Below are 72089 nucleotides of genomic sequence, written 5' to 3'. Positions count from 1 at the left end.
TATACTACAGCCTACAGTACTTGCCTCTGAAACCGATGATGATTTGCTCAAAGCTGCTTCACAGCTACAGGAATGCTACCCAGAGGACATGTCACCAGCTTTCCCAGAACAGCTTCTGAGCTTCTGTTCAACATTTCAGGAAGAGATTCGGAGATGCTCCACTGTAAGGCTCAGTTCAGACCTGAGCGTTCTGAAAGGAGCGCTCTGTATGCGCGATTGTACGGGCGTTTACAATCGCGCATACAGAGACAAGCGTACACACAGTGTCGCGCGTTCCCGAAAGTCTATGTACGGGAACGCGCGACAAGCGCCCAAAAAAACGCTCCTGTACTTGCTTGAGCGTCGGGCGTTTTACAGCGCGATCGTACGCGCTGTAAAACGCCCAGGTGAGAACCATTCCCATAGGGAAGCATTGGTTTCTCCTTGTTGAGCGTTTTACAGCGCGTAGGAACGCGCTGTAAAACGCTCAGGTCTGAACTGAGCCTAAAGGACTTTTCTCACCTTCTATTAATTTAAAACTGTGCCTTGTCAGCCAATCTACAAGATGTGTGCATAGCATTGCTACTGTTCCTCACCATTCCAGTTACAGTTGCAAGTGCTGAAAGGTCCTTTTCAAAATTAAAATTAATAAAAAAATTACTTGAGAAGCACCATGTCACGACAGAGACTTTCTGGCCTAGCTCTGTTAAGTATTGAAAATGAGAGAGCGAGAAAACGTAACATTGAAGCCATTGTGGAAAACTTAGCTAAAATGAAAGCACTGATTTGTAAGTTATTAGTTCGGCCCTCTGTTCAGCCCTCTGTTCGGCCCTCTGTTCAGCCCTTTGTTCAGCCCTCTGTTCAGCCCTCTGTTCAGCCCTCTGTTCAGCCCTTTGTTCGGCCCTCTGTTCGGCCCTCTGTTCGGCCCTCTGTTCGGCCCTCTGTTCGGCCCTCTGTTCAGCCCTTTGTTCGGCCCTCTGTTCGGCCCTCTGTTCGGCCCTCTGTTCGGCCCTCTGTTCGGCCCTCTGTTCAGCCCTTTGTTCGGCCCTCTGTTCGGCCCTCTGTTCGGCCCTCTGTTCGGCCCTCTGTTCGGCCCTCTGTTCGGCCCTCTGTTCGGCCCTTTGTTCGGCCCTCTGTTCGGCCCTCTGTTCGACCCTCTGTTCGGCCCTCTGTTCGGCCCTCTGTTCGGCCCTCTGTTCGGCCCTCTGTTCGGCCCTCTGTTCGGCCCTTTGTTCAGCCCTCTGTTCGGCCCTCTGTTCGGCCCTCTGTTCGGCCCTCTGTTCGGCCCTCTGTTCGGCCCTTTGTTCCGCCCTCTGTTCGGCCCTCTGTTCGGCCCTCTGTTCGGCCCTTTGTTCCGCCCTCTGTTCGGCCCTCTGTTCGGGCCTTTGTTCGGCCCTTTGTTCGGCCCTCTGTTCGGCCCTCTGTTCGGCCCTCTGTTCGGCCCTCTGTTCGGCCCTCTGTTCAGCCCTTTGTTCAGCCCTCTGTTCGGCCCTCTGTTCGGCCCTCTGTTCGGCCCTCTGTTCGGCCCTCTGTTCGGCCCTCTGTTCGGCCCTTTGTTCGGCCCTCTGTTCGGCCCTCTGTTCGACCCTCTGTTCGGCCCTCTGTTCGGCCCTCTGTTCGGCCCTCTGTTCGGCCCTCTGTTCGGCCCTCTGTTCGGCCCTTTGTTCAGCCCTCTGTTCGGCCCTCTGTTCGGCCCTCTGTTCGGCCCTCTGTTCGGCCCTCTGTTCGGCCCTTTGTTCCGCCCTCTGTTCGGCCCTCTGTTCGGCCCTCTGTTCGGCCCTTTGTTCCGCCCTCTGTTCGGCCCTCTGTTCGGGCCTTTGTTCGGCCCTTTGTTCGGCCCTCTGTTCAGCCCTCTGTTCGGCCCTCAGTTTTGCTTGCAGTTTTGAGTTTTTACTAACCTTTGTTGCATGGTTTTAAAGTTTTGTACTAACCAAGTTATTTAACAGTTTATTCTTTTATCTTGCTTTATAGTTATTAAAAAGTGCTAATGCATGGTTGTTCTTTAGTTACTTTCTGCAGGTCGGTCTTCTCGTTGTGTCGTGACTGTTTATTGAAAAGTTTAATTAAAGAAGAATTTAACGTTACGGAGCTAGAAGGCGTCACGTTTGAATTTACCAAGTTGGAAGTTACTATTGTTTGTCTTGCAATCCTGTTTCATGAATAAGATTCCTCGTTATGGACTATTTGAGTAAGTTTATTCTGTTACGCGGCTGAACTACATAGTAATTGTTTAATATATACGCTGGCTGATGCAATATTTAGAATAAAGTGGTAAGTTATTGCTGTTTCTTTTTTCTGCAGGTTAAAAATTCATCCATCTTGCAGTAGCAAATACAATGTTGTTTTGAACCAGTGGAGAATTTCAATAAGTTGAAAGTTTTTTTTTTTTCTTGGTCCAATTGTACAATAATTGTCACGGTAGAGTCAAAGGAAAAAGGATGGTAAATAAATATCTCTTTTAAATTGATCATTGAATGAAAATAAGCTTCATAGACTAGTTTATCACACCAAAATGTAACTTCCTGCATTAATGTGTCTGCCTTTTCTTATTTTGCAGGTCTGTCTCCAGTTCAAGAAGGATGAGGAAAGTTTTTGGAAGATATACTTTTCTTTCTTTATTATTTATTTGGACTATTGTTGATCTACACCAAACTGTTAATGTCCCTAATAAAGTTGTTTTTAGTGGAAAATGTATCATTTTTTTCATTCTGCGTGCTTCTAATGACATATAATATACAGGGTGGGCCATTTATATGGATACACCTTAATAAAATGGGAATGGTTGGTGATATTAACTTCCTGTTTGTGGCACATTAGTATATGTGAGGGGGGAAACTTTTCAAGATGGGTGGTGACCATGGCGGCCATTTTGATGTCGGCCATTTTGAATCCAACTTTTGTTTTTTCAATAGGATGAGGGTCATGTGACACATCAAACTTATTGGGAATTTCACAAGAAAAACCATGTGGTGGTGCACCATCACATTATGGGTGTCAGGTCCGAGCATTCCTAGATGAACAGTTTCCTGGAAAGTGGATTGGTCATCATGGGCCAGTTAAATGGCCCCCAAGGTCTCCCGATCTGACCCCCTTAGACTTTTATCTTTGGGGTCATCTGAAGGCAATTGTCTATGCTGTGAAGATACGAGATGATCAGCACCTGAAACTACGGATACTGGAAGCCTGTGCTAGCATTTCTCCTGCGGTGTTGCTATCAGTGTGTGAAGAGTGGGAGAAGAGGGTTGCATTGACAATCCAACACAATGGGCAGCACATTGAACACATTTTATAAGTGGTCAAAAACTTGTGAATAACTCATGAAAGAATAAAGTTACGTTAAAACCAAGCACACCATTCTTTTTCTTGTGAAATTCCCAATAGGTTTGATGTGTCACATGACCCTCTTCTTATTGAAAAAAGAAAAGTTGGATTCAAAATGGCCGACTTCAAAATGGCCGCCATGGTCACCACCCATCTTGAAAAGTTTCCCCCCTCACATATACTAATGTGCCACAAACAGGAAGTTAATATCACCAACCATTCCCATTTTATTAAGGTGTATCCATATAAATGGCCCACCCTGTACATACCTCCCAAATCTTGCCCTTGGCGAATCGCGCAGAGGTAGAGCTTGGCAGGACAGCAGGATTGCCATCCAAAATTGGCCTGTCCCGCACAAAGTGGTACTGTTGGGAGGCATGTTGGGTGAATAGTAGGCGGTTTGGGGGTGGAGGGAGGTTGGGGGGGAGCGATGACGGGTAGGGGGCCCCATGGATCAGTTTTGCACCGGGGCCCCATGGATTGTGTGTACGCCACTGCTTTGTATATTGAGGCTTGTTTTTAGTTTCATAAATCCTTACAGCTACCTAGCGCGGACTAGTAAGTCAATGTATAGATATAGAGCAAGTCTAGTGGAGGTAGCAGCACCATTAGCTTATGGGCTCCATAGCACCAGTGAACGGCAGAAGCCTAAAAGCACCTGGACACAGCCGGACGACTAGGCACAAAGTTGTCTATTGCCACATGCCTCTATGGACATTGTGGATCAGAGGATTTGAAAGCATCCTGTACAAATAATGGAGCAGAGGTTTTTGCCTGCCATTAGGGAGACCGCCATGGGGATTGCTGATTAAGAAGTTATTATATCCAGTACCTGAGTGCTAGAGTGTGGACCTAGTGTAGACAGATATAAGAAAGAGCCTTTCCTGCCTACTGAAGGACAATCTTAAGAAACCCATTGTCAAGCCTGTTACTCGGATTACAGCTGAGATATTATTAGGATCATCATCTTTACCATATAAATGAACTGTACTGATGACTCTGAGGCAAGTGATTAAGTAAAGTTCTGTTGTCTTCAACCATTGACTCCTCATCCTTTCTACCACCTTCCTTTGCACCTCACGGTGCTGACGTCACGAACACCAGGGACCCTGCCTCCATGGCATCTAAAAACCCATTCCACCAAGGGCACCTCAACTGCCATCTGGCGGCAATCCCTGGACAACAGAGTGTTCCCCGAAGGAACTGGTACGGTCCTTCCCTTCACTGCACGCCGGCCCAGGGAGCTCTGCTAACCGTGAGAAAAACTACTACTACCCCAGTCGGCCCACAGTATCTCACGTGTTGGCCCTGCGGCCCGGTTGCTGCATGTATACTACTGCCTTAATCCCTTGTTACTGTAAGTAGAGGTGGGGTTGGCAGGTCCTAAAGCTGTTGAGGAGAGGCTATTCGATAAATTGGAAGAGCTCAGAACGCCTCTTGGTCCGTCAGTCAATGAGTGTATGGGACAGAGTCCTACTGAACCACGGTGTACCTTCTGGTAGTGGATCAACAGTGAGGGTGATCCAAGGTTGGGGCTGGGCCTGCTGAGAGGAGCAGTGATCCTGAGATCTGATAGGGTGGTTTCGGACCTATGCCTACACTGTGGACCTGCTCTGGACCTCTGTCACTGATTGGACCTTATTGAAGGGTTGCTGTCTCCCAGAGTAGATACTGCCCTGGATGTAGCACATGGTTCTGAACCACTTCCTGCCTAGAGATTGTAAAATGGGTAGATCCGAGCCAGATAGACTGGATTTAATTGGTGATCGGGCCATAACCAACCACTGTGAGTATACTGCGGTGGCCCTGCTAATGTGTGCACAGTTGCACTGTGGCCTGGGTCAAGAGACTGAAAAGACTGTCCTTTTGCTTGGCGCAACCACCTGTGAGGTATAGAGACTGTCCTGTAACTGTAAGCAACCTCCTGTGGAGTTTCTTTAGAAACCTAAATCACTGCGCCATCATCCATTGGGGTACCTTGTAATGACACCTATAAGTTTCTGACCCCAGTGCTAACATCTTGGTGCCAGAAACCACAGGACACATTCAGAAGTCTTGTGCAGTACATGCCTGCAGAAGATAAATTGTACCATGTCCCTTCCAGTTGGACAATATGGTTAAGAACAGTTCCCAGGAGGAGAAGACATAGATCTCCTGTTTACAGTTGGGTGGTGGCAGGCTGGGACCATAGGCAGCCACGTCGTAGAAGATATCTACCTTCCCTGGGTCAGTAATCAGACAGATGTCATAAACTTTCCCCATTGTCAAAATAAACAATGTTACAAATCACAGGAACACTTGGACATAGGAGTGACACCAGATCACCAGGGATATGATTTATTAACCCTCTGAACACCAGGAGGTTTAGCTGTAAACAGGGCCGCACAGGGCGACATAGCAACAGGGGCGCCGGGCGGCCGACGACAGCCCGCCGCAACCTAACTAAGTCTACTTACTATTTTGTTGCGGTCGGTGGGCGGCCGCCGGCCGACTAACAGCGCTGAAAGCGCACAGACTATTGGAAAGAGTGAGGAGGGGGCAGGGCCGGCGGCCGCTCTGAGCTCCGCTCTGCGGCCTGGCCTGCCTGTCTCTTTAAGAGAGCAGACCAGTGGCTGCTGGAGCGTGACGCAGCTGCCGCACAGGCACGTCTTCGCTTTTGACGTTGCCACTGAGCTCCGGCCCCAGGGCCCCAGAGAGAGGAAGGACCGAGCCCGAGCGCCAGCCAGCAGCCACAGCAGACTCAGTCTCTGCCAGGGAAGGCCCACGACTGAGCCAAGTTCCAACAGATGTTACAGGTATTTGGTACAAAGATAACAACTGGATGGATCCCATCTGCCACTGGCCCATGCTGGAGGGGAGAAATGTGCCAGGGGGGGGGGGCTCATAGAGGACAGGGGGACAGTGTGCTTTCCTGCTACTACAATAACCCCCCCCCCCCTCCTGGGATTTTGGGGGCCATTAAGGGTTGGACTTTAACTCCTTGCTGCTAATGTTGAGTGTGCACATAGCCACCAATCATATTCCCCTCCCCCCCAGCACATCAGTTACCTTTAGGAGGGGGGGGGGGATATGATTGGTGGCTATGTGCACACTCTGCATCATCCAACCCCTAATGCCCCCCAAAATGCCCGGTGGGGGGGTTGTATGACAGGCAGGAGGGACGATGTGTATGCGGGCCCTTGCCCTGCACTCGCTCAGCTGTGCTCGCATACATATTATGCCCTGTGTCCGCTGTCCTGTGCCCACTCTGCTAAAGCCTGGCATAGCCCAGCTATGCTCTGCTTTACCAAAACAGACAGGCAGGAGCCGTGTGGTGATCATATTTATTGTATGTATGTGTGTTCGTCCCTGTGTGTGACTGTCCGTCCCCGTGTGTGTGTGACTGTCCGTCCCTGTGTGTGTGTCCGTTCCTGTGTGTGTGTGACTGTCCGTTCCTGTGTGTGTGTGTGTGTGTGTGTGACTGTCCGTCCCTGTGTGTGACTGTCCGTCCCTGTGTGTGTGTGTGTGACTGTCCGTTCCTGTGTGTGTGTGTGTGTGTGACTGTCCGTCCCTGTGTGTGACTGTCCGTCCCTGTGTGTGACTGTCCGTCCCTGTGTGTGTGTGTGTGTGTGTGTGTGTGTGTGACTGTCCGTCCCTGTGTGTGTGTGTGTGACTGTCCGTCCCTGTGTGTGTCACCATCACCATGCCCACAGTGTTCCTATGTCTTGACGCAGCTGCATCAGGACGTTCTGTGCGGGGCAAGAAGAAGAAGAAGGAAGAGGAGGCAGTGCGGCCAGCATGGAGTCCGTGGGAGAGGCACAGGGAGGCACACTAAGGACGAAGGTAACACTTCCACATGATCTACACTAGTGTTATCTGTGGTCTTACATAGGACTGCAGGTAACACTACCACATTATTCAGCACTAGTGTTATCTGTGGATTTACATAGGACTGCAGGTAACACTACCACATTATTCAGAACTAGTGTTATCTGTGGATTTACATAGGACTGCAGGTAACACTACCACATTATTCAGCACTAGTGTTATCTGTGGATTTACATAGGACTGCAGGTAACACTAACACATTATCAGCACTAGTGTTATCTGTGGATTTACATAGGACTGCAGGTAACACTAACACATTATCAGCACTAGTGTTATCTGTTACAAATATTTTTTCCCTCTTTGTGTATGTTTATGTTACCAGGGGTAAGAAGCGGGGGGGGGGGGCACAAGGTTAGCTCGCACAGGGCGCCTGAACACCTAAGGCCGGCCCTGGCTGTAAAGTGTTATAACCCACTAGATCACCAGGGACATGATTTATTAACCCTATGAGCACCAGTCGCAAAAGGAATTCCAACCCCTTGGTCCCCAGGGATATGATTTATTAACTCTCTGAACACCAGGGATTTTAACTGTAGGGTATTATAACCCACTAAATAACCAAGGATATTGCCCTCCATTCACACGTCCGCGATTTCGTTCCGCATTTTGCGGAACGGAATTGCGGACCTATTTATTCTTATGGGGCAGCGCAATGTGCTGCCTGGACACGGAATTGCGGATCCGCACTTCTGAGTCCGCACTTCCGTTCCGCAAAAAAATAGAACATGTCCTATTCTTGTCCGCAATTGCGGACAAGAACAGGCATATTCTATTAGTGCCGGCGATGTGCGGTCCGCAAAATTCGGAACGCACATTGCCGCTGTCCGTGTTTTGCGTCTCCGTGGATCCACAAATCACGTTGCGGACGTGTGAATGGAGCCTTAACCCTCTAAACATCAGGGGTTTCATATTACTGAACACAATCAGGGATATCATTTTTATTGATCCACTAAGGCCACCAGGATTAGAATTGTTAAGCCACTGACCAGCAGGTTTTGTGTCCACAACTATTTGGGCAGAGTATAGCAGTGTCAAGGGCGTAATAGACCAACAAGAATCACATTTGCCCTAGGACCTAAACACCAAGGTGGTTGTCTCCTTTTTCATACAGTAATCTGCACATTTTCTGTTCTCATCCAGGAAGATAAAAGCCTGCTCTCTAGTGCCATCCAATAGGTGGGTTAGGAAGCCGTTGGGCTACTGACCACTGTGGGATGGGACTTCTACACATCCGAGGGTGGATGAGATAAAGCTGTAAATTTCAGGGACTTGACTGGACACCACACCATGGATTTGGGTATTAATCCATCAGCCTCCAGAACTGAGACACCAGATCACTAATTGGGGAATAGTGATGAGCGGCAGGGGCAATATTGAAATTCGCGATATTTCGTGAATATTTTGTAGAATATTCATCATATGTTTGAGAATTCGAGATTATTTTCTTGATTTCGAAAAATCGGCAATGTAATATTGGCGTAATACGCGCTAAATACAGCCGTGGGTCGCTATAGCTACATTTTTTAAGATGCTAGAAGTTTCCTGAGACTGGAGGAAATGGTCGGCACAGCAGAACATTACAATAGCTTTATTTACAGATAGAGTGCTCCAATATATTTGCGATTGCGAAATCGGCCTTAATGATGCGAATATTTTGGCGCAATACGTGCAACTTCACATTTAACAGGTCTGACTACATATTAGTGACTGGTGCACTAAGTTTTGTTGGGAACTTGTGACATCACAGCACTATGTCTGTATGTACAGTATGTATGGACAGCTCCACTATATCACTATCTAACCTACACTGACTATCTCCCACTAACTATCTGTATGATATATATGGTATAAACTAACTAACTATCTAATGCAGTGATGCCCAACCTACGGTCTGCGGGCCAAATCCGGCCCGCGAAGCTGTGTCATGCGGCCCGTGAGACACCCTGGAAAAAGTCTAAGGCGTACCAATATGTCTTAGACTTTTCCTCTGCATTCATCAGCGCAGTGAGCTAGTGTTCCCTTTAAGCCTTGGCAGCTGCTGAGCGGGGTCGGCTCAGAGCTGGGCACAGCGCCATCAAAGGTAGGCGATAGGAAAACCTAAGATAATTGTCACATTAAAGAGCATACAGTGTAACCCATGCACCATCCCGTACAATACAGTATAACCCTACAACATGCCGTATAATATACATTATAATCCCTCCACCATACAGTAAAATATACAGTATAATTCCTGCACCATGCCATACAGTATACATTATAATCCATACACCATACAGTAAAATATACAGTATAATTCCTGCACCATGCCATACAGTATACATTATAATCCATACACCATACAGTAAAATATACAGTATAATTCCTGTACCATGCCGTACAATATACATTATAATCCATACACCATGCCGTACAATATACAACATAACCCCACAGTGTAGGTGTTATACTGTATATTGAACGGCATGGTACAGGGATTATAATGTATATTGTACGGCATGGTACAGGGATTATAATGTATACTGTACAGCTAATGTATGGAGGTTACACCATGCCGGACAATATAACCCCTATGGGATAGATAGATAGATAGATAGATAGATAGATACAAGATAGATATACCTATATGCAGCCTATACCTATACACAGTCTATACCTATATACGGTCTATACCTATGTACAGTCTACACTGTGTAGACTGTACATAGGTGTAGCCTGTATATAGGTATAGAATGTATATAGGTATAGAATGTATATAGGTATAGAATGTATATAGGTGTAGACTTTATATAAGTGTAGACTGTATATAGATATAGGCTGTATATAGGTCTAGACTGTATATAGGTATAGGCTGTATATAGGTATAGACTGTATATAGGTGTACACTGTATATAGGTATAGGCTGTATATTGTTGTAGGTTGTATATAGGTATAGACTGTATATAGGTATAGGCTGTACATAGGTGTAGACTGTATATAGGTATAGGCTGTATATAGGTATAGACTGTACATAGGTGTACAGTCGTGGCCAAATGTTTTGAGAATTACATAAATATTGGAAATTGGAAAAGTTGCTGCTTAAGTTTTTATAATAGCAATTTGCATATACTCCAGAATGTTATGAAGAAGGATCAGACGAATTGCATAGTCCTTCTTTGCCATGAAAATTAACTTGATCCCAAAAAAACCTTTCCACTGCATTTCATTGCTGTCATTAAAGGACCTGCTGAGATCATTTCAGTAATCGTCTTGTTAACTCAGGTGAGAATGTTAACGAGCACAAGGCTGGAGATCATTATGTCAGGCTGATTGGGTTAAAATGGCAGACTTGACATGTTAAAAGGAGGGTGATGCTTGAAATCATTGCTCTTACATTGTTAACCATGTGACCTGCAAAGAAACGCGTGCAGCCATCATTGCGTTGCATAAAAATGGCTTCACAGGCAAGGATATTGTGGCTACTAAGATTGCACCTCAATCAACAATTTATAGGATCATCAAGAACTTCAAGGAAAGAGGTTCAATTCTTGTTAAGAAGGCTTCAGGGCGTCCAAGAAAGTCCAGCAAGCGCCAGGATCGTCTCCTAAAGAGGATTCAGCTGCGGGATCGGAGTGCCACCAGTGCAGAGCTTGCTCAGGAATGGCAGCAGGTAGGTGTGAGCGCATCTGCACGCACAGTGAGGCGAAGACTTTTGGAAGATGGCCTGGTGTCAAGAAGGGCAGCAAAGAAGCCACTTCTCTCCAAAAAAAATATCAGGGACAGATTGATCTTCTGCAGAAAGTATGGTGAATGGACTGCTGAGGACTGGGGCAAAGTCATATTCTCCGATGAAGCCTCTTTCTGATTGTTTGGGGCATCTGGAAAAAGGCTTGTCCGGAAAAGAAAAGGTGAGCGCTACCATCAGTCCTGTTTCATGCCAACAGTAAAGCATCCTGAGATCATTCATGTTTGGGGTTGCTTCTCAACCAAGGGAAGGGGCTCACTCACAATTTTGCCCAAAAACACAGCCCCACTAGTGACCCCGTGTCATGCCCAGCTCTGACGATGTGTGGAGGTCGGCCAGGATAGCAGCACGAGTTGTGTAGTGTTTGTTTTGGAACTGTGCTGGATCCGCCTCTCATCAGGTGCACTGGGTGGGGTCATTAGTTTAAATAGCACACCATCCCAGTGCTCTGAGCGGATTATAGGAATCACTGTGGTCTTGGAAGCTAGAAAGGAAGGTTGTCTGTTCCAGCTCAGAAAGATAAGTGTGGTTTTAGTTTGGTTGTTTTGTGTCATCTCTCCCATCCAGGTTCTGTGCGAGCAGGCTGCTCCTATTTCCTCTCTTCACCATCTCAGGGAATTTAGGGAGTTTCAGCCCAGGCACGGGGACACATCATACCTGCCATCAAGGTCTGCATGTGGGCTGAGCAGTGCAGGGAAAGAGGTCAGGGATTAGCTAGGAGGTGACCCTTCCCCTGTCTCTCGCCCAGAGCCTGGTTGGTGGTTTATTTGTGATTCTGAGTGCACGTCCGCCGTGACATTATAATCCGCCCTACTGTGACTGCCATTACTCAGCGTTTTTTTGATGGCGTCAATTGAAGCACTGGTTGACCGCTTGCAGGGGCTATCCCTAGAGGTTGTGGAGCTACGTGGTTCGGTCACACGGTGTCAGAATGCTCTGGCAGCTGGTGCAGGTCAAATTTGTGTGGAGCCTAAAGTGGCTCTTCCTGATCGATTTTCAGGAGGTACGGATGGCTTTATCTGTAACTGATCCCCTTCCGTTAATGGACGCTTCCTAGCTTGCGCCGAGGACCACAAGCACCGCACTGGACACCACAAGCACCGCTGACTCCACAACCGCCGTAGCTTAACTGAAGCCGCGCCGTCTTCCTTCCACCCTGAATGAACCTCCAGCATTCAGGACCATGTGGGAAAGATCTCTCCTCCAGGGAATATGCAGAGCATAGCAATCCCCAGCGTGATACAGCAATTCCCTCCAATAACGAGACAAGGCTGCGTTTTGAAGGGTTAGAAAAACAGGAACTGAACTGAACTGAACTCTTTATTGAGGGCTACCCGCCCGTATTTATGCAGGTCCCCACAATGCATCATGGTTGCCTCCTCTCTGCCCTGGAGACACCCGAAGGCAATTCAATTATCTCCCAGGACAAAGGGAAATCGCCAATACACATGTGAGAACAACAGGAGAGGAGTCACCACCCAAATACACAAAATCCTCCCTTCTGTCTGGGATATAATTATGGATTAACATAACTATCACAGACAGTAAAAATACAGTTTTTAAACATACACTGTAACTTTAAAACCATACATTCCATCTCCATAAAAATTACATATTTAAACTCAGCATACATCAAACATAAACACTTCCAAAAATCACACAAATCCCTCCAGCGGATCAAAAGTTTAGTGGAAGTCCTTTATGACCGACCGCAAGCACAATTTCCTGCCCAAAACAGTTCCATAGATTTGGGCTGTGCGGTCGGTCAATTTCATGCAGAAAAACGACTAAGTCCCATCTTCGAACGGGACTTAGTCTCTGGAGCTGAAAGTTCAGTATGGAAGAAGGTAAGGGTCAGCGGCGTTCGTGTATCTGCGCATCCGATTCCAGCTCCACAGAATCCCCAGCATACACCGCTGACCACGTTCGGTCTCACCAACAGTCCAGACATGCGGCACAGTTCTGTCACACTGTTCCTGAAGGGCAACATGTCCCGGGGCCATAGTCGTAGGGCAGGAGGCTAGCCATAAGTCCTCTACAATGCCCAGTGGCAAATGGCAGTTTGTCACATTATCCGTTTTAGAGAATCCTGCAAATTGTACTTTCGGCTGTGTCCATCGTCGTCAGGTGATGAGAGTCAGAGGATAGGTACAGTTATTTCTCTGCTTAAAGGGGAAGCGCAATCCTGGGCCTTTTCTCTGCCACCTGGTTCTCGGGCCCTCCGGTCGGTGGAGGAATTTTTTAAGGCTCTGCGATTAATCTACGATGACCCAGATCGGGTCTCGATGGCAGAGTCGAGATTACGTAACTTGTTTCAGGGGGAACATACTGCAGAGGCTTACTGTGTTGAGTTTAGGAGGTGGGCTACTGAATCAGAGTGGAATGATCCCAGTTTTGTCAGGGGTTATCTGAAAGATTGAAGGATGCCCTTGCTTTTCATGAATACCCAGACTCTTTGGAGAACGCCATGTTTTTAGCAGTACGGCTAGATAGACGTATCAGAGAGAGGTATAGGGCTCCCTCCGCGCAAGGGATCCCTTCTGTGAGTGGTTTCGTCTCTACTGCCTCTCCGGGTGATGTTACAGGTAACTCAGGGGTAGCGGAGGAACCCATGCAGTTGGGTCAGGTTTCTTGCCATTCTGATAGTAGAGACTTTAGGAAAGTGCACAAAATATGTTACTATTGTGGAAAGAGGGGTCATTTTATTTTTGCTTGTCCTTATGTTAAACCACAGGTGGAAAAGAAAAAGAAAAAAAAAACTTCCCTGACACTTGGTAGTATGAATGGTGTGGTGGAGCAGGCAGGTATGCAAGCTCCCTGCAGTTCCCGTTTCCATCTTCCAGCTATGGTGGCGCTAGAGTCAAATAATGTTTTTTGTTGAAGTATTCCTTGATTGTGGTGCTGGGGTAAACCTAATTGACTTTCTTTTCCTTCAAAACCTAGGACTAAGTACTTGCACTTTAGAGAACAAGATTCGTGTTTTTGCAATTGATTCTTCCCCTTTCTCAAAGGAGCCTTACTCACATTGTTCATGGTATTCACTTAAGGGTGGGTGATTCACATGTTGAAATTATTTCTTGTTTTGTCATGAAGGATTTGCTAGCTCCTATAGTTTTGGGGTTGCCATGGTTGACTAGACATAACCCAATTATAGACTGGCAAGCGAGACAAATCATTGGTTGGAGTGAGTTTTGTTCGGATAATTGTCTTGGCACATATATCTCTGGTCTGTCCATTACGGCTTTACCTCAGTATCTCTCGGATTTTGCGGATGTCTTTTCAGAGGGTGGGGCTCAGGAATTGCCCCCTCATCGAGACTATAATTGTCCAGTTAATCTCATTCCGGGGGCTAAGTTGCCAAAGTCTCAGCTTTACAACCTCTCTCAACCCGAAAGAGAGGTCATGCGAAAGTATGTCGCCGAGAGTTTGGCAAAGGCTCATATTAGACCATCTGAGTCTCCAGTGGCAGTAGGTTTGTTATTTGTGAAGAAAAAGGATGGATCACTGAGACCGTGTTTGGATTTTCGGGAATTGAACCGTATTACAGTCCGGGATCCATATTCCCTGCCTTTTGATCTCTGATCTTTTTGATCAGATTGTTGGAGCCAAGGTGTTCTCCAAGTTGGATTTGAGAGGGGTCTACAATCTGATCAGAATCAAGGAGGGGGATGAGTGGAAAACGGCCTTCAATACGCACGAGGGTCATTTTGAGAACCTGGTTATGCCTTTTGGGTTGACGAACGCGCCAGCAGTATTTCAGCGATTCATCAATGACATTTTTCATCATTTGGTGGGGAGGTTCTTAGTAGTTTACCTGGATGACATTTTAATTTATTCTCCTGATCTGAAGACCCATCAGGATCATGTGAGACAGGTTTTGACGATCCTTCGGGAGAATAAATTATATGCCAAATTGGAGAAATGTTTGTTTGCTGTGCAAGAACTTCCGTTCTTGGGATACCTGCTTTCTGATTCTGGTTTTCGTATGGACCCCGAAAAGGTCCGGGCGGTTCTGGAGTGGGAACGACCAGAGAATCAGAAAGCTTTGATGCGGTTCTTGGGATTTACGAATTATTATAGAAAATGTATTTTGAATTATTCTACCATAGTAAAACCTCTCACTGATATGACCAAGAAGGGCGCCGACGTCTGTCTGGTCGGATGAGGCATTGCAGGCCTTTTCGGCTATTAAGGAGCGTTTTGCGTCTGCTCCTATTCTGGTGCAGCCGGATGTGTCTCAGCCATTCGTAGTGGAGGTCGATGCATCAGAGGTGGGGGTTGGAGCGGTGCTGTCACAGGGTTCATCTCCTGGCAAGTGGGTCCCGTGTGCCTTTTTCTCCAAGAAGCTCTCGGTCGCCGAGAGGAATTATGATGTTGGAGATAAAGAGTTGTTGGCTATCAAGTTGGCCTTTGAGGAATGGCGTCACTGGTTGGAGGGGGCGTCTAACCCCGTTACGGTATATACAGACCATAAGAATTTGGCTTACCTGCAATCTGCCAAGCGTCTGAACCCTAGGCAGGCCAGATGGTCACTGTTTTTTACCAGGTTCAATTTTGCGGTTACCTTTCGGCCAGGGGTCAAGAACGTCAAGGCAGATGCCTTGTCTCGCAGCTTTCCTGGGGGAGGTGATTCAGAGGATCCTGCGCCGATTTTAGCGGATGGGGTGGTGGTCTCCGCTCTGTACCCTGAATTGGAGATGGAGGTGTTGGGAGCCCAGGAGGGAGCTCCTGGTTCTTGTCCCCCAGGGAGGTTGTTTGTTCCTGAGGGCCTGCGATACAAGGTGTTCAAGGAACATCACAATACTGTACTCGCTGGACATCCTGGTGGTAAGTCCACCTGTGATCTAGTATCCCGGAGGTTCTGGTGGCCAGGGTTACATAAGAGCATTGAGAATTACGTGACAGCTTGTGAAACCTGCGCTCGGTCAAAGGTTGCTCATACTCAACCGGCTGGTTCACTTCTGGGTCCAAGATTTATTTATAAAATTTATAAAATATTTATAAAATTTCTGCGGTGATCAATCCTGTAGCGTTTCGGCTGGATCTTCCGCAGACTTGGAGGATCCATGATGTGTTCCATAGGTCTTTACTAAAAAAATACCGGTGGAACCATCGCCTTTGCCTCCTCCTCCTGTTCTAGTTTGAGATCTCCAGGATTCTCGACTCTAGAGTTCTTCGGGGTTCCCTTCAGTACCTGGTGCACTGGAGGGGATACGGCCCTGGATGTCAACGCCAGCCGACTGGTGAGGGCTTTTCATAGGTCCCATCTGGATAAGGTTGGTCCGGGGTGTCCGGAGGTCACCCGTAGAAGGGGGGGTGCCACCAGTGCAGTGCGACCAGTGCAGAGCTTGCTCAGGAATGGCAGCAGGCAGGTGTGAGCGCATCTGCACTCACAGTGAGGCGAAGACTTTTGGAAGATGGCCTGGTGTCAAGAAGGGCAGCAAAGAAGCCACTTCTCTCAAAAAAAAACCATCAGGGACAGATTGATCTTCTGCAGAAAGTATGGTGAATGGACTGCTGAGGACTGGGGCAAAGTCATATTCTCCGATGAAGCCTCTTTCCGATAGTTTGGGGCATCTGGAAAAAGGCTTGTCCGGAGAAGAAAAGGTGAGCACTACCATCAGTCCTGTGTCATGCCAACAGTAAAGTATCCTGAGACCATTCATGTGTGGGGTTGCTTCTCATCCAAGGGAGGGGCTCACTCACAATTTTGCCCAAAAAAACAGCCTCACTAGTGACCCTGTGTCATGCCCCGCTCTGACGATGTGCGGAGGTCGGCCAGATTAGCAGCACGAGTTTAGTGTTTGTTTTGGAACCGTGCTGGATCCGCCTCTCATCAGGTGCACTGGGTGGGGTCATTAGTTTAAATAGCACACCATCCCAGTGCTCTGAGCAGATTATAGGAATCACTGTGGTCTTGGAAGCTAGGAAGGAAGGTTGTCTGTTCCAGCTCAGAAAGATAAGTGTGGTTTTAGTTTGGTTGTTTTGTGTCATCTCTCCCATCCAGGTTCTGTGCGAGCAGGCTGCTCCTATTTCCCCTCTTCACCATCTCAGGGAATTTAGGAAATTTCAGCCCAGGCACGGGGACACATCATACCTGCCATCAAGGTCTGCATGTGGGCTGAGCAGTGCAGGGAAAGAGGTCAGGGATTAGCTAGGAGGTGACCCTTCCCCTGTCTCTCGCCCAGAGCCTGGTTGGTGGTTTATTTGTGAGTCTGAGTGCACGTCCGCCGTGACACCCTGCTCCCCCCTTTTCCTGTCACCCCACTAGTGACCCTGCTTCGCCCCTCCTCCTGTCACCCCACTAGTGACCCTGCTTCCCCTCCTCCTGTCACCTCACTAGTGACCCTGCTTCCCCTCCTCCTGTCACCTCACTAGTGGCCCTACTCCCCCCTCCTCATGTCACCTCACTAGTGACCCTGCTTCCCCCTCCTCCTGTCACCCCACTAGTGACCCTGCTTCCCCCTCCTCCTGTCATCCCACTAGTGACCCTGCTCCCCCCTCCTCCTGTCACCCCACTAGTGACCCTGCTTCCCCCTCCTCCTGTCACCTCACTAGTGACCCTGCTTCCCCCTCCTCCTGTCACCTCACTAGTGACCCTGCTCCCCCTCCTCCTGTCACCTCACTAGTGGCCCTGCTTCCCCCTCCTCCTGTCACCTCACTAGTGGCCCTGCTCCCCCCTCCTCCTGTCACCCCACTAGTGGCACTGCTCCCCCCTCCTCCTGTCACCTCACTAGTGACCCTGCTCCCCCTTCCTCCTGTCACCTCACTAGTGGCCATGCTTCCCCCTCCTCCTGTCACCTCACTAGTGACCCTGCTCTCCCCTCCTCATGTCACCCCACTAGTGACCCTGCTCCCCCTTCCTCATGTCACCTCACTAGTGGCCCTGCTCCCACCTCCTCATGTCACCTCACTAGTGGCCCTGCTCCCCCCTCCTCATGTCACCCCACTAGTGACCCTGCTCCCACCTCCTCATGTCACCTCACTAGTGGCCCTGCTCCCCCCTCCTCATGTCACCTCACTAGTGGCCCTGCTCCCACCTCCTCATGTCACCTCACTAGTGGCCCTGCTCCCACCTCCTCATGTCACCTCACTAGTGACCCTGCTCCCCCCTCCTCATGTCACCCCACTAGTGACCCTGCTCCCCCCTCCTCCTGTCACCTCACTAGTGACCCTGCTCCCCCCTCCTCCTGTAACCCCACAGGGAAGAAGCTGAACAGTCTCCACCAACTATGATGGGATCTGTTCAGTTTCCGTTCGGGATCCTGTCTTTTTGCCGGCACAAAAGTGCTGCATACAAGGCTTTTTTGTCTGGTCTTTCGACAGAATCTGCAACAGAGGCTCCAAGCGCAGCCTCCAATGCAGATTTGAAAGCCTGCATATTATGTACACTGCGTGCAGAATTATTAGGCAAATGAGTATTTTGACCACATCATCCTCTTTATGCATGTTGTCTTACTCCAAGCTGTATAGGCTCGAAAGCCTACTACCAATTAAGCATATTAGGTGATGTGCATCTCTGTAATGAGAAGGGGTGTGGTCTAATGACATCAACACCCTATATTAGGTGTGCATAATTATTAGGCAACTTCCTTTCCTTTGGCAAAATGGGTCAAAAGAAGGACTTGACAGGCTCAGAAAAGTCAAAAATAGTGAGATATCTTGCAGAGGGATGCAGCACTCTTAAAATTGCAAAGCTTCTGAAGCGTGATTATCGAACAATCAAGCGTTTCATTCAAAATAGTCAACAGGGTCGCAAGAAGCGTGTGGAAAAACCAAGGCGCAAAATAACTGCCCATGAACTGAGAAAAGTCAAGCGTGCAGCTGCCAAGATGCCACTTGCCACCAGTTTGGCCATATTTCAGAGCTGCAACATCACTGGAGTGCCCAAAAGCACAAGGTGTGCAATACTCAGAGACATGGCCAAGGTAAGAAAGGCTGAAAGACGACCACCACTGAACAAGACACACAAGCTGAAACGTCAAGACTGGGCCAAGAAATATCTCAAGACTGATTTTTCTAAGGTTTTATGGACTGATGAAATGAGAGTGAGTCTTGATGGGCCAGATGGATGGGCCCGTGGCTGGATTGGTAAAGGGCAGAGAGCTCCAGTCCAACTCAGACGCCAGCAAGGTGGAGGTGGAGTACTGGTTTGGGCTGGTATCATCAAAGATGAGCTTGTGGGGCCTTTTCGGGTTGAGGATGGAGTCAAGCTCAACTCCCAGTCCTACTGAAAGTTTCTGGAAGATACCTTCTTCAAGCAGTGGTACAGGAAGAAGTCTGCATCCTTCAAGAAAAACATGATTTTCATGCAGGACAATGCTCCTTCACACGCGTCCAAGTACTCCACAGCGTGGCTGGCAAGAAAGGGTATAAAAGAAAGAAAATCTAATGACATGGCCTCCTTGTTCACCTGATCTGAACCCCATTGAGAACCTGTGGTCCATCATCAAATGTGAGATTTACAAGGAGGGAAAACAGTACACCTCTCTGAACAGTGTCTGTGAGGCTGTGGTTGCTGCTGCATGCAATGTTGATGGTGAACAGATCAAAACACTGACAGAATCCATGGATGGCAGGCTTTTGAGTGTCCTTGCAAAGAAAGGTGGCTATATTGGTCACTGATTTGTTTTTGTTTTGTTTTTGAATGTCAGAAATGTATATTTGTGAATGTTGAGATGTTATATTGGTTTCACTGGTAAAAATAAATAATTGAAATGGGTATATATTTGTTTTTTGTTAAGTTGCCTAATAATTATGCACAGTAATAGTCACCTGCACACACAGATATCCCCCTAAAATAGCTAAAACTAAAAACTACTTCCAAAAATATTCAGCTTTGATATTAATGAGTTTTTTGGGTTCATTGAGAACATGGTTGTTGTTCAATAATAAAATTAATCCTCAAAAATACAACTTGCCTAATAATTCTGCACTCCCTGTATTTTAGTAATGCTCACACATGCCCCGTCACAGTGTTTGCATTTCTTTCTGGCAAAGCTACTCGGTTCTGGCCCGCAAAATTCATACCATGTCTAGTGCGGCCCTCAGACGAAAAATGGTTGGGCACCACTGGTCTAATGTAATGACCCAGGAAAGCACAGAGCACAGCAATGTCACTGCTCTCTCTCTCTCAGATCTGCAAAATACTGCATACAAGGGCTGCTGGGGAGGTTCTTATATAGTAAGGGGGAGGCAACTTTCCTATTGGTTGCTAGGGATGTTGCTAAGCTCAGACAAAGACATTGCAGCCTTCTCATTGGCCCACAAGCAAGAAGAAAGGTTACTGATGAAAAAAAATCTAGAATATTAAAAATTATGAATATATATCACTATATTCTAAATATTAGCGAATTCTCGAAGAGCCGATATTCGCGATTAATATTCGCTATTCAAATATTCGCACCCAACACTATTGGGTAACTGGACCTTTGGGTCACTGGAATGCCGGCCAGGACACTAAAGATCATCTCCTTGGTGTCTGTAAAGTAAGGGAGACAAGTTTTACCCATTTGGGGTCAATCAAATAATTGTGAGGGCATTTTCAGAAGGTTTTCAATAAATGAAACAAATATTAACAAGGACTCAGTTTTCTATTACAATTTATTAATGAGTAAGGCTCATAATATATGACAATGAGTAAACAGTGACGAGTAAGAACCCCTGATGTCCCAGTGGGCGATAAGGGTCTTTGAAATGGTCTATAGAGATGGAGAGTCATAGCTAGGCTTCACCTGGGGCTAGGAAAAAGGCTTGGCATCCCTCCCAAGATCACCTGCCCCGCTAAGCCCCCCTAGCTACACTGCGGCAGATTTCTTCTTCATCACATCTTCTGCCCAGGTTGATGGCTAAACGAAGAGTCCAAGGCTGAGTAAGGCCAGGCCTGGGATGAAGCCTCCATAAGGGCCACCTTTCATGATACTAGGAGAACCATTCGGGGGATGGCCGGTATAATTCACGTAGAGCTCATACAGCTGGTTACACAGATCCCCTTTGCAGCAGTAAACCTGACTTTCTTCCCCTAGGGAGTTGGGATCGCTCTGGAAGCAGTTTGTCGCACAGTCTCTGGTCACTAGCTGATTTCCGGACACAAAGGGATATCCTGGAAAGAAAAATATAAGAAGTTATTACAAGGTGTTGTACTCTTGGCACCGCCCAATGGCCAGAGACATAGGAAGAACAGACCACCAACAGATCCATTGTACAATATACGGTACATAAGCTCCAAAGCGCCCTCTAGTGGTGACTCCAAGCAGCCACAATTTGATCCCATGTTAATATTATTAACCCCTTCACGCCTTAGCTAGTTCTGGCTGTTATGCCGTGGGGATTTTTTTATTTTTTTTCCCCATGCTCTCTTTATGTCACGGCCTTTGGTTTCGCGCTGTGACACTGTTGCCACACTTGCGGTTGCCCGCGTCAATGTGTTGCTGTGAGAGCATGCGGTGGCAGTGTCTTGGCCTTCTGGGTGATTGCCATGACATGGTTGCCACGCATGCTGTTGCCGGTGGTAACATGTGGTTTAGAATGCTTGTGTGTGCACTTCCACTTTAAGTTGTAACTTTCCCTTGTCTGGTGTCGGAAGGGTTAACTCCCTTCCTAGTGTTTTATGAATACTGGGTTTATGTGTGTGTGGGTGTGGCTGCTTGGGCTATTTAGTCTCTGCTGGATGCTTGAAGCCCAGTGTTCCTCCAGCCTTGGTGTATGCTGGTGGTTCTCTGTTCCATCTGTCCAGTGAGGGCCACCCTTGTGGTCATCAATGTTATCACGGTGTCTCCTTCCCTTCCTGTCCCTTTGTGTATGGAGTGGGTTTTGATCAGGGTGTTGGTATGTCTATTTTTGGTGTTACATGTCTGGTAGTGTTTGGTGTCCAGCATGTTGTTTAGACATTCCCCTGTTTCACATTTATTGCAGCTATGAGTGTCCTGGGTCCCTGTGTGGTTCGTGGTGTGTGCTATGTCCTTTGATGTTGGTGTGGACACTAGCACTTGTGCACAGGTTCCAGTCAGTGTGTCTGGTTTCACTTACCTGCCATCTCCATATGCTGTATGTGTTCCCCTCTGCTTACAGCCTGGCCTTAGTTAGAAACTCCTGTTCCTCCGTGTTGAGGATGAACAGGTAGTCTCTCCCCTGCTCCTATGTGAGGGATTTCCAGGACAACTCAGGATATTAGGTATCCCGTGTATGAGCCGTCCCACCATCGGGGTCCGCTCATACGGTGAGGAGTCAGGGAGAGGATTAGGGATGCGGTAGGAGGTGACCTGCTCCCTTATCACTCCTTTTGGCCAGGCTGATCCCCTTTACCCTTTGACACCGCACGGTGGGGGGTTTCCCCCACTCCCCGCCGTGACACTTAATGAGAGCCATAACTTTTTTATCTATTTAAATAACTTTTTTCCATTGAGTTTGTTTTGTAGGATGAGTTTTATTTTTCAGTAGAACCATATAACCTATTAGCTTTTATTAACCATTTTTTCTATTTCGTGTTATAAATTTTGCGCCATTCACTGTGCAGCGTTACCATTATCCGACTGGTCGGTACATTGTTATTATTGGAACCTGGTCATGTGACCTCAAATCTGATGCCTTGTTTTAATGTGTAAACAGGAGATCAGTCTCTCCTGTGTGGCTGACTTCCTGTGAACTACAGGATGACATCATCACCAATCAAATCCCTCCTGGCAGCTCTCAGATGACTTTCCTATCTAAGGCTTGTTTCACATTAGCGGCAGAGATCTAGCAGGCTGTTCCGCCAGGGAACAGTCTGCCGGACCTCTGTGCACTTCGCAATTGCCGGAGGTATGTAAGGCTCTGTCCAGCCCCATTTATTATAAAGGAGACTGGCAGAGAATGCTCAGCGTTCTTTTTTTTTTCCAGCCGATTCTCAGCATAGTTGCCGGCAATGTCGGAGTGCAAAGGCATCCGGCGGGCTGTTCCCTGCCGTGAGTAATTAGGGTGTGGCTATCTAATTAGGAGAAGTTAAATAGCCAGTCTTGAGGGCAGCTCAGTCCTTTGAAGAGCTGCAGTTATAGAAGCAGGCAAACAATGCGAGTTTGCGAGCTTTCGTGTGTTTGATTTCAAGTGTGTGTTTGCATTAACCACCTCAGCCCCCCTAGCTTAAACACCCTTAATGACCAGGCCACTTTTTACACTTCTGCACTACACTACTTTCACCGTTTATTGTTCGGTCATGCAACTTACCACCCAAATGAATTTTACCTCCTTTTCTTCTCACTAATAGAGCTTTCATTTGGTGGTATTTCATTGCTGCTAACATTTTAACTTTTTTTGTTATTAATCGAAATTTAACGATTTTTTTGCAAAAAAATGAAATTTTTCACTTTCAGTTGTAAAATTTTGCAAAAAAAAAACGACATCCATATATAATTTTTTCTCTAAATTTATTGTTCTACATGTCTTTAATAAAAAAAAATGTTTGGGTAAAAAAAAAATGGTTTGGGTAAAAGTTATAGCGTTTACAAACTATGGTACAAAAATGTGAATTTCCGCTTTTTGAAGCAGCTCTGACTTTCTGAGCACCTGTCATGTTTCCTGAGGTTCTACAATGGCCAGACAGAAGAAAAACCCCACAAATGACCCCATTTCGGAAAGTAGACACCCTAAGGTATTTGCTGATGGGCATAGTGAGTTCATAGAACTTTTTATTTTTTGTCACAAGTTTGCGGAAAATGATGATTTTTTTTTTTTTCTTACAAAGTCTCATATTTCACTAACTTATGACAAAAAATAAAAACTTCCATGAACTCACTATGCCCATCACGAAATACCTTGGGGTGTCTTCTTTCCAAAATGGGGTCACTTGTGGGGTAGTTATACTGCCCTGGCATTCTAGGGGCCCTAATGTGTGGTAAGTAGTTTGAAATCAAAATCTGTAAAAAATGGCCGGTAAAATCCGAAAGGTGCTCTTTGGAATGTGGGCCCCTTTGCCCACCTAGGCTGCAAAAAAGTGTCACAGATCTGGTATCGCCATACTCAGGAGAAGTTGGGCAATGTGTTTTGGGGTGTCATTTTACATATACCCATGCTGGGTGAGAGGAATATCTTGGTCAAATGCCAACTTTGTATAAAAAAATGGGAAAAGTTGTCTTTTGCCAAGATATTTCTCTCACCCAGCATGGGTATATGTAAAATGACACCCCAAAACACATTGCCCAACTTTTCCTGAGTACGGCAATACCAGATGTGTGACACTTTTTTGCAGCCTAGGTGGGCAAAGGGGCCCACGTTCCAAAGAGCACCTTTCGGATTTCACCGGCCATTTTTTACAGACTCTTGGCATTCTCTTGATGAGCTTCAAGAGGTAGTCCCCTGAAATGGTTTTCACCTCATAGGTGTGCCCTGTCAGGTTTAATAAGTGGGATTTCTTGCCTTATAAATGGGGTTGGGACCATCAGTTGCGTTGAGAAAAAGTCAGGTGGATACACAGCTGATAGTCCTACTGAATAGACTGTTAGAATTTGTATTATGGCAAGAAAAAAGCAGCTAAGTAAAGAAAAACGAGTGGCCATCATTACTTTAAGAAATGAAGGTCAGTCAGTCAGCCGACAAATTGGGAAAACTTTGAAAGTAAGGGCTATTTGACCATGAAGGAGAGTGATGGGGTGCTGCGCCAGATGACCTGGCCTCCACAGTCACCGGACCTGAACCCAATCGAGATGGTTTGGGGTGAGCTGGACCGCAGAGTGAAGGCAAAAGGGCCAACAAGTGCTAAGCATCTCTGGGAACTCCTTCAAGACTGTTGGAAGACCATTTCAGGGGACTACCTCTTGAAGCTCATCAAGAGAATGCCAAGAGTGTGCAAAGCAGTAATCAAAGCAAAAGGTGGCTACTTTGAAGAACCTAGAATATGACATATTTTCAGTTGTTTCACACTTGTTTGTTATGTATATAATTCCACATGTGTTAATTCATAGTTTTGATGCCTTCATAGTCATGAAAATAAAGAAAACTCTTTGAATGAGAAGGTGTGTCTAAACTTTTGGTCTGTACTGTATATATATATATATATATATATAGAAGATGAAAAAGGGCAGCACTCCACTGGATAAAAATAAAACAAACTTTATTTACCCATAAGGCTGTAGCGACGTTTCGGCTCTTACACAGGAGCCTTCCTCAAGCAGTTCCTGCTTGAGGAAGGCTCCTGTGTAAGAGCCGAAACGTCGCTACAGCCTTATGGGTAAATAAAGTTTGTTTTATTTTTATCCAGTGGAGTGCTGCCCTTTTTCATCTTCTATATTTCGTTGGATTGGCTTTTATCCACACTGGGCCTGTGCACCCTTTTTTCTAATTTTCATTGTGACGGTGCTGCCATCCCCTTTTTTTCTTCTTTATATATATATATATATATATATACACACACACACGCTACAAAGGACAGTATACTGTATATACACTACAGAGGACAATATACTATATATTTATACTACAGAGGACAGTATACTGTATATATATTCTACAGAGGACAGTATACTGTATATATATTCTACAGAGGACAGTATACTGCTTCAGAGGGATCTGGATAGATTGGAGGATTGGGCAGAGAAGTGGCAGTTGAGGTTTAACACTGACAAATATAAGGTTATGCAGATGGGAAGGAATAATGCAAGTCAACCATACATACTAAATGATAAAACACTGGGTAGCACTGACATGTAAAAGGACCTAGTAATTTTAATAAACAGCAAGCTAAGCAGTACAAACCAGGGTCAGGCAGCTGCTGCCAAGGCCAATAAGAAAATGGGTTGCATCAAAAGGGGCATAGATGCCCGTGATGAGAACATAGTCCTGCCACTTTACACATCGCTAGTCAGACCACACATGGAGTACTGTGTACAGTTCTGGGCTCCTGTGAACAAGGAAGGCATACCAGAGCTGGAGAGGGTTCAGAGGAGGGCAACTAAAGTAATAACTGGAATGGGGCAACTACAGTACCCTGAAAGATTATCAAAATTAGGGTTATTCACTTTAGAAAAAAGACAACTGAGGGGAGATCTAATAACTATGTATAAATATATCAGGGGTCAGTACAGAGATCTCTCCCATCATCTATTTATCCCCAGGACTGTGATTGACGAGGGGACATCCTCTGCGTCTGGAGGGAAGAAGGTTTGTACACAAACATAGAAAAGGGTTCTTTACAATAAGAGCAGTGAGACTATGGAGCTCTCTGCCTGAGGAGGTGGTGATGGTGAGTACAATAAAGGAATTCAAGAGGGGCCTGGATGTATTTCTGGAGTGTAATAATATTACAGGCTATAGCTACTAGAGAGGGGTCGTTGATCCAGGAAGTTATTCTGATGCCTGATTGGAGTCAGGAAGGATTTTTTTCCCCTTAAGTGGGGAAAAATTGGCTTCTACCTCCCAGTTTTTTTTTTGCTTTCCTCTGGATCAACTTGCAGGATAACAGGCCCAACTGTATGGACAGAGGATTTTTTCTGCCTTATAAATTATGTTACTATGTTACTAACAGGCTGCTGGATGTTTAACACTAGTGTGCAACTAGCCTAAAGGACCAGAAGTGCAAATATATAGTAGGCGAGTGTATACAGTGATTAGCTGCAGTTATATAAACCTCCTTACTGTCTGTACTATCTGTGTGTGCTGACTCTCCAGTGTAGTTCTATGAGATGTAGCTTCACACTGGTTTCCCTGCCTCCGGCATGTAAGAGCAGACAGGGCAGAGAGAGATGACAGGTTCCTTCTACATCACATAGAAGAACATGGAGACCCTGCAGTGTGAGGGGACAGCAGCTGTGTCACTGATCTGTCATGGCTGCCTTTACGCAGAACACTGATACGGCTCCACCTCCTCTAACTCTGCAAAGCCCGACATGTTGGGAAATATAGGATTCATTAGGAAAACCATATCCAAGGGGGAGAAGGAATCAAGATGGCCGACAACCTCCCAAAATTTTAAAAAAAATCACACATCAAATAAAACAGGTATACACAAGAGCCTCTATCTTATTCTTTAATAACGGCCTCACCCGCATTATATAGGCAAAGAATCAGGGCATGGAAAAAAATTGCAATTTTGCCATTGTTTTTTAATTTTTTTTCTGTGTTCTCCATGTGGTTTATATAACATCTTTATTCTATCGGTAATTAGGATTTTGTTGATACCAAATGTGTTATTTTTTATGTTTTTGCTAGGCTCCCCCCTTCCAGCTATGATGTCCTCATTGGCCCCGCGCATTTGAAGGACCCATGGAGACAAAAATGAGCCTCCTTCTATTGGCTGCGGCAACTAAGGGGTTAAACTGCTGGGATCAGTGCTAACTCCGATCCCGGCAGATGCAGCACGGCGTCATCCATATATCACAGCTGACACCTGCTCCGGAGGCCGCAGCATCCACACAGCATAAAACTGTCCTGAAACACAGCTACACATACTTTCCGAAACATCCTGGATGCTTCCGAGGAGTTGGCAAATCTCCCAGGTGCCAGGGAAACCCCTTGGTACTTCCTGACAATCAGCCCCTACCTGTCATCAGGCACAGCACATGCACCCATTGGCTTTGTAAAGGGGCTTCCACAAAGGGGTCGGTGCTTGTAATAGGGGCGTCTCTACCCCCAGAAAAAATTTGGCTGGCATGCAGCGCGTCTTCATCTCCTCGCAAGCATGTAGTTATTGTATGTCCTGTAGTGAAAAGGAGTTAAAAGCCTTACACTGCAATATAAAGATTGCCACTACAGCTATATAAAGATTGTCACCTTGTGGTGGCACTACAGCTATATAAAAATCGCCACCTGGTGGCAGCAGAAGGGTGCTGAGATTTTTAGCGATGGTTACGATAAAGTAGATACAGTTACACCTGACGATGTATCAGACCAAGGGCATGGGCGAGGGAAAATAAATAAATTTGTAAATAATTAACAAAACTGGATAGGAGCTTTTCATTAAAAAAATCTGTGTTTTAGAGAACAAGACTGGGGGGGATATACCAATTTCGAGGGCAATTGGAGCAACTTTGGTTCGGAACAAATAGATTCGGACCCGAACCCAACTTTTTGCTAAAATACGTAGAATCCAAAATGAATCTTGGAAGATTGGCTCATCTCTAGATAGGAGTAACCCTTTTAGTAGACAGAAGGATGTACCCTAGCACATTGATGCACCTTAAGGGTGTGTTCTGCAGTGGCTGGGTTTGGGGTGGCCCCAATGCTACACCGGGTACCCCGGACACCGTTGAGGTGTCACCACGTGTTGCTGCTCTCCAGAAGGGATGGTAAGGCATGGTGCTTCCCAATGGTAAATAAGTCCAGAGTCAGGGTCTGCAGTAACCAGTGCGCTTCTTTAAAAGAGAAACTCAGGTGTAAAACAGTACAGGCGAGGCATAGGGCTGGCTTCTCCAGTCTCCTCCAGTCCAGAAGAAGGGTTCATGCTGAGGATAGACCTGAGCTAGCTGTCCCTCTCTCTCAGAAGGCTGGCATCCTGGTCAACGGCCCACGGTCTGTAGCTCAGTAGTCCGGGTGACTCCTTGGTCACAGGGCTAGTGACCCATGGTCTGTGGCTCAACGTCCCCATCTCAGCGTCTTCTTCTGGTCACTCATGCAGGCTGGCATGAGTCTCCCCTCTAAGCACTGGTCCCTAAATGCAGCACCCTAAGGACTCTGACTGCTCTGCTTATATACAGTTTCTAGCTAAATTGGAACCTTCTAATGGGATGGGTGGAGTGGAGAAGCTCAGTACAGACAGATACATTGTAACACTTTCCGTCTACCATAGACTTACATTAAAGCTTCAGTGATACTCAATGGCAATGACACAGCAGGTTTTCCAGACAAAAACAAGTTTCCAGACATAACAACAGAGCTAAAACCAGACATTCAAAAGGTCAGTCTGTCTGCTTTTGGTGGTAAACAACATCTAGCTTTTTCCTCCAAAACATGCTTTTTTTAAGCCCTATGGCAGCTGTGGAAAATTACCAGCTTCTTTTTCAAAGTCCTAACAGTCTCTGTGTTCTTAAGCCCTTTCCACAGAGCCATGTAAATACAGTGATAACGAACAGGATATATATATATCACTATATATATATATGTATATATATATATATTTGTGGTCATGGCTACGGTCAAGAGGTATCCGAAGAACCCTAGGGAGAGAAACTAAATGGCTTGTTGTGTGCCCTAAGCCATGATTGTGGGTAGGCCTATAAGTGGGCATACCCTGTGGAAATGAGAAGATAAAGGAGGGAGGGTGGGGCACCTGAAAACACACGCCTGGAAGTGAGGGTGTGGCTCGTATATGAAGAGCCTCCGCCCCTCCCACAAATGCAGGCTGACTAATCCGCCTTACCAACATATATATATATAATGCAGTAACACAGTAATAAACAGTATAAGTTAACCCTTTCAAGAGGAATAAAGTAAGAAGCTTTAACTTTGCCAAGGAGATATAGGCGAATGTCCAAATGTCAAAGTACTCCCTGCTCCAGGACACTACAGTTCAAACTGAGGATTTTGGGTGCAGGTTTCAGTGTGGATTCGGTGCAGAAAACTGGGCCAGATCTGCACTGAAACCACCTCCCTTTGTTTCCAATTGGAGGCTGCGTTGCAGTTCCTGCGGCTCATGGTTTTCAAGCTCACTCTTATAATTTTCAGGTCCATTCTTGCCGTGGTTACTGTGCGGACGCCTCACCAAGCCGCAGCAGGAGCCTGTTTAGCAACTATAGAGGATGCGAACAAAATCCTCTGTCTGAACATGCCCCTAGGTTGCTGCACCACACGGAGGCTAAAATCAGGAGTGGAGAAAGTATTAAGGGCAGATGCGACTTCTCTGTCTGTGAATCCACTCCTGCATCAATAGACCTGGACGTGTAGCAGCCCCCTTCTCTCCTCCGCTGTGCCGCAATGACCCCTCTCCTCGACTGACGGTGTCACGTATCATCAGTATTCTCTTGCTGGGCCCTGTAATAATGTGCAGTCAACAACACCATCTCCAGAACAGACCTCCGAAAGTGAAGGAGAGGGCACGGCGGACCTCCGAAAGTGAAGGAGAGGGCACGGCGGACCTCCGAAAGGGAAGGAGCGGGCATAGTAGACCTCCGAAAGTAAAGGTGAGGGCACAGCAGACCTCCGAAAGTGAAGGAAAGGGCACCGCGCATGCACAGTATGCTATTTATTCATTTCTATGGGAGACCCACAAAAATGAATGGAGGTGGTTGTAACCATGGAAACGAGCAGTGTATAATGTAATGGAAAAAAGAATCCAGCCAGAAAAGGAGTCAATATAGAGAATCACAATAAATTAGGAAGTGCCTTGTATTAACTTCCTCCACATGATTAATGCCATTCATTTGCTGAAGTGACACAACCTCTTTAACCCCCTTCCCAACATATGACGCAATAGTACGCAAGTGACTTCCCGCATTTTGACGTACTCTTACATCATGGTGATCAGGTGGGCACCGGAGCGGTGTGTTCCCGATCACTGCAGGAGCCCGGCAGTCCCTGATAGCCAGGCCCCTGCTGTATCCGCTGGCATCGCTGTAAAAGCCAAAGCCGGCTGATTAACCCCTTGTATGCCACGGTCAGCGCTGACCACGGCATAGAAGGTGTATGTGGCGGGTCTATAAAAATATCACATGATCTAACCCCTCAGGTGAACACAGTAAAAAAATAAAAATAAAAACATTGCCAAAAAAGCAATTTTTTGTCACATCACAAACATTGCAACACCAAGCGATCAAAAAGGCGTATGCCCCCCAAAATAGTGCCAATCAAATCATCACTTCATCCCGCAAAAAATGAGACCCTACCTAAGACAATCGGTCAAAAAATAATGGAGACACTAAATTTTAATTTTTTTTCCTTCAAAACTGCTATTATTGTGTTAAAGTGAAATAAATAAGAAAATAATACATATTAGGTATTGCCGCATCCGTAACAACCAGCTCTATAAAAATATCACATGACCTAACCACTCAGGTGAACACCGTTACAGCAGTTTACTCCCACATGTGGGGTGTTTCTGTAAACCGCAGAATCAGGGTAATAAATATAGAGTTTAGTTTGGCTGTTAACCCTCGATGTGTTAAAAAAAATTAAAAATGGAAAAGCTGCCAAAAAAGTGAAATTTTGAAATGTCATCTTTTTTTTCTTTTCGTTTTTGTGGAAGACCTAAAGGGTTAACAAAGTTTGTAAAATCTGTTTTGAGTAGCTTAAGGGGTGTAGTTTCCATAATGGTGTCATTTATGGGGGGTTTCCACTATGTAAGCCCTACAAAGTGACTTCAGACCTGAACTGGTCTTTAAAAAGTGGGATTTGGAAATTTTCTTAAAATTTTAAGAATTGCTTCTAAACTTCTAAGCCTTCTAACTTTCAAAAAAGTTTAATGACATTTAAAAAATGATGCCAACATGAAGTAGACATATGGGGAATGTTAAGTAATAACTATTTTATTTGGTATCACTTACTGTTTTAAACGCTGAGAAATTGAAATTTTGAAAATTTGAGATTTTTTTTCATAATTAAAGGTGAAATATATTGACTCAAATTTATGACTGACATGAAGTACAATGTGTCACAAGAAAATCACAATGGCTTGGATAAATAAAAGCTTTCCAAAGTTATTGCCACATAAAGTGACACAAGTCAGATTTGCAAAAAATGGCCTGGGCAGAAGGGCGAAAACTGACCCGGGGTAGAAGGGGTTAAGGACGTTTTTCTTATCCAGTGATTGCTATTTCCAGGAGCTCGCACTCACCGGTGTTTGGGCTCATCATCACCGTCTTGCAGCCTTTTGCCTCTTGTGGACATTCCTTTATTTGGTTGCAGCTCTGGACTTCAGTCATTTCGTAACAAAAATAACACTGAAGAGACTGAGCTGAAGAAGGAAGAGGGAGAAATGGAAGTCACAGACGTGTTCAGTGCATAACATGGTGGACATCAGATCGGTACTACAGCGCACAGCGGTATTATAGACAGAACAGTATTATAATAGTTATATTCTTGTACATAGGAGCAGAATTATAGTAGTTATATTCTTGTACATAGGAGCAGTATTATAGTAGTTATATTCTTGTACATAGGAGCAGTATTATAGTAGATATATTCTTGTACATAGGAGCAGTATTATAGTAGTTATATTCTTGTACATAGGAGCAGCATTATAGTAGATATATTCTTGTAGATAGGAGCAGTATTATAGTAGTTATATTCTTGTACATAGGAGGCAGTATTATAGTAGTTATATTCTTGTACATAGGAGCAGTATTATAGTAGTTATATTCTTGTACATAGGAGCAGTATTATAGTAGTTATATTCTTGTACATAGGGGGCAGTATTATAGTAGTTATATTCTTGTACATAGGAGCAGTATTATAGTAGTTATATTCTTGTGCATAGGAGGCAGTATTATAGTATTTATATTCTTGTACATAGAGGCAGTATTATAGTAGTTATATTCTTGTACATAGGAGCAGTATTATAGTATTTATATTCTTGTACATAGGAGCAGTATTATAGTAGTTATATTCTTGTACATAGGAGCAGTATTATAGTAGTTATATTCCTGTACATAGGAGCAGTATTATAGTAGTTATATTCTTGTGCATAGGAGGCAGTATTATAGTATTTATATTCTTGTACATAGAAGCAGTATTATAGTAGTTATATTCTTGTACATAGGAGGCAGTATTATAGTAGTTATATTCTTGTACATAGGAGCAGTATTATAGTAGTTATATTCTTGTACATAGGAGCAGTATTATAGTAGTTATATTCTTGTACATAGGAGGCAGTATTATAGTAGTTATATTCTTGTACATATGTGGCAGTATTATAGTAGTTATATTCTTGTACATAGGAGCAGTATTATAGTAGTTATATTCTTGTACATAGGAGCAGTATTATAGTAGTTATATTCCTGTACATAGGAGGCAGTATTATAGTAATTATATTCTTGTACATAGGAGCAGTATTATAGTAGTTATATTCTTGTACATAGGAGGCAGTATTATAGTAGTTATATTCTTGTACATAGGAGCAGTATTATAGTAGTTATATTCTTGTACATAGGAGCAGTATTATAGTAGTTATATTCTTGTACATAGGAGCAGTATTATAGTAGTTATATTCCTGTACATAGGAGCAGTATTATAGTAGTTATATTCTTGTACATAGGAGCAGTATTATAGTAGTTATATTCTTGTACATAGAAGCAATATTACAGTAGTTATATTCTTGTACATAGGAGGCAGTATTATATTATATTCTTGTATATAGGTGCTGTATTTTAGTAGTTTTAGTGATGGCTAGTTTACACAGGCAAATAATCTTTTTAAAATTATGACTTGCACTTTGTCTTTATCAGGTTAAAAAGCTGAAGGATAGGCATTCACATATCCCATTGAAATGAATGGGAGGTAATTTTCAGGCCTTTTTCCCTGCTGATTCCAATTAGAGATGTCCCACATAGCTTGTTCGCGTTCGCCGCGGCAGGTGAACATATGCGATGTTCGGTCCGCCCCCTATTCGTCATCATTGTGTAAACTTTGACCCTGTACCTCACAGTCAGCAGACACATTCCAGCCAATCAGCAGCAGACCCGCCCTCCCAAACCCTCCCACCTCCTGGACAGCATCCATTTTAGATTCATTCGGAAGCTGCAGTCTTAGTGAGAGGAGGGTCAGTGCTGCTGCTGCTGATTTAATAGGGAAATCGATAGCTAGGCCAGTGTATTCAGTGTCCGCTGCAGTCCTGAAAGACTCATCTGATCTCTGCTGTAAGGACAGCACCCCAAAAAGCCCTTTTTAGGGCTAGTACATCAGTCTGCTTTTTTTTTTTTTTCCTGTGTAATCTAATTGCAGTTTCCTGCCAGCGTGTGTGTCAGGCCCACAGCGTATACTGTGCCCACTTGCCCAGTGCCACCACTCATATCTGGTGTCACAGTAGCTTGCATTTAAAAAAAACAAAAACTTTTTTGACTGTAATATAATAGCAGTCAGTTGCCGGCACGCGCGTGTGTTTCATGTCCTGCAAGTGCATTGTGTCACCAGCGCAACTCATATCTGGTGGCACAGTAGATTACATTTAAAGAAAAACAACAATTTTGACTGTGAATAAATAGCAGTCAGTTGCCTGCACGTGTTTGTGTGTTTAAGGCCCTGCCAGTGCATAGTGTCACCAGCGCAACTCATATCTAGTGGCACAGTACCTTGCACGCATAGTACAACTAAGCTAATAAAAAAAAAAATGACAGGCAGAGGCAGGCCACCCCGTAGGGGCTGTCGTGGTCATGGTGCTGTGATTCCCTTTGGCCCTAGAATAATGCCCAGTGTTCAGAGGCCACGTACCCTGAACTCGAAAAGTTCTGAGGACATAGTTGACTGGCTAACACAGGACACCCAATCTTCTACAGCTTCCGCTCGGATCCTTGATGCACCATCCTCCTCCAGCTCAGCTTCGGGCACCTCTCAAGTTACCACTCGCCCGCCTGCCGCCACCACCAACACTAGCACCACAGCCGCTTCACCTGATCTGTCAGAGGAGTTATTTACACATCAGTTGGAAGAAATTAGTGATGCGCAACCATTATTGCCAGAGGATGTAGATAACAGGGATATGTCTCAGTCAGGCAGCATTACACACATGGACGTACGGTGTGATGATGATGATTTTGTACCCGCTGCTGCTTCCTTTGCTGAGTTGTCAGATACAAGTGAAGCGGTTGATGATGACGATGTGTCCGTGGATGTCACGTGGGTGCCCGCTCGAAGAGAAGAACAGGGGGAAAGTTCAGATGGGGAGACAGAGAGGAGGAGGAGACGAGTTGGAAGCAGGGGGAGGTCGTCGCAAGGAGCTAGTGGCACAGTCAGACAGCATGTATCGGCACCCGGGGTCAGCCAGACAGCACGCCAATCAACGCATGCTGTTGCCACCACCAGAATGCCGTCATTGCAAAGCTCAGCAGTGTGGCTTTTTTTGTGTGTCTGCCTCTGATAACAGCGATGCCATTTGCAACCTGTGCCAAAAGAAACTGAGTCGTGGGAAGTCCAACACCCACCTAGGTACAACTGCTTTGCGAAGGCACATGATCGCACATCACAAACGCCTATGGGATCAACACATGAGTACAAGCAGCACACAAACTCAAAGCCGCCATCCTCCCCCTGGTCCAGCATCTTCAGCCACGTCAACCACTGCTGTCCTCCTTGCCCCCTCTCAACCATCCGCCACTCCGTCTCTCACCTTGAGCAGTTCCTGCTCATCTGCCCACAGTCAGGTGTCTGCCAAGGACATGTTTGAGCGTAAGAAGCCAATGTCACAAAGTCACCCCCTTGCCCGGCGTCTGACAGCTGGCTTGTCCGAACTCTTAGCCCGCCAGCTTTTACCATACAAGCTAGTGGAGTCTGAGGCCTTCAAAAGATTTGTAGCTATTGGGACACCGCAGTGGAAGATACCCGGCCGAAATTTCTTTGGACAAAAGGCAATCCCCAACCTGTACTCGATTGTGCAAAAGGAAGTCATGGCATGTCTGGCACACAGTGTTGGGGCAAGGGTCCATCTGACCACTGATACCTGGTCTGCAAAGCACGGTCAGGGTAGGTATATCACCTACACTGCGCATTGGGTAAAACCTGCTGATGGCTGCCAAGCAGGGAATGCGTGGCTCTGCAGAGGTGTTGGTGACACCGCCACGACTTGCAGGCAGGCCTGCTGCCACCTCCTCTACTCCTCCTACTCCATCCTCTTCGCTAACCTCCTTGGCTGAGTCCTCTTCTGCTGCGTCTTGCTCCATATCAACGGCACCCCCCCAGCTCCTCAGGGGCTATTCCACATCCCGGATACGACAGTGTCACGCCGACTTGGGGTTGACTTGTCTGAAAGCAGAGAGTCACACCGGACCAGCACTCCTGTCCGCCCTGAACGCACAGGTGGATCAGTGGCTGACTCCGCACCAACTGGAGATTGGCAAAGTGGTGTGTGACAACGGAAGTAATTTGTTGGCGGCATTGAATTTGGGCAAGTTGACACATGTGCCGTGCATGGCACATGTGTGTAATCTGATCGTACAACGCTTTGTGCATAAGTACCCAGGCTTACAGGATGTCCTCAAGCAGGCCAGGAAGGTGTGTGGCCATTTCAGGCATTCCTACACAGCCATGGCGCACTTTTCAGATATCCAGCGGCGAAACAACATGCCAGTGAGGCGCTTGATTTGCGACAGCCCGACACGTTGGAATTCAACACTCCTAATGTTCGACCGCCTGCTCCAACAAGAAAAAGTCGTCAACGAGTATTTGTATGACTGGGGTACTAGGACAGCCTCTGCAGAGCTGGGAATTTTTTTGCCATGTTACTGGACGCTCATGCGCAATGCCTGTAGGCTCATGCGTCCTTTTGAAGAGGTGACAAACCTAGTCAGTCGCACCGAAGGCACCATCAGCGACATCATCCCATTTGTTTTCTTCCTGGAGCGTGCCCTGCGAAGAGTGCTGGATCAGGCCATAGATGAGCATGAAGAGGAAGAGTTGTGGTCACCATCACCACCAGAAACAGCCTTATCAGCATCGCTTGCTGGACCTGCGGCAACGCTGGAAGAGGAGTCTGAGGAAGAGGAGTCAGAGGAGGAATGTGGCTTTGAGGAGGAGGAAGACCAACCACAGCAGGCATCCCAGGGTGCTCGTTGTCACCTATCTGGTACCCGTGGTGTTGTATATAGCTGGGGGCAAGAACATACCTTTAGTGAGATCACTGAGGACGAGGAACGGGACATGAGTAGCTCGGCATCCAACCTTGTGCAAATGGGGTCTTTTATGCTGTCATGCCTGTTGAGGGACCCTCGTGTAAAAAGGCTGAAGGAGAACAACCTGTACTGGGTGGCCATGCTACTAGACCCCCGGTATAAGCAGAAAGTGCCTGAAACGTTACCGAATTACCGCAAGTCGGAAAGGATGCAGCAGTTCCAAAACAAATTAAAAAGTATGCTTTACACAGCGTATAAGGGTGATGTCACAGCACAATGGGAATCTAACAGGGGAAGAGGTGAAAGTAATCCTCCTCCTACCACGACCACGCCGGCAAGGACAGGACGCTTTACAGGCGTGTTGTTGATGGAGGACATGCGGAGCTTTTTAAGTCCTACGCATCGCCACAGCCCTTCGGGGTCCACCCTCAGAGAACGACTCGACCGACAGGTAGCAGACTACCTCGCCTTAACTGCAGATATCGACACTCTGAGGAGCAATGAACCCCTTGACTACTGGGTGTGCAGGCTTGACCTGAGGCCTGAGCTATCCCAGTTTGCGATAGAACTTCTGGCCTGCCCCGCTTCAAGTGTCCTGTCAGAAAGGACCTTCAGCGCAGCAGGAGGTATTGTCACTGAGAAGAGAAGTCAAAAAGGTCTAGATTACCTCACCTTTATTAAGATGAATGAGGCATGGATCCCAAAGGAACTGACAGTGGGCGATACATTAGACTAAAAAAGGCCTGGTGATGAGATGAGCTGCCTTGGGCTAAAAATGGTCCACACGCTGCTGTATTTTATCTCTGAATGCCGGATGACTTGCGCGACTTCTCCGCCACCAACTAGGGTTCAAGCCGCAATGTTTTAGTGCACTTTCTGCCTGGAAAACATACATTTTTCCTGCGGCTGCAACAATACCTAATTTTTCAGGCATGTGTACATGTCTAATTTTTCTGGCCTCTGGTGCTGCACTGTGGCTGCAAAAACAAAACAAAAAAAAGGCACATACATGTGTCAATTCCCCTTCGTGGTCTGTGACGGATCTCCTGGCACCCCGACCGGATACCTTCGTTGATAAATGCTCCCAGTGCCTCCCGAGGACTCCAACCACTCGGCTCGACACCGATACCACCACAGGAACCAGGAACAGCTCTTACAAGAGCTAGGAGTAATAGCCAGGAGAGTATACAAGTATAGCAATCCCCACACACATGAGACGAGGCTCTATGTTGAGTGTAAAACAGGAACACTTTATTGAGGGCTACCCGCCCGTATTTATGCAGGTCCCCATCTGGTGTACACGCCCCTAGGGGACCAGAAGGAAGACTGTGACACAGGACAGATACGTAGCACTCAGGATACACAGACACAACACATCCCCACAATGCATCATGGTTTCCTCCTCTCTGCCCTGGAGACACCCGAGGAGTAATTCAATTATCTCTCAGGACAAAGGGAAATCGCCAATACACATGTGGGAACAACAGGACAGAAATCACCACCCAACCACACAATGTCACACCCCCACAGCAAACACAGACATTTAACATATTCCCAGATAGCTCAAGTCTGAGTGCATATCATTAGGTGAATGGCACTCAGAATACACAAATACAATAAAATTTGCTATCTGGGTGCCATCACATAACAAAATACAATTGCAAAGACAGATTTAAGCTGTGCGGCCGGTCTGTCTGCTCCTTTAAAGTTAGCATGGGCCATAATCCCGAGGCAAGAGGCTGGTAGCCAGGCCCCTCCGAAACCCAGTGGCGAGGTTGGTTTCGCCACATGGTCGTCACCTTGTTGTGGAGAAGGGGCTTGCGTATCACAATGAAGCGATCACCTCTATGAGTGTGTTGGCAATGTTGGCACATTGTGAACAGACCAAAAGCGATCCGCTGGATAATTTTGCATAGAAAAAACATTAATTTTCTTTGTGATCATCTAAGGTGATCAGTAAAGCCTACTAGGCCAACAATGGGCCCACACTGCAGAATCATTGTTTTCTGGGTCACTTTACTGTCACTGATCTACCTCAGCACGACCATAGGCTTTGAAAAACCGACTGCAATCTCCCAAATGTGCGCACGAGCACAGTCATCACTACACCAAGATTGACGCATAGAGGTATAAAATTTATGTCAGGAGTGTGTCAACTATTGACAACTCTTTGCGGTTGTCTAAAATCTATTCCATACACGTCCCCTGATAGGGGACGTAACAGGGATTAAACTGATAGGAATAGTACTACTTAACACACCACTCATATCTGGTGGCACAGTACATTGTACGCGCAGTGCCCCAAATTGGAAGTAGGAGGACCGACCAAGCATCTTTTTCCATCTCCCGGTTCCTAAAATCTATTCCATACACGTCCCCTGATAGGTGACGTAACAGGGATTAAACTGATAGGAATATTACTACTTAACACACCTTATAATAACTCAGAGAGAGGAGTCTGAAGAAGAGGAGTCAGAGGAGGAAGGTGACTTTGAGGAGGTGGAAGACCAAACACAGCAGGCGTCCCAGGGGGCTTGTTGTCACCTTTCAGGGACCCTTGGTGTTGTACGTGGCTGGGTGGAGGAAGAGACCTTCGATGACGTCAGTGAGGACAAGGAACGGGACATGGCTAGCTTGGTATCCAACCTTGTGCAAATGGGGAGTTTGCGGTTGTGCAAATGGACTCTTTGCGGTTGTTTGCGGTGCTTTAAACGGGGAGTTTGGTCTGTCATAGTTTGGTCTGTCACTGTGAAGCGGGCGTAACCCTTACACTACCTGATCGATACAACATCATACCTGATCGTATACACACACTGGATGTTTTAAAGCACGTTATTCCAAACAATTTAGGAATGTTAGGTGATTTATGCCCTTTATGGATTAAAACCCGACTCTGCGTCAACTACGTAATTTTCCATGGGAGTTTTGCCATGGATCCCCCTCCGGCATGCCACAGTCCAGGTGTTAGTCCCCTTGAAACAACTTTTCCATCACTACTGTGGTCAGAAAGAGTCCCTGTGGGTTTTAAAATTCGCCTGCCTATTGAAGTCTATGGCGGTTCGCACGGTATGTCCGTTCACGAACATTTGCAAAAATTCACGTTCGGCGTTCGCGAACGGAAAATTTTATGTTCGCGACATCTCTAATTCCAATGCAGTTTCTGCGTCGGGGAAAATTTCCCCCCAAAAAAACTCCTTCTAAACAAGCTCTTACGGTAGGTAATTCGTGCATTGTCTATTACACTGTGTAGTACTTTTTTTTTTTTATTCTTAGTTTAGTATAGACAAATTAGAATGATAGAATTCATGTACATTTAACCCCTGTGAGAGGTAAATCCACTCCTTTATTTTACCCATCCAAGTCCTCATTGACCTCGCTAGTATAAAAACCCCTTGATGAAATCTGTCATTGGTCCAAGCTTATGGTCGGTGTCAGGATTTTCAGTGTTTGCTTTTTCTATTTGCTCGGTGTTAATCCTCCTGTATTCTGTGTAATGTAATGTGAGAAATCTTGGGCGGCAGAACAACTGTCCCAATTTCAAGTTCATTGCAAAATTTAGAATTTAAATCAACATAATCAAGGCTTCTCGTGCTTTAGTCTGATATGTTTCGACACCAGGTGTAATCGGTAGCTGAGATCTGTCATCGGCCTGTTAGGAAATCTATATCATATGCTATGGACTCGCTGTCACAGTTACAGCGCTGAAAATATTACAGACCTGCAGGGCCGCGGTCACACATGCATGTTTTGGTGCAGTCTTTTTATCCAGTCACATACTGTCCTGTGAATTCGGAGAAGTGCATTTCTTCCTGCAGAATCCTAATCAATGCAGGTTTTCTTCTGGGGATTTTACAGAATTTTTTGCAAATCCAGAAGAAATCCGTGACAGAGATTATTCCCTTGCAATGTGCATCTAGTCTGCGGCTAATAACCCCCTGGAGAGCACGCGGCTTTATTGTTTCCTTTGTGTTATTTATGGTGCATGGTTACAATGTTATGTTGCATATTTAAGATACATATTTTAGATTCAGTAGCTGCTGACTGGGGGGACTAGAAGACGCCTCTTCTGGACTCTGGTCTCCAGTGCGTCAAATTCTTTGTGCAGATTTTATCTGTTCCATATGACCAGATTAAAGGGGTATTCCGGTTATGTGAAGTTATCCCCTATACATAGTGGGCTTCCTACCGCTGGGACCCCCACGATCACAACTATGGAGATGCCATACCCCATGTAGGTCCCCCAACATGAACGGAGCAGCCGGTCAGGTATGCGCACAGCTGCTCCATTCATTTCTCTGGGGGTTCCGGAAATAGCGGAGCACTGTGGTCGGCTGTCTCTGGAACTCCCATAGCAATGAATGGAGTAGATGCGCACATACCTGACCGGCCTCTCCGTTCATTATGGGGGGCCTCCATGGGGTACAAGGTCCAAGTTCTCGTGATCGAAGAGTCATCCCCTATGCTGTGGACAGGGGATAATTTTCACATAGCTGGAGTACCCCTTTAAGGTTGATTTCAGATGCTCATAATACAGGTGCAATTCACTGTCTATAGTACAACAGCATTACAGCAATGTACAGCGTATTGGCCAGATTACTGCAGAAAATGCATGTACTGGGTAAGTAATGGAATGTAAGTACAAAGACTCCACCAGCAGAATAGTGAGTGCAGCTCTGGAGTATAATACAGGATGTAACTCAGGATCAGTACAGGATAAGTAATGTATGTACACAGTGACTGCACCAGCAGAATAGTGAGTGCAGCTCTGGAGTATAATACAGGATGTAACTCAGGATCAGTACAGGATAAGTAATGTAATGTATGTACACAGTGACTGCACCAGCAGAATAGTGAGTGCAGCTCTGGAGTATAATACAGGATGTAACTCAGGATCAGTACAGGATAAGTAATGTAATGTATGTACACAGTGACTGCACCAGCAGAATAGTGAGTGCAGCTCTGGAGTATAATACAGGATGTAACTCAGGATCAGTACAGGATAAGTAATGTATGTGCACAGTGACTGCACCAGCAGAATAGTGAGTGCAGCTCTGGAGTAAAATACAGGATGTAACTCAGGATCAGTACAGGATAAGTAATATATGTACACAGTGACTGCAGCAGAAGAATAGTGAGTGCAGCTCTGGAGTATAATACAGGATGTAACTCAGGATCAGTACAGGATAAGTAATGTATGTACACAGTGACTCCACCAGCAGAATAGTGAGTGCAGCTCTAGAGTATAATACAGGATGTAACTCAGGATCAGTACAGGATAAGTAATGTATGTACACAGTGACTGCACCAGCAGAATAGTGAGTGCAGCTCTGGAGTATAATACAGGATGTAACTCAGGATCAGCACAGGATAAGTAATGTATGTACACAGTGACTGCACCAGCAGAATAGTGAGCGCAGCTCTGGAGTATAATACAGGATGTAACTCAGGATCAGTACAGGATAAGTAATGTATGTACACAGTGACTGCACCAGCAGAATAGTGAGTGCAGCTCTGGAGTATAATACAGGATGTAACTCAGGATCAGTACAGGATAAGTAATGTATGTACACAGTGACTGCACCAGCAGAATAGTGAGTGCAGCTCTGGAGTATAATACAGTATGTAAGTCAGGATCAGTACATAATAAGTAATGTAATGTACACAGTGACTCCACCAGCAGAATAGTGAGTGCAGCTCTGGAGTATAATACAGGATGTAACTCAGGATCAGTACAGGATAAGTAATGTATGTACACAGTGACTGCACTAGCAGAATAGTGAGTGCAGCTCTGGAGTATAATACAGGATGTAACTCAGGATCAGTACAGGATAAGTAATGTATGTACACAGTGACTCCACCAGCAGAATAGTGAGTGCAGCTCTGGAGTATAATTCTGGATGTAACTCAGGATCAGTACAGGCTAAGTAATGTATGTACACAATGACTGCACCAGGAGAATAGTGAGTGCAGCTCTGGAGTATAATACAGGATGTAACTCAGGATCAGTACAGGATAAGTAATGTATGTACACAGTGACTGCACCAGCAGAATAGTGAGTGCAGCTCTGGAGTATAATACAGGATGTTACTCAGGATCAGTACAGGATAAGTAATTTATGTACACAGTGAATACACCAGCAGAATAGTGAGTGCAGCTCTAGAGTAAAATACAGGATGTAACTCAGGATCAGTACAGGATAAGTAATGTAATGTATGTACACAGTGACTGCACCAGCAGAACAGTGAGTGCAGCTCTGGAGTATAATACAGGATGTAACTCAGGATCAGTACAGGATAAGTAATGTATGTACACAGTGACTGCACCAGCAGAATAGTGAGTGCAGCTCTGGAGTGTAAGGGAATATCCACACATACTGCACCAGCAAACGTGTTTAGTTTTGCTGTACCTGCTGCTACAGATTCATCACAAAATTCACTCATTTATATATAAAGGGCAGCTGAACAATATCACAATCTGCTGTTAAAGTGAAAGAAATAAAAAGGCTGTCACCATTCTTTACACTGCATGCTGCATTCAGAGGTCTAGAGAAGATAAAGTAGATTGAAAAATTGTTTATATTGTAATGTGTTTTTTTCTGTCAGTCACCTATTATCTATCTATCTATCTATCTATCTATCTATCTATCTATCTATCTATCTATCTATCCCTTCATCCTTCTGTCATTAGAACATTTCCAGTCTCTTACCCACATCCGCAGTTAGAGCCACAGCCAGGAGGCAGGTGATCACAAATCCTCTCATCTCTGCGTCCTCACCTGTAATGAGAGCACTGTGTATGTAAGGCTTGATACGCCTATGGCTCAGCCGTCCCCTCTTGATTATCACATCAACCATAAGATATAAAGGGTATACTGCATCGTGACATAACGAATTATGTGCTAATTATCAGGTTGTGTGTCCTCTCGCATCAGACCCATAATTATCCAATGTATCTGTAATGTTCCTGCCACTGGTGCAAATGATAAATATTCAGTAATTACATTCAATTAATATTAATAAGTGAACCTATTTAAGAGAAAAGTCATAGTAACCGTTTATAAGGCTGAATACAGCCCTCCGTCCATCCAGTTCAGCCTTTTATCCTGCAAGTTGATCCAGAGGAAAGCAAAAAAAAAATATGTGAGGTAGAAGCCAATTTTCCCCACTTTAGGGGAAAAAATTCCTTCCCGACTCCAATCAGGCATCAGAATAACTCCCTGGATCAATGACCCCTCTCTAGTAGCTATAGCCTGTAATATTATTACACTCCAGAAATACATCCAGGCCCCTCTTGAATTCCTTTATTGTAATCACCATCACCACCTCCTCAGGCAGAGAGCTCCATAGTCTCACTGCTCTTACCGTAAAGAATCCTCTTCTATGTCTGTGTACAAACCTTCTTTCCTCCAGACGCAGAGGATGTCCCCTCGTCACAGTCACAGTCCTGGGGATAAATAGATGATGGGAGAGATCTCTGTACTGACCCCTGATATAGTTATACATAGTAATTAGATCTGCCCTCAGTCGTCTTTTTTCAAAACTAAATAACCCACAACTGCCCAAAAACTAACGTTCTTCACCACAATGTGTTACTGGACAGCCAATTTTTGATATTTAAAATAAAAAATAAAGTTATAAATTAGCACATGCAACCGATTAATAGTCATGGGGGTAGTGCTAGTGTCAGAGGAGTAGTCATGGGGGTCATGCTGGTGACAGAGGAGTAGTCATGGGGGCCATGCTGGTGTCAGAGGAGTAGTCATGGGGGTTGAGCTAGTGACAGAGAAGTAGTTTTTGGGGCCGTGCTGGTCTCAGAAGAGTAGTCATGGGGTACTGTAGTGCTAGTGTCAGAGGAATAGTCATGGGGGCTTTGCTGGTGTAAGAGGAGTAGTTATTGGAGCTGTGCTGGTGTCAGAGGAGTAGTCATTGGGGCCGTGCTGGTCTCATTAGAATAGTCATGGGGGTACTGCTGGTGTCAGAGGAGTAGTTATGGGGAAATGCTGGTGTCAGAGGAGTAGTCATAAGGGCCATTCTGGTGTCAGAGGCGTAGTCATGGGGGTCATGCTTGTGTCAGAGGAGTAGTCATTGGAGCCATGCTAATGTCAGAGGAGTTGTTATTGGGGCCGTGCTGGTCTCAGAGGAGTAGTCATGGGGGTCATGCTGGTGTCAGAGGAGTAGTCATGGGGGTCATGCTGGTGTCAGAGGAGTAGTCATTGGGGCCATGCTGGTGTCAGAGGAGTAGTCACGGGGGTTGTCCTGGTGTCAGAGGAGTAGCCATGAGCAACTGCTGGTGTCAGAGGAGTAGTCAAGGGATCATGCTGGTGTCAGAGGAGTAGTCACGGGGTTGTCCTGGTGTCAGAGGAGTAGTCATGAGTAAGTGCTGGTGTCAGAGGGTAGTCATGCTGGTGTCAGAGGAGTAGTCATGGGGGCCATTTGTCATGCCCTGCTCAGGTTATGTGCTGAGGTCTGCCAGGTTAGCAGCACGTGTGTAGTTTTTTGTTTTTATTTTGGAGTTGAGCTGTATCTGCCTCCCTTCAGGTGCACTGGATGGGGTCGTTTGTATGAGTTTAAATTACGCCTCTTCCCAGTGTCCTGTGCGGGTTATAGCTTCTATCTTGCTCAGTGGAAGGAAGGAAGGAAGGAAGGAAAGAAGGATTTGCTGTATCTGCTCTGTGACAAGATAAGTGTAATGACCGACGTCACGCACAGGGAGGATAAAAGGGAAAGCCCTGCCCAAGGGAGAGGGAAAGGTGGTGACCCCTAACTCACCTTGCGGCTGGCACCTGACTGCCCTGACGTCCCTAGATGGGTTCCTCACCCGTGCGGCGATCACGTGCCTAAACCCTGGCTTTCCCTAAAATGAGCCCTAGATAGTGAACGGGCCGGTGGGATCGCTAGTCCGCACCACTATCACTAAGAGGGAAACACCAGGACAGGACAGACAAAACAGACAAACACATACACCCAGGTGGGCGATCACAATAGACCACAAAGGTCCCACAGGGATCTGGAGGGTAGCGTTCTGGACCAACTACCAGAGAACGCAGCAACACAGCTCCAGAAGGTCAGAATAGATGTCCAGGCAGGAAGTTCTATCTCTGGCAACCAGAGAAGTGTGAGAGAGGAATATAAGGAGGTTTGGGAGTGCTGGACAAGGAACAGCTTAGGAGAAGGAGCTACGGATCCCTGAGTGAGCCAAAAGGGTTTGCAAAGCAAACCCAGAAAGCTACCATAAGGAAAACAGCCCTATCTTAAATAGAGCGTGCAGCCAACCGCTGCGACTTCCTGACCCCGGGTATAACAGAGTCAGGCGTGGTTCTCGATACCCTCGTGACAGTACCCCCCTCTCTACGAGGGGCCTCCGGACACTCAGGACCAGGTCTCTCAGGATGAGAGGCATGAAAAACCCGAACTAGCCTGTCGGCGTTTACCTCAGACGCAGGAACCCACATTCTTTCCTCGGGACCGTAACCTCTCCAATGCACCAGATAGCAGAGAGCGGCGGACCCGACGAGAATTAACAATTTTAGATATCTGAAATTCTAGATTACCATCCACGACAACAGGAGGGGGTGGCAGCGGTGACGGTTCTAGAGGTGGAACATATTTTTGGAGTAACGACTTATGAAAAACATTATGAATTTTAAAAGTCTGAGGTAACTCCAGGCGAAAAGCCACGGGGTTGATGATGGCTACAATTTTGTAAGGGCCAATAAACCTAGGACCCAGTTTTCAAGAGGGAACCTTCAATTTAATATTCCTAGTAGACAACCACACATAGTCATTCACTCCTAGGTCCGGACCTGGCGACCGTCTCTTATCAGCTATGCATTTGTATTTACCTCCCATATTTTTCAAGTTAGCTTGCACCTTCTGCCATACCGATGAAAGAGATGACGAAAACCGTTCCTCTTCGGGAACCCCAGAAGACCCCCCCTCTTTGAAAGTACAGAATTGGGGATGAAAACCATATGCACCAAGAAATGGTGACTTGCCAGTGGATTCCTGACGACGATTATTTATGGCAAACTCGGCTAACGGTAAATATGATGACCACAACTCTTGGTTTTCAGACACAAAACATCTTAGATATGTCTCCAGGTTTTGGTTGGTACGCTCAGTCTGTCCATTCGACTGAGGATGGAAAGCTGAGGAAAAGGACAAGTGTACCCCCAAATGGGAACAAAAATCTTTCCAAAATTTAGAAATAAACTGGGTACCCCGATCCGAAACAACATCGGAGGGGACCCCGTGATGCTTCACGATTTCACTGACGAATACCTGAGCAAGAGTCTTAGCATTAGGTAGTGCGGGTAACGCAATGAAGTGTACCATTTTGCTAAACCTGTCCACTACTACCAAAATAACTGTTTTACCCGCAGACAAAGGTAAGTCAGTAATAAAATCCATTGACAGATGTGTCCATGGTCTATTGGGAATGACGAGTGGTAATAGAGACCCTGCAGGACGTGTATGTGAAACTTTTGCGCGCGCACAGGTAGAACAAGAAGACACAAAATCCAATACATCCTGACGCAATCTTGGCCACCAAAAACGACGAGACAATAGCTCCAAGGTTGCTTTACTACCCGGGTGCCCAGCAAGTGCCGAACTATGATGTTCCTTTAATAATTCGAAACGTAGGTTCAACGGTACAAACAATTTCTTGAGGGGCAAGAGACCGGGGCGTCCCCCTGGGCCTCTAACACCTTCCCCTCCAGAACAGAGTGTACCGCAGAAACAACCACTCCTCTTTGAAGAATGGGCACCGGATCACTCACATTACCCCCTCCAGGGAAACAACGAGATAGTGCATCAGCCGTGGTATTCTTTGCCCCAGGACGATAGGTAATCACAAAGTTAAACCTGGTAAAAAATAGCGACCACCTAGCCTGTCTAGGGGTGATACGCTTAGCTGTTTCGAGGTACAGAAGATTTTTGTGGTCCGTAATCACAGTGACGGGGTGGACTGCCCCCTCTAAGAAGTGACGCCACTCCTCAAACGCAAGTTTAATAGCTAATAGTTCCCTATTGCCAATATCGTAGTTCTTTTCTGCTGCAGATAGTTTTTTAGAAAAGAAAGCACAAGGACGCCATTTGCCAGGAGACGGACCCTGAGACAGCACAGCCCCCACTCCCACCTCTGACGCATCGACTTCAACAATAAAAGGCTGAGAGACATCAGGTTGGACCAGTACAGGTGCTGAGGTAAACCTCTCTTTTAGAGAGGAAAAAGCAACTTTAGCGGCGTCAGACCATTTAGAAAAATCAGTCCCCTTCCTAGTCATGTCAGTAAGCGGTTTTACAATAAGTGAATAATTTTTAATGAATTTCCTATAGAAATTCGCGAAGCCCAAGAACCGTTGCAGTGCTTTGAGGTTCTCAGGAAGATCCCAATCTAAAATTGCCTGGACCTTCCTAGGATCCATACGGAAACCTGAAGCAGATAAAAAATAACCCAGGAATTGTATCTCCTGAACGGCGAAGACACATTTTTCAATTTTAGCATATAATTCATTCGTCCGTAGGACCTGCAGTACTTGTCTGACATGCACCTCATGTGTTTTCAGATCAGACGAATAAATTAAAATATCATCTAGGTATATTACCACAAACCTGCCGATTAGATGACTAAAAATGTCATTAACGAAATGTTGAAAGACGGCAGGAGCATTGGTCAGACCGAAAGGCATGACTAGATTTTCATAATGCCCCTCAGGGGCAGGGATGGACTGGGACAATAAAGTGGCCCTGGACTTCAGCCAGACCGGCCCACTTTATTTTTCCCAAACACACTAAAAAAAAAACATAAGTAAAAACATTCCAAGTATAAACAGGTTTTTTATTTTTACTCTTAATTTAGAAAAAAAAATCCCCCTCCATAATGGTGCCATCCACAGATCCCCCCCATAAGTGTCATCCACAGACCCCCCCCCATAAGTGTCATCCACAGACCCCCCCCCATAACAGTGCCATCCACGGATCCCCCTCCCTATAACAGTGCCGTCATCCATAGATCCCCCTCCCCGCCACTCACAGTAGTATACATTAATAAATCGGTATCCTGCAGGCTGCAGGCAGTAACTTTAAACACAGCGCTCATCTCTTTACTACCTTACATTCAGCTCCCTCCAGCCTCCAGTAACAAGTGCGGGCGGCAGCGCTCACTCACTGACGTCACGCGCCTGCGCCGCCTAGTGGGAGGAGCAGGCGTGTGACGTCAGTGAGTGAGCGCCGCCCCCACACTGCCTGCTGTTACTGGAGCTGAGTCAGTGTAAGATAGTAAAGAGATGAGCGCTGATTTTAAAGTTAACACACTGACAGCAAAAAAATTAAAATGGCTCGGGACCGGCCGGGCCCCCCCGGGGTCCGGGCCCCTTACTGGGGTATCGGCTTTACCCCCCTGATGGCGGCCCTGGCCGGCCCATAATTCGATCGGCCCACCGGTATTCTCCCGGTACTCCCGATGGCCAGTCCATCGCTGCTCAGGGGTGTTAAACGCTGTCTTCCACTCATCCCCCTCCTTAATACGAATCAGATTGTAGGCCCCCCTAAGATCAAGTTTGGAGAACCACCTAGCACCCGCAATCTGGTTAAACAGGTCAGGAATGAGAGGAAGAGGGTATGGGTCTCGGATGGTTATCCGATTTAATTCGCGAAAATCTAGGCAAGGACGCAGGCCCCCATCTTTCTTTTTAACGAAGAAAAACCCTGCAGCCACAGGTGAAGAAGAGGGTCTGATGTGTCCCTTAGCCAAGCTCTCGGAGATATAATATTTCATGGCTTGTCTCTCTGGACCCGAAAGATTATATAACCTGGTCTTGGGTAATTTTGCGCCGGGAATAAGGTTAACCGGGCAATCATAAGGACGATGAGGTGGTAACTTCTGACAACCCTTTTCAGAAAAAACATCCTCAAAATCCGAAATAAATGTAGGTAGGGTAGTTATGGAGGCGACTAAGCAATTGCTATTTAAGCAATTTTCTCTGCACTGCTCACTCCACTCCAATATCTCCCTGGCCTGCCAATCCACCACTGGATTGTGCGCTACCAACCAGGGAAGACCCAGCACTACCGGAGAGGGAAGCCCCTTCAGAACATAACATGAAAGCATCTCGTTATGGTGGTCCCCTACCTGAAGGTGTAAGTTATGGACAATGTGAGTGAGGTTTCTCTGAGACAGGGGAGCAGAATCAATAGCGAATATGGGAATAGGTCTCTGTAACGTACAGAGAGACAAACCCATAGTGCGGGCAAAATGGGCATCTATCAAATTTACCCCTGCTCCACTGTCTAGAAAGAAAGAAATAGTCTCCGTCTTATCACCAAAAACAATAACCGCTGGCAACACAAATTGCGATGTGCGTATGGAGGAAACGTATACCCCCCGGCTGACATCCTCCACACAGCCTGGGGTTAGTAGTTTTTCCGACGGTCTTTTGTTTCTGAGGAAAGAAGGACAGACATTAATGAAATGACCCCTCTCCCCACAAAAAAAACAAACCCCACACCTACGGCGAGCCTCAGGAGGACGGACCTGACGAGTAGTTCCTCCTAGCTGCATAGGCTCTTCTAGGTCTGTACAGACTAACTGCTGCTTGGGAGGGGTTACCAATTGCTCCGGTTTTTTCAACCTGTCCCTAAGGCGTCTCTCTATACGGATAGAAAGGGACATAATCGCATCAAGGGAAAAGGGGGTCTCATATAATGCAAGCGCATCCTTAACCCTTTCGGATAACCCAGAGCAGAACTGACTCCTGAGAGCCGGGTCGTTCCATTGGGTATCCGTAGCCCACCTACGGAAGTCAGAGCAATACTCCTTTACCGGCCGCTCTCCTTGTAAGAGTCTCCGTAATCTTGATTCAGCCAGTGCGATTCGGTCAGGGTCGTCATATATGAGACCCAAGGCCCCGAAAAACTCATCCACTGACCGAAGAGCCTGGGAATCAGTGGGTAAAGAGAACGCCCAGGACTGCGGATCCCCCTGCAGCAGGGAAATAACAACCCCCACCCGCTGATCTTCATTACCAGAGGAGTAAGGGCGCAGTTTAAAATATAACTTACAGGCCTCACGGAATGTCAAAAACTTGTCCCTTCCCCCAGAAAATCTGTCAGGGAGAGGGACCTTGGGTTCCGCAACAACCTGGTTACCTGTAGCAACCGCTGGGCTTGCGGTCAGTTGTAATTGCTGCTGTTGCTGGAGGACCGACGCCTTCAATCCTGCCATCTCCAAAGACAGGCCATGAAATTGCTTGGACAGAGCAGCAATTTGATCCATACTGGATTCTAAGTAGGTAAAAAAAAATTTTTTTTTCCTACACAAAATAAGGGCCAGATATAATGTAATGACCGGCGACACGCACAGGGAGGATAAAAGGGAAAGCCCTGCCCAAGGGAGAGGGAAAGGTGGTGACCCCTAACTCACCTTGCGGCTGGCACCTGACTGCCCTGACGTCCCTAGACGGGTTCCTCACCCGTGCGGCGATCACGTGCCTAAACCCTGGCTTTCCCTGAAATGAGCCCTAGATAGTGAACGGCCCCGTGGGATCGCTAGTCCGCACCACTATCACTAAGAGGGAAACACCAGGGAGAGGACAGACAAAACAGACAAACACATACACCCAGGTGGGCGATCACAATAGACCACAAAGGTCCAACAGGGATCCGGAGGGTAGCGTTCTGGACCAACTACCAGAGAACGCAGCAACACAGCTCCAGAAGGTCAGAATAGATGTCCAGGCAGGAACCTCTATATCTGGCAACCAGAGAAGTGTGAGAGAGGAATATAAGGAGGTTTGGGAGTGCTGAACAAGGAACAGCTGAGGAGAAGGAGCTACGAATCCCTGAGTGAGCCAAAAGGGTTTGCAAAGCAAACCCAGAAAGCTACCATACCCTATCTTAAATAGAGCGTGCAGCCAACCGCTGCGACTTCCTGACCCCGGGTATAACGGAGTCAGGCGTGGTTCTCGATACCCTCGTGACAATAAGTTGGTTTTGTTTTCTTGTGTGTGTTCTGTCTAGGCTGTTAGAGAGACGCCTGCCTCCTCCAGGTCTGAGGAAGCAAGCTGTCTCTTTCCCCCTGTGACCATCTTAGGGATTTTAGGGAATCTTCAGCCTTAGGCACGGGGGCACGTTTATTCCCACCTCTAGGGTCTGAACGTGGGCACAGAAGTCTAGGGAGAGCTGGTAGGGATTTGTAAGGAGGTGACCTTTATCCCCAGCTTCTGGCCTAGACACTTGTTTGTGGATTTCTGTTGTATCTTGTATCCTGTCCAGCGTGACATCATAACCCGCCAAAACCTAGACTACCATTTTTCAGCAGCTTTGAGATGGAGTCAATTGATTCGTTGGTTGATCGCATGCAGGAGTTAACTTGGGAGGTAGCTGACCTCCGCAATGCAGTTTCACTTTGTCAGAATTTTCTGCTTCATGGCTCCGCTGGTGGGAGTCAGTCCAGCCTTGAACCTAAGGTTGCTCTCCCTGATCGGTTTTCTAGGGGTGTGGATGATTTTATCCGCTTTAGAGAGTCATGCAAGTTGTATTTTCAGCTGCGGCTGTCTTCATCTGGTGATGAGAGTCAGAGAGTAGGGATAATCATTTCCCTGCTTAAAGGGGACGCGCAGTCCTGGGCCTTTTCTTTGCCGACCGGTTCTCTGGCCCTCCGGTCGGTGGATGAATTTTTTAAAGCCTTGGGATTAATTTATGATGACCCAGATCGGGTCTCGATGGCAGAATCTAAGTTGCGTACTTTATTACAAGGAGAACATTCTGCAGAGGTGTATTGTGTTGAGTTTAGGAGATGGGCTACAGAGTCTGGGTGGAATGACCCCGCGCTTCGTAGTCAGTTTTGTCAGGGGTTGTCTGAGAGATTAAAAGATGCCCTCGCTTTTCATGAGTATCCGGATACATTAGAGAATGCTATGTCTAGGCAGATTAAAAAAAGGTTAGAAATAGTAGAAAGTGATAATAAAGCACTAAAGGAAAAAATGGCAGACCTGGAAGACAGATCCCGGAGAGATAATCTCAAATTAGTGGGCTTCCCGGAAGGAGCAGAAAAAGATGACCCCAAGGCTTTATTCAAAAATAGTTGTCAAATAACGTAAAAACCGCAGAGGCAGCTACAACACCCACAGTGGAGAGAGCACATCGTATTCCAACAAGAAAACTTCAACCAGGGTCAGCACCAAGGCCATTGTTAATTAGAATGACCTCCTCAAGAGATCGGGACTATATCCTTAGATGGAAAAGAGAGATACAAACGGTGAAATATAATGACGTCAATATAGAGATATACCCGGACTTCTCTAAAGTTACGCAAGATAAAAGGAGAGAATATAAGGATGTAAAAAAAAGATTGATACAAGCACAACTAAAATACTCTATGATGTACCCTGCGAAATTACGGGTTATATATAAAGAAACTGTCCAATTTTTCTCCAACCCAAAGGATGCAGCTGATTGGTTGGACTCTAAGGTCATTAAGTAATCTGCCCGTGGTGCTGCTAGGGGGAGCCGGGGGGGTCGACGGCGGGAGGGAAGGGGGGGGATAGTCTACAGTTAGAGACCTATGAGTCACAGTTTGCAACTCGCAGGTCATGAGGGGAGTGGGGGTTTTGGGGGTGGGGGTCTTGGGAGGGTGGGAGGGAGGGCTTTTTTCCGCGGGGAACTGTCGATGTATGGAAGGTGTATCGTTGGGGGCACCCCTGCCCTTCCGCCCAGTGCTGCCTTAAAGGTAGGGGGGATCAATTATAAAAAAAAAAAAAATATAAGGGATGTCTAGAATATTGACCTGGAATATCCGCGGCTTTGCGGATAAAGTCAAGAGGTGTGTAGTGTTCGATTTGGTTTCCAGACATTTACCAGCTATAGTGGCCTTGCTAGAAACACACCTCACAGGTGAAAAAGTGGCAGCGCTCGGCGGAAGGAGATGGGCCTCCCACGAATATCATTCTTGTTATTCCACATACTCTCGTGGAATTAGTGTTTATGTGCACAGACAGGTAGATTATGATCCAATAGAACAGCTAATCGACCAAGAGGGCCGGTATATTTTTCTTCACTGTTATTGGCAGGGGCAAAGGAGAATTATTGCCTTCATATATATCCCACCTCCCTTTACGACAACGGTACTATGTAGACTGATGAATTATATCTCGGCACGAGGGGAGTGCCCGGTGCTGGTGATGGGCGATTTCAACTCGGTCATGGACATTAGAAAGGATCGGATCTCTACCATAATTAATTATGAATTGAGTCCCGGTTCAAGTACCTTACTTTTCAGAATGTGTAAAGAAATGGCATTGGTTGATATATGGCGGTCTCTTTATGGAGATAAGCAAGCATTTTCATGTTTTAGTAATACATATAGGTCCATGTCGCGAGTTGATCTGGCCCTCGCCAGCCCCGGGCTCATTAATAAGGTCAAAAAAATGAACTATGAACGTCATGGCGTTTCTGACCACAGCCCCGTCATGATAATACTGCAGAACCAGAATAAAACAAATCAAAATAAAAATTTTAAACTCAATCCTCATTGGATGACATTAATAAAGGATCTGGACAAGATTAATGAAGAAATAAAGCTCTTTTGGAGCGATAACGTTAACTCAACCCATATCCATATGGTCTGGGACTCGCTCAAGGCATTCCTTCGAGGTATATATTCATATCAAATTAGGAAACAGAAAAATGCCTTTGCAGAAACGCAAAAAGAAATAGAAGGCCTGCTTGGCCAGGCAATGAAAGAGATCACCCGTGCAAATACCCCAGAAAAACAACATCAATTAAAAAAAATACAAGATGAATATAAACAATATCTATATAAAAAAGCGCAGAATAAAATGTTCTTCTCGGGGTTGAGAACTTTTAGCAAAACCAAGTAGACTGGTATCTATGATAGTAAAGAATCAAAGGGGGAGTAATAATATAACCGGAATTAGGACTGAGGCGGGAACTATTCTACGAGACCCCGACGATATTCTAAGGGAGTTTACCCGATATTTCTCAATGCTATATGAAGCTGGGCCCCAAAATCAGGGAGAAAAAATAGATCAATATTTAGATAACATCAAGATCCCTGAATTTGATCAACAAGATATTGATTGGCTGAACAGACCTATTCAACTGATTGAGTTACAAACCACGTTGCAAACCATTAAGGGCAATACCTCCCCAGGGATGGACGGTTTTCCATTTGAAATATACCGAAAACATGGGGGAATGATCTTTCCCCAAATGTTGGAGGTATTAAATCAATCTTGGACAATGGGTTCTCTTCCCCCCTCATGGATGGAAGCAACCATTACATTGATTCCTAAAAAAGGGAAAGATCCGCTGTCAGTCACATCTTATCGCCCCATCTCTCTGTTGAACACAGATTATAAAATCTTGGCCAAACTGCTAGCGAACAGATTAAAAACAGTTATCCACAAAGTCGTTCACGCGGACCAAACCGGGTTTATTCCGAAAAGGAATATACAGGATAATGTAAGGAGGCCCTTTCTGAATGTTCAGATGGGGGATGGGGAGGACCGCTCCATCCTGTCCTTGGACGCCGCTAAGGCCTTCGACAGGTGGAGTGGTCCTTCCTTTGGAGAGTAATGTCCCGGGTTAAAATAGGTGAATACTTCTCTAAATGGGTTCGTATTTTGTATCAAAACCCAGTATCTAGGGTCCGAATTAATGGCGCATACTCTGCCCCTTTCCCCTTGACACGCGGAACACGCCAGGGTTGTCCCCTTTCCCCCTTGCTCTTCTCGCTGTTCCTGGAGCCAATGGCGTGTAAGATCCGAGCAGATGGGGAAATATCCGGTTTTGGGTGTGAGGGAGAGGACGACAAAATTAGTCTCTATGCGGACGACATGTTACTATTCCTGGGGAGAGGATATATGAATTTGCCCAGGGTTATGGATAGTCTGGATGAATTTGGGTGCCTATCAGGATATGAGATAAATTGGGAGAAATCAAAATTCCTGCCATTAAAACGTCCGTTTCCGCCCGGTCACAATCTCCGAGTTAGTATACTGACCCCAGCAGATTCTCTATTATTTCTGGGTATCCAGATAGGGACCAAATTGGAACATTATACGAAACTGAACATACTTCCAATAATAGATAGAGTTAAGAAAAAAATTAGAACATGGCTTAAATTTCCCCTGTCACAAATTAATCGCATAGCACTTATAAAAATGACGTTGCTTCCAATGTTATTATATGTATTTAATGCTAGCCCAATAACGATAGAAGACAAATTTTTCAATAAGCTAGAGTCCCTCTTCAACGAACTAATATGGGGGCGCAAACGAGTCAGAATTAAGATACATTATCTATACAAAGAAGAGGGCGGACTCTCCGTTCCTTTTCTAAAGGGATACTATATAGCCGCCCAATTGAGATGGTGTGTGAGGAATCGAAAGAATAAATGCATTCGGCTTATTTATGGGTAGCACTGTAGACCCTGGGAGGATCTCTTTCACATTCTCGAAACTGGCACCATGGAGTAGAAAATAATAATGAACCCGTTCGGTAGGATGCTCGGGTATATTTGGCAACAACTTAGATATATGGTAGGAGTAACCCAGGCAGTTCATTACACCCCACTGTGGGGGAATGCACATCTATCACAAGTTATGTTAATGGGTGATGTTAAATATTGGGAAAAATATGGGATATGCCTTATTGCACAAGTTTTTCATAAAGGACAGCTTAAGCCTTTAAATAAAATCCTACCCGATATTACATTAGGATTTATTGATAAATTTAGATATGAACAATTACGACACGCTATTCACTACACGGAGAATAAGAATTACTTAAATATTGTAAGGAACACCTTTTTAGATTTTTGTTATGATATGACCTTTAACACTTCCATATCACACATTTATGCAAAATTAAAATATGAATACACTAAAACAATTATATTTAGAAGTGAGGCTAAATGGGAAAAGGACCTGCAGAATGGGGAACCTATCCCGTGGAACGCGGTGTACAGAAATATTAAAAGATCGACGGTCTCCGCTGCCCATGCATGGATTCTTTTGAAAATTATACTCCGTCTCTATTATACACCAGTCTTTTTACATACTATTTACAACGATAGGAAACAGAACTGTTATAAATGTAGTAACGATAGAGGAGACTATATACATCTACTTTGGGAATGCCCAGGGATAAAAGAGTATTGGACTAAAATATTTTGGAAATTGCGGGATAGTTCCCCCATGAAATATGAGGCTTGCATTAATTATGCTATCCTGGGTGCATTCCCAGAGATAGACCAAAATAAAACTGAGCAGACACTCTGGCTTCGGGGTATTGCACTGGCCAAAATATTAATTGTTAAGTATTAGGGCACTTCGGAATACCCTAATTTTCAGGAGTGGATGGAACGGATGAACAGGGTTAAGCAATATGAATGCATCCTCGCCCAAACAGTAGGAAAAAAGGCAACTTGGATGCGGATATGGGGCAACTTGAAATGACAATACTAGGCGTAAAGACAGTAGCTCCGTGGAAAAAAGGGGGTTGGAGGGAGGGAAGGGGGGGTTAAAAATCTTAGTATATGATGACACTATGTACTACTGTATTAATGTTTTGTGATACCAAAATGGAATACTGTAGATCTACTATTTGTAAAATAAAATATATTTATTAAAAAAAAAAAAAAAAGAGAATGCTATGTCTTTTTTTTAAATATATTAATAATTTTTATTTTCATAAAAAACATATATGAAAAAACAAGGAACAATACAGGTATAGATATCACAAGTATTGCATAGACATATACATGGTAGAGCGTAATTATTATGACTATTACAAGTTGTAAAAGATACAGGTACAAAACTTGTAGGACTCAAGTAGGACAGTGGAGGGTAGTCATTGAGAGGGGAGAGGGAAGGGGGAGTAGGGGTTAGTAGGTTAAGGTAAGGAATTAGGCAGTTTACTTAAGAAGATCAGGGATAACCTCTGAACCTCCTCCAGGGGCTCCAAATATTGAGAAAGACAGATCTCGTTCTAAGTTCCCAGTGGGAAATTTCTTCCATCCTATAAATCTGGTCTATCTTAGCATACCAGTTCTCGAGACTAGGGATATCAGAGCAGATCCAGAATCTTGGAAGGAGTAGCCTGGCAGCTTCCAACATAAGGGAGAAAAGCGAGGTTTTATTTTTAGGGATTTTCTGGAGCCCCAGGGAGAGGAGAACTAACTTCGGTGTACAGGTAATGGTAGTTTGACAGATTTTGTTTATACTTTTCACTATCTCCTCCCACCATGGTTTGATCAAACTGCAGGACCACCAGATGTGTTTATAGGAGCCTTTTGCTGTTTTACATCGTAGAGACACGTTTTATCTGGTGTTTTGTACCAGCGAGACAGGATCTTGTAACTGTTCTCCTGTATTCGGGCACATCTGGAAATCCTGTGCGGAGCAATCATCATGGAGGAGATTTCCGATTTAAATAGGGACCGTTGTAGATCTTTCTCCCATAAACCTACTATTGCAGGTTTGGGTACTGAAGTTGCAGACTTCAGATTCCTGTAAATTGTGGAGATGAGTTTGGAGGGATATAAAGTGGTGCTTAACAATTTTTCAAACCAGTTGAGTTCTTTGAGGGATGAGGTGTTTTTAAGGGAGGAGAGGGTTTCTGATTTGAGAAATTTCAGTGGGATGGGATTACATTGTTTTATTTGGAGGAGTTCGAGTAATTTTTGGTCTGTAGGTAATGTCCCATCTGAATTTGTTAGCTTCTCCAAAGAGACGGAAGAAGAACGTAGAGAGAGGGAAAAGCTATCTCTAAGCTCTCTAGGTGCTAGGGAGATTATGTCTTTAGTAAGCAATAAAGGGGAAGGATGGGATATGGAATTTTCCCTGGTTGAAAACCATTTCCAAGTTTTGAAGGTGTTCTTAATCATCGAGTTAGGAATGGTATATAGGTTGGGGAGGGGTTTACCCGACAGAAGTAGGGCCCGGAGGGGAGTATTTAAAAAGGAGTTTTCCAAAGTAATCCACGTCTTGGTGGAGGGAGACCTAATCCAATCAACTATCCTGGATAGGAGGATGGACCTCATGTATGCTTCAGGGTCAGGTAATCCTATCCCACCAATTTTCCTTGGCTTAGATAGAGTAGAGAAGGAAATGCGAGGGTTTTATCCTGCCAAATGAATTTACGGATATGTTTGTTTAAAAGGCTGAAAAAGGAGTTAGGCAGTTCTATAGGGAAAGTCTGCATTAGGTACATGAGTCTTGGCATAACCAGGGTCATAAGCAAGTTCTTCCTTCCAAACCAAGATAAAAAGGGGAAATTTAGTGAATCCAATTGGGCAATAATGGAAGACAAAAGGGGTTTATAGTTTAAGGCATAAAGGTCAGAGAGAAAGGGAGTAAGCTTAACACCCAAGTATGTGAATTGTTGGGTGTCCCAGTTAAAGGGGGTGGAAGCCTTGAGAGAAGCAAGGGTTGAGTGGGGGAGTCCCATGTGCAAAACCTGAGATTTGGTGGGATTAACTTTAAAATTGGATAAAGATCCAAATTGGTTCAATAGTGAGAGGATGATGGGCATTGATTTATAGGGATTAGACGTGATTATTAGGAGGTCGTCTGCAAAAGCAGCTAGTTTAAATTCTATACCCTCTACTCGTAAGCCCTGTATATTCTCCTCCTGCCTCAATGCTTGTAAGAGGGTCTCCATGACGAGGACAAAAATAAGGGGGGAAAGGGGGCAGCCCTGTCTGGTCCCGTTCCTGATTGGGAAGCTAGCTGAAAGGATCCCATTAACTGACACGGACGCTGAGGATTGGGCATACATTGAGAAGATTGATTTGATGAAAAGGTCTGGGAACTGGAATTTTTGTAAAGTGTAGCGGATGTAGATCCAATCAATTCTGTCAAACACTTTCTCAGCGTCTGTGCCAATCAGGGTCAAGGGGATATGTTTGTGGGAGGCATAGTAAAGGGAGTTTAGGACTTTAGTGGTATTGTCTTTACCTTTCCCGTCCCTTGACAAAGCCCACTTGGTCCGTGTGGATTAGGGTAGGAAGGAGTGTATTCAGGCGAAGGGCGAGCATTTTGGCAAGGAGTTTTAGGTCAACGCTGAGCAGGGAAATGGGGCGATAATTGGAGCAAAAAGTGGGGTCCTTCCCCTCTTTAGGGATTATAGTGATGGTTGCTCTTGTCATGTCAGTGGAAATGGGGGACCCTTCTAGAGAAGAGTTATAAATTGGGAGTAAATAGGGGGTAAGAATATTCTTAAAGGAGGAGTAGTAAAGAATCGGGAGGCCATCCGGGCCTGGGCATTTCCCTGTAGGGGTTGTTTTTATGGCCGCTTCCAATTCCTGGGAAGAAAAAGGTTTGGCAAGGAGCTCTTTCTGGGAAGGGGTTAGGGAGGGGAGTGAAAGGGAATCTAGAAAGCTTTTGGTTCGAATCGCTTTTTCCTCAGAGGAGTATTTAAGTTCATGTGGGGGAAGATCATATAAGGACTTGTAAAAAAGTTTAAATTGTTCAGCAATGTCGTCTGATTTAAAAAGGAAGGTACCTTGTGGGGATTTGATGCTCTGGACATATCGGGACCCCCTCCTCTGTTTTATCTTCCGGATCATAAACTTAGAGGCTTTATTGCCATGGGCATAAAACTTCTGTTGGGATGACAAGAAGTATTTTGCTGAGCACTCGTTCAGGAGGTTTTTCAATTCTGATCTGAGGGTTAGGAGTTCCGACAGGTGCAGAGCAAGGTGGGAATGTTTATGTTGTTTCTCAAGGGAGTGTATCCTTGACAGAAGGTGATTCAGCTTCTTCTCTGATTCCTTTTTAAGAAAAGAACAGAGGCTTATGAGTTTACCTCTAATATAGGGTTTATGGGCATCCCATAGCGTTTGGGGAGAAATGTCTGGGGTGTTATTAATGTAAAAATATTCTTCAAGATGGGAGGCTATCTGGGACTTATGAGAAGTGTTGCCTAAGAGGGACTCATTGAGGCGCCAATTAGGAGCTCTAGGGGACGACGACAATATTTGTAGTTCACATGTTATAGGGGCGTGATCAGAAAGTTTTGAAGGTGTTCTTAATCATCGAGTTAGGAATGGTATATAGGTTGGGGAGGGGTTTACCCGACAGAAGTAGGGCCCGGAGGGGAGTATTTAAAAAGGAGTTTTCCAAAGTAATCCACGTCTTGGTGGAGGGAGACCTAATCCAATCAACTATCCTGGATAGGAGGATGGACCTCATGTATGCTTCAGGGTCAGGTAATCCTATCCCACCAATTTTCCTTGGCTTAGATAGAGTAGAGAAGGAAATGCGAGGGTTTTATCCTGCCAAATGAATTTACGGATATGTTTGTTTAAAAGGCTGAAAAAGGAGTTAGGCAGTTCTATAGGGAAAGTCTGCATTAGGTACATGAGTCTTGGCATAACCAGGGTCATAAGCAAGTTCTTCCTTCCAAACCAAGATAAAAAGGGGAAATTTAGTGAATCCAATTGGGCAATAATGGAAGACAAAAGGGGTTTATAGTTTAAGGCATAAAGGTCAGAGAGAAAGGGAGTAAGCTTAACACCCAAGTATGTGAATTGTTGGGTGTCCCAGTTAAAGGGGGTGGAAGCCTTGAGAGAAGCAAGGGTTGAGTGGGGGAGTCCCATGTGCAAAACCTGAGATTTGGTGGGATTAACTTTAAAATTGGATAAAGATCCAAATTGGTTCAATAGTGAGAGGATGATGGGCATTGATTTATAGGGATAAGACGTGATTATTAGGAGGTCGTCTGCAAAAGCAGCTAGTTTAAATTCTATACCCTCTACTCGTAAGCCCTGTATATTCTCCTCCTGCCTCAATGCTTGTAAGAGGGTCTCCATGACGAGGACAAAAATAAGGGGGGAAAGGGGGCAGCCCTGTCTGGTCCCGTTCCTGATTGGGAAGCTAGCTGAAAGGATCCCATTAACTGACACGGACGCTGAGGATTGGGCATACATTGAGAAGATTGATTTGATGAAAAGGTCTGGGAACTGGAATTTTTGTAAAGTGTAGCGGATGTAGATCCAATCAATTCTGTCAAACACTTTCTCAGCGTCTGTGCCAATCAGGGTCAAGGGGATATGTTTGTGGGAGGCATAGTAAAGGGAGTTTAGGACTTTAGTGGTATTGTCTTTACCTTTCCCGTCCCTTGACAAAGCCCACTTGGTCCGTGTGGATTAGGGTAGGAAGGAGTGTATTCAGGCGAAGGGCGAGCATTTTGGCAAGGAGTTTTAGGTCAACGCTGAGCAGGGAAATGGGGCGATAATTGGAGCAAAAAGTGGGGTCCTTCCCCTCTTTAGGGATTATAGTGATGGTTGCTCTTGTCATGTCAGTGGAAATGGGGGACCCTTCTAGAGAAGAGTTATAAATTGGGAGTAAATAGGGGGTAAGAATATTCTTAAAGGAGGAGTAGTAAAGAATCGGGAGGCCATCCGGGCCTGGGCATTTCCCTGTAGGGGTTGTTTTTATGGCCGCTTCCAATTCCTGGGAAGAAAAAGGTTTGGCAAGGAGCTCTTTCTGGGAAGGGGTTAGGGAGGGGAGTGAAAGGGAATCTAGAAAGCTTTTGGTTCGAATCGCTTTTTCCTCAGAGGAGTATTTAAGTTCATGTGGGGGAAGATCATATAAGGACTTGTAAAAAAGTTTAAATTGTTCAGCAATGTCGTCTGATTTAAAAAGGAAGGTACCTTGTGGGGATTTGATGCTCTGGACATATCGGGACCCCCTCCTCTGTTTTATCTTCCGGATCATAAACTTAGAGGCTTTATTGCCATGGGCATAAAACTTCTGTTGGGATGACAAGAAGTATTTTGCTGAGCACTCGTTCAGGAGGTTTTTCAATTCTGATCTGAGGGTTAGGAGTTCCGACAGGTGCAGAGCAAGGTGGGAATGTTTATGTTGTTTCTCAAGGGAGTGTATCCTTGAAAGAAGGTGATTCAGCTTCTTCTCTGATTCCTTTTTAAGAAAAGAACAGAGGCTTATGAGTTTACCTCTAATATAGGGTTTATGGGCATCCCATAGCGTTTGGGGAGAAATGTCTGGGGTGTTATTAATGGAAAAATATTCTTCAAGATGGGAGGCTATCTGGGACTTATGAGAAGTGTTGCCTAAGAGGGACTCATTGAGGTGCCAATTAGGAGCTCTAGGGGACGACGACAATATTTGTAGTTCACATGTTATAGGGGCGTGATCAGAAAGTGTGATATCACCAAGTTTTGCTAATTTACAAAGTTGCAGTTTGTCTTTAGGGATAAATATATAATCAATCCTAGTATATGTGTCATTAACCAGTGAGTAATAGGAAAAGTCCAACTCATCTGGGTGTAAACACCTCCATACATCCACCAGGCCCAAGTTAAACAGCTTGACCTGGAGAGCTTTGAGGCCTCTGGTAGAGATTGAGGATTTTGTGGAGGATGAATCTAATAGCGGGTTGAGGGTTAGGTTGAAGTCACCTCCTAATATTAATGTGCCTTCTAGATGTTTCTCTAGTAGATTCAGGAGGGAGAGAAACCAGTCTATCTGGCCGGAGTTGGGGGCGTACACATTTACTAGTGTGAAAACCTGCTGGCCTATCAAACCTTTTAGGATGAGGTATCTGCCCTCTGAATCTGGAATTTGGGTTTGGAAAGTGAAGGGAAAATCTTTGCGAAATCCTATACTCACGCCCCTTGAGGCAGCGCCACCAGCTCCACAGTGATACCACGTGGGGAATTTAGCGTATGAAAGATTGGGGTAATGACCGTGTTTAAAATGGGTTTCCTGTAGGAATATCACCAAATTATTTTCTTTTTTCAGCAGTGAGAAGATTCTGCACCTTTTAGAAGGCGATCTTAGCCCTTTAACGTTGTAGGAGACCAGGTGCACGTCCGCCATTATTTAATGTAAATTGTGAAATGCGAGAGGTGGAGGAAGGTCCACCTGGTCTCCCCAAGAAAGGCGCTGCCTGGTAGGGCGAGGGTCAGTGGATGGATAATTCCCGTGTGAGTAACCTGTTTTGTAGGAGGGAAAAGCAAAGTGTATATAGTAAAAGTCTTACTGTCATAATTGGTAAGGTGGGGGAACGTCATCTTAAGTATGGATGAGGTATACCTGTGACAATAAGAAAAGGTAAGAACAAGTAACAAAAAACTCAACAAGAGTTTATAACTAAACTCAAAAGTAGAATTACTGTGCATACAAGTTAGTACTAAGCACACAGACAGTGAGGGGGGTTTAGATATAACATCATACTGTTAAGTAGATAGAACCCTCAGTAGCTAATACTACTGGATAGAAAAGGTCGGAGACCTAAGAAGGTAAAGGTATTCATTTATCTGGTAGAGAAAGTCTCTTTGGGGTAGACGCCAGGTACCCCCTCTTGTTTTTCTGTGCTCTTGGGGTGTGTAGGGTCTCCCAGGGCGATACAACAGGTAGGGACGGTAGAGATGATAGGTTCTGGACTATCTCCCAATTCTCTATGTCCAGAGGGGAGATTTTCAGGTGAGCGCATGCTTTCTCTAAGTCCCCATAGGAAGAGATGGTGACGCGACGACCACCATGGAGGAACGACAATCCAAATGGAAAAGACCAACGATAAGCGATGTTATGCTGACGTAGCCACTCCGTTAGTGGTTTCAAAAATCTGCGTTTTTTCAGGGTAGACTGTGCTAGATCTTGCTAAACGGCAATAATGCTATCTTCCCATTTCAACGGTTCCGATTGTCTGGCTCCAGATAATATGGCTTCCTTGACTGGAAAGTGCAGGAACTTGCAAATAACGTCCCGTGGGGGTTCTGAAGCCTGCGGCTTAGGGCGAAGGGCTCTGTGTGCCCTTTCTATGATCACTTCGTGAACCGATTCTGGCCCCAGGATTTGAAGGCAGATTTGTATGACAGCCTGAGGGACATCCACTGGGGACACAGACTCAGGTATCCCTCGAAACCGCAGGTTGTTTCTCCTGCCTCTGTTTTCTTGCTCCTCGATTGCTAAGTACAAGAAGTTAAGGTGCTTCTGATATTCAGATAGGCTGTTAACAGCTTCGGTCTGATGAGTGATGATGGCCGCCTGGTTCTCTTCCAGGGCCTCTACCTGCCTGCCTATGTGCCGGACATCCGCTTTAATAGAAGCTAGATCTTGGCTGAGAGGACCCAGGGCATCTAGGAGTGCTTCTTTGAGGTAGGATCGGGAGATGGGGAGGCTATCAGGGTCAGGGGAAACATCTCTTACCCCCTCTGTATCGGCCGTCTCTCTGGCTGATCTGGAATTGCCGCTTCTCGGGAATTATATAACTCAGTCGGGCGTTCGGAACCACACTGGTCAGTACCCCAATTGGGTTTGTTTATTTGGTGACACACAATACTGGGGCAGTCTTTTGGGTATAAAGATGTTCATAGGCGTCAGTGCTTTTTTCCCAACATTTAACAGGTGGGCACATTGGTATTCCACACATAGTTCCACCCATTTTGTTTCTATGGTAGAACTCTTCATAGGGCAGAGGAGGCGGTGCTGCGTTTGCACGCAGGGTTCAGCCTCTTAGAAACCACACAGTTAAGGTAGGATGGGCTTTGACCAGACAATTTGCATAAAGGGGCTGACTTAAAATCGGCATTCCGGCGCCACGGGGGTTAATCGGAACGGGATGCCGGCTGAAATCATTCAGCCGGCATCCCGTAACAATGCAGGGGGGGGTCATTTGACCCCCCCCGTATCGACGATCGCAGAAAACCGCAGGTCAATTCAGACCTGCGGTTTTCTGCGTTTCCGGTCCATTCGGGTGTCCTGTGACCCTATGAACCGGAAAAAGACTGCGATCGTTGGCGTAATTATACACCACCTATCGCAGTCCGAGTATTTGGAGAGGCGGTGCTGGCCCTGGTGCTGATGCCTGCTGTCCAGGGTGCTGATTGGTGCAGGGGAGAGAGGTGCTAGATTCAAACTTCCTGCGCTCCTCTCTCCCCTCCTCTTCCTGTCCAGCACCCTGACCGTGCAGCATCATCCAGCACCAGCTCCTGCGTCCCCATAATCGGCATCCATCACCCTCCTGCACCCATCGCCACCCAGGTAGGTTAGGGTCAGTGAGGGAGAGGCACCGTTAGGCAGGGAAAGAAAGGAAAAGTTAGTTAGAAAAAAAATAAAAAAGTTCTTTTATTTCAAAACTTTTTTTGATCCATCCATCAGACCCCAGACCCCCCCTGCCACTTATTACCACTTTTTTTTTTTTTTTTTTCTGCGTGCGCTGACTGGGCGGCACTTTTTAGCGTCCGTCCACTGTTAGCGCATCGCCCACCCCACCACCGCACCACCCCACCGACCGCTGATCAGCGTTGTACCGCTGATCAGCAAATTTGAACTTTTTTTTTCCTAACACTTGCCCTTTCTTTTTTTGCCTTTTTTAGTACGTGAACACCCGTTGCCCCCACACACACGCACATATAATAAAGGTTTCCACACACGCACACATACACGCACACACACCCATGGCCCGCCGGATGTTCTCAGCCGAGGAGGCATACGCCCAGATTGCCTCCGACTCTGAGAGCACCAGTGAGGATGAGGATGACCCCACGTTCCTTTTATCATCCGCATCCTCCTCATCATCATCGGATGACGATGAGCCACCAAGGCGGCAGAGACCCCGCCAGGCGGAGCCAGGGGCCCCACATGCTAGGGATCCTGTGGCCCACCCTAGTACGAGCCGCCCTGGGGTTCGTACTGGTTTCCCGGCCCACCAAATAAGTCCACCGGAGCACCCTGCCGATGAACTTAGTTGGTGTCCCCCAGTGGACTTTGAGCCTGAGATTCCGGATTTTGCTGGCAATCCTGGAATCCAGATTCCCACAGTGGGGTTTACTGAAATTGACTATTTTAGTTTTTTTTTCAGTAACCCACTGGTGAATCTGATGTTGGAGCAGACGAATCTGTACGCCCAACAGTTCGTCGCTCAAAACCCAGGCTCATTTTTGGCTAGACCCGGTGGCTGGACGCCGGTCAGTGCAGCCGAGATGAGGACATTTTGGGGCCTCGTGCTGCATATGGGTCTAGTCCAAAAACCCAGTGTCAGGCAATACTGGAGTGGGGACGTCCTATACCAGACCCCACTGTACAGTATGGTCATGACACGCTCCCGGTTTGAGGCCGTCCGGAAATGTCTGCATTATTCCGATAATGCAGCATGTCCACCCCGAGGTGATCCTGCCTATGACCGGCTGTACAAGATACGGCCGGTCATCGATCACTTTGGGGCCACATTTTTAGCAGGCCTACGTACCTGGAAGGGAGGTCGTGGTTGATGAGTCTCTCGTTGCGTTCAAGGGGAGACTCAGTTTCCGCCAATACATTCCCACAAAGCGGGCGAGGTATGGCGTGAAGCTATACAAAATTTGTGAGAGTACCTCAGGGTACACTTACAAATTTTGTGTGTACGAGGGGCGAGATTCCCGTATTCAACCCCCAGAATGTCCCCCCACTCTGGGTGTTACCGGGAAACTCGTGTGGGACCTTATGTACCCACTGCTGGATAACGGTTACCACTTGTACGTGGACAACTTTTATACCAGTATCCCCTTGTTCAGGTCCCGTGCCGCCAGATCCACGTTCGCTTGTGGGACCGTGCGGAAAAATCAACGCGGCCTCCCTGCCTACCCCCTCCAGGTACCTATCCCCAGGGGTGAGACCTGTGCCCTTACCAGTGGAAACCTGTTGCTGGTCAGGTATAAGGACAAGAGGGATGTCCTTATGCTGTCCACAATCCACGGTAACAGCACCACCCCCGTCCCTGTGCGAGGTACCGCGGCAACGGTCCTCAAGCCCGATTGTATCGTCGACTACAATCGGTATATGGGAGGAGTTGATCTCTCTGATCAAGTCCTCAAGCCATATAACGCCATGCGCAAAACCCGGGCATGGTACAAAAAAGTTGCGGTCTACTTGGTGCAGGTTGCCATGTACAACTCTTTTGTACTATCCCGAAGAGCTGGCAGCACAGGGACATTCCTCCAATTCTATGAGGCAGTCCTCAAGGCCCTGATCTTTTCGGACCGGAAAGAGCAGGCCGGAGTACCTCGGGAATTGGAGGCGCCCGGATCGTCCCTGGCCAACACTTTCCGGGTGTGGTCCCCCATACTGGAAAGAAGGGACGAACCCAAAAAAAGTGCAGAGTGTGTCACAAGAGGGGGATACGGAAGGACACCACTACTCAATGTGACACTTGCCCCGATCATCCGGGCCTCTGCATTATCAATTGCTTCAGGGAGTATCACACTTCCATGGAGTACTAAATTTTTATAATCCCCAACAGTCCACTAGAGAACATAAAAAACTATGTCTCTCAGACTTTGGAGACACAGAAACAATTTTTCTTTCCCCAAAAAATATTAGTTTTAGTGCAGGCATCCTCAAACTGCGGCCCTCCGGATGTTGTAAAACTATAACTCCCAGCATGCCCAGACAACCTACAGCCATCAGCAGGGCATGGTGGGAATTGTAGTTTTACAACATCTGGAGGGCCGCAGTTTTAGGATGCCTGCTTAGTGTCTCCAAAGACTGAGAGACATACATATTGGGCATCGTCGCGTGCGTAAAAGTCGTCGCTATAAAAATTACTTTTGACCAAACGCCTCGGATGAACGGTGTTAAAAATATAAAATAAAAACGGTGCCAAAACACCCATTTTTGGGCAAAATTTAAATTTGAATCCATTTTGCCGGTAATAAAGCAAGGGTTAACAGCCAAACAAAACTAAATATTTATTGCCCCGATTCTGTAGTTTGCAGAAACACCCCATATGTGGTTGTAAATGGCTATATAGCCGCACGGCAGGGCATAGAACGAAGGGAACTCCATATGGTTTCTGGAAGGCAGATTTTGATGGACAGTTTTTTTTTTTACACCATGTCCCATTAGAAGCCTCCCCTGATGTAGCCTAGACTAGAAACTCCAAAAAAGTGACCCCATCTAAGAAACTACACCCCTCAAGGTATTCAAAAGTTACTTTACAAACTATGTTAACCCTTTAGGTGTTCCACAAAACTAAATAGCGAATGTAGAAACAATTTTCGAATTTAATTTTTTTGTTACATTGCCTCAAAAAGAGTAATATAGAGCAACCAAAAATCAAATTTACCCCTAAAATAGTCCCAAAACAACAACCACCTTATCCCGTAGTTTCCTAGATGGGGTCACTTTTATGGAGTTTCTACTCTAGGGGTGCATCAGGGGGCTTGAAAGGGTACATGGTGTAAATAAACCAGTCCAGCAAAATCTGCCTTCCAAAAACCATATGACATTCCCCTTCTTCTATGTCCTGCCGTTTAGCCAAACAGTAGTTTACGACCACATATGGGGTGTTTTTGCAAACTACAGAATCAGGGCAACCCATTTTGAGTGTTGTTTGGCAGTTAACCCTTGTTTTACTCCTGGAAAAAATTGATTATATTGGAAAATTTTCCAAAAAATAGAAATTTCTAAATTGTTTCTCCATCTGCCATTAACTCTTGTGGAACACCTAAAGGGTTAACAAAGTTTGTAAACCCAGTTTTGAATACCTTGAGGGGTGTACTTTCTTAGATGGAGTCACTTTTTTGAAATTTCTATTCTAGGGGTGCAACAGGGGGCTTCAAATGGGACATGGTATAAACAAAACCAGTCCTGCAAAATCTGCCTTCCAAAAACCCATATGGTGTTCCCCTCCTTCTATGTGCTACCGTTCGGCCAAACAGTAGTTTACGACCACATATGGGGTGTTTTTGCAAACTACAGAATCAGGGCAACCCATTTTGAGTGTTGTTTGGCAGTTAACCCTTGTTTTACTCCTGGAAAAAAATGATTATATTGGAAAATTTTCCAAAAAATAGAAATTTCTAAATTGTTTCTCCATCTGCCATTAACTCTTGTGGAACACCTAAAGGGTTAACAAAGTTTGTAAACCCAGTTTTGAATACCTTGAGGGGTGTACTTTCTTAGATGGAGTCACTTTTTTGAAATTTCTATTCTAGGGGTGCAACAGGGGGCTTCAAATGGGACATGGTATAAACAAAACCAGTCCTGCCAAATCTGCCTTCCAAAACCCATATGGTGTTCCCCTCCTTCTATGTGCTACCGTTCGGCCAAACAGTAGTCTACGACCACATATGGGGTGTTTTTGCAAACTACAGAATCAGGGCAACCCATTTTGAGTGTTGTTTGGCAGTTAACCCTTGTTTTACTCCTGGAAAAAATTGATTATATTGGAAAATTTTCCAAAAAATAGAAATTTCAAAATTGTTTCTCCATCTGCCATTAACTCTTGTGGAAGACCTAAAGGGTTAATAAAGTTTGAAAAAACAGTTTTGAATACCTTGAGGGGTGTAGTTTCTAAAATGGGGTCATTTTTGGGAGGTTTCTATTATGTAAGCCTCACAAAGTGACTTCAAACCTGAACTGGTCCATAAAAAGTGGGATTTTGAAGATTTCAGAAAATTTCAAAATTTGCTTCTAAACTTCTAAGCCTTGTAACATCCCCAAAAAATAAAATATCATTCCCAAAATGCTACAAACATGAAGTAGACATATGGGGAATGTAAAGTCATCACAATTTTTGGGGGTATTACTATGTATTACAGAAGTAGAGAAACTGAAACTTTGAAATTTGCTAATTTTTCCCAATTTTTGGTAAAAATTGTATTTTTTTATGCAAAAAAATTAACTTTTTTGACCCAATTTTAGCAGTGACATGAAGTACAATATGTGACGAAAAAACAATCTCAGAACGGCCTGGGTAAGTCAAAGCGTTTTAAAGTTATGAGCACTTAAAGTGACACTGGTCAGATTTGCAAAAAATGGCCTGGTCCTTAAGGTGAAAATGAGCCCGGTCCTTAAGGGGTTAAACAGTTCTGTAGCCCAAAACAGCGCACAATAATCAAAAGTCTCTCAATCAAATAAAGGGGCTTATTCACATGCGACAGTCTCTCAAATATGGTGCAAGGGTTAATATCCTGTTCGTGACGCCAAGAAAACGATATGCAGCCAGCCAGTAGCACAGGGGCAACACGTGAGGTGCACGGTGGGCCGATGATGGGCCAAATAATAACACACAGTTCATCAGTTTACTCACGGTTAGCAGAAAGCCTCCCTGGGCTGGCAGCACAGTGTTGAGGTGGACAGCACGAAATCCTCCGGGGCACGCACTGTGGTAGGGAAGCATCAGCCAAGATGGAGGTCGAGGTGCCCTTGATGTTAGGGGTGCTTAGGGTGCTTGTTGCGGCTGAGTCCCTTGATGGTTTTTGTCGTGACGCCAGTACCGTTAATGGTGGTACAGCCAGTAGTAGTAATAAAGAGGTAGACAGTGGGAAGATGCAACTCACAACTTTTACTGTTGATGACTTTGGTTGCAGCAGTACAAAAATGCAGTCTCTTGATGGTACAGAGTTGATTCTGCAAATCTACTGTTTCTAGGCTTTTCAGGTTTTAGTTTGGAGCAGTGGGTTAGGTGTACCTGGTTCCTATTGATGTGCTGGATCCTATTCCTTGTCTTTCCCTATAAGCTGAACATTTAGACAGGCAAACTCAACTGTCTCTCAGAAGTATGGTGTGGCTGCCAGAAGCTATAAATCCTCCTCCATGCAAAGGTGTCTGTGGCCCTCAATAATGGCTCTTATCACCAATGATTCCTTAGGAAAGCTTGTTTCTACTCCAGGGAGGCAAACTCTTCTCCTACTGGTCAGGGATGCAAGTCTAAAGTCCGGCCACAGAAGGAAAACACTCTTCTGCGCCTCACATCTGAGTATCACCTCCTAGCGAAGTTGGCTCCACTCACTAATCTGTGTCATGGAGTCTTCACTCTACATTTTCTCCCACTAATCTGATCTGAACTCCTCAGATCTGCTCTCTTCTGAACTACATTCTTAATCTGCCTTACTAGGCCTGACCTAGGTATATATATAAGACCTGAACTATATCCCCATCTAGTGGTGGGATGTATAAATTACACCTAATCTGCCTGGTAACAGGGATTTTGCAGATATAATAGTACAAAGTCATACATCACAACATAATACGGTTTCAAATGTAAAAAATGCTTTTAAGCAGTGCCCACACATACCTAGTAGGACGCTGCATTATTGATTATCTTTTTCTTCAAAATCTGGGCCTAAGTACTTGAACCTTAGAAAGAGAGATTCCGGTGTTCGCAATCGATTCTTCACATCTTTCTCAAAGGAGTCTCACTCATATTGCTCATGGTATTCAGTTAAGGGTGGGTGATTCACATGTTGAGATCATCTCTTGTTTTGTCATGAAGGACTTGCCCGCTCCTATGGTCTTAGGGTTACCGTGGTTGATAAAACATAACCGTACTATAGATTGGCAGGCAAGGCAGATCATTGGTTGGAGTGAATTTTGTTCGGACAATTGTCTTAGTGCCTCTATCTCTGGGTTGTCTACTACGGTTTTACCCCAGTATCTCTCAGATTTTGCGGATGTATTTTCGGAAGGTGGGGCTCAGGAATTGCCTCCTCATCGTAAATATGAT

General features: G+C 45.6%; 1 protein-coding gene across 2 annotated transcripts; it reads right to left on the bottom strand.

The window, feature by feature from the left end:
• Positions 1-20485: 20485 nt before the first annotated feature.
• Positions 20486-43489, bottom strand: LOC121001606 (secreted Ly-6/uPAR-related protein 1-like). Of its 2 annotated transcripts, none has more exons than XM_040432766.1 (3): positions 43382-43489; positions 31623-31742; positions 20486-20993 (listed from the first exon to the last, which is right to left on the bottom strand). In XM_040432766.1, exons 1-3 carry the CDS (start codon positions 43458-43460, stop codon positions 20740-20742), a joined length of 453 nt encoding a protein of 150 aa, XP_040288700.1. In that variant the 5' UTR covers positions 43461-43489; the 3' UTR covers positions 20486-20739. The 2 variants fall into 2 exon arrangements, with proteins under 2 accessions (XP_040288700.1, XP_040288701.1); XM_040432767.1 differs by having other exon boundaries at positions 43313-43457.
• Between the last annotated feature and the right edge of the window lie 28600 nt (positions 43490-72089).

This window comes from Bufo bufo, chromosome 5, assembly GCF_905171765.1.
Source record: "Bufo bufo chromosome 5, aBufBuf1.1, whole genome shotgun sequence".
In the NCBI taxonomy this organism is placed as follows: domain Eukaryota; kingdom Metazoa; phylum Chordata; class Amphibia; order Anura; family Bufonidae; genus Bufo; species Bufo bufo.
The sequence above is the reverse complement of the archived record's forward strand: the minus strand, read 5'-3'. Positions and strand labels throughout refer to the sequence as shown.

Bases quoted from the DNA above. Each gene is read 5' to 3' on its own strand.
- LOC121001606 (XM_040432766.1), bottom strand. From the start codon at position 43,460: ATGGTTGATGTGATAATCAAGAGGGGACGGCTGAGCCATAGGCGTATC. The intron at 31,743-43,381 runs GTGAGGACGCAG...TTCCTTCTTCAG, and splicing joins ACACAGTGCTCTCATTACAG to CTCAGTCTCTTCAGTGTTAT. The intron at 20,994-31,622 runs GTGAGTGCGAGC...TTTTCTTTCCAG, and splicing joins GATGATGAGCCCAAACACCG to GATATCCCTTTGTGTCCGGA.